Genomic DNA, 72,089 nt, shown 5'->3' on the forward strand with positions numbered 1-72,089 from the left:
CCATTTTAAAATGTCCGCTAGTGCGGACTCCGTGCCGCGCGGCTACACGCGGCACGGACTAGGTAGTTCGGACTAGGCTTCCTAGTCCGAACTACCGTTACTCCTCATGAACCTCATGGTTCCCTGTAAAGAGTGTCCACATAGAACCACCAATATTGGATTAATTAACATCCTTCTTAGAAACTTCAGTCAAGAAATCAAGGAGACTGAGCTGCCCTCTCAGCCCTGCATGGGCATGTCTACACTGCAGAGCAAAACTCGAATTAAGATATGTAATTTCAGCTACATCAATTGCGTAGCTGAAGTCGAAATAGCTTAATTCGGCTTTTGGCGCTGTCTACACACTCTTCCTTTGATTTTCCTTACTCCTCGTGAAATGAGGGTTACAGGAGTCAGAGCAAGAACTCCTCTATCTTGAAATTATGTAGAAATAATGGCTTGCTGTGTAGATACGCACTATGTTATTTCGAAATAACATCAGTTATTCTGAAATAATGCTGCTGTGTAGACATACCCCATTAGTCCCTCCAGAATTTGAGAGGTATATTAGCAGATCATGGGGGAATAGGACTTCAGGACTGTTAATCTGCAACCTTATTATGAGCACTTCATTCAACTTTTAAAAGGTTGAATTCCAACATTTTTGCACATTCAGAGCCATATCCCTTGGATAAATGTGGGCCCCATAGAAGTCAAAGGGATCGCGCACAAACTCGGCCCTGAGGTATTGCTCACATAGAAATTAATTGTTTATACCCATTATATGTCCATTATAGATTACATTAAGACAGGATTTTCTATTCAAGATGGTTATTTTTCCAATGCAGATTTGTCAATTTTGTCTTCACTTTGCTATACCCACAGATCTGAGATGATTGAAAAGACTGCAGTGGTTTTAATACTGAAAATAAATGATGATCCATGTAGACTAAGGTAAGTGGATTTATGCACAACTAGTGAATGTTGCCCATGAAAGTAGCCTAGCGTTGGGAAAATTTCACAGTGTTTGTAGAGTTCAGTTCCAGTTTGGATAAGCAACACATAAGTGCCAATGTTTATCCAAGGCTTTTACAAACTTGCCAGACCTTTGGAGTCTGAAGAAAATCTTTAGACAAAAAGCATTCTTTAGTGTTTTTTGATAATAATAATAATCCTGGTTTGGTCACAGGCCAGAAATACTAAGGCACAAGAAAATGTAAAATAATGAAATACTTTGGTGAGGTGAGGTTCTGATTCATTTCTACAACTGATCATTCCACTAAGTGGGGCATGGGGAAGGGGTGGGAAAGAGCAGTCTGATTTTTTTTCTGTATCAGTTCATCCTGTGAAAAGTATTTTATTTCCTATATACAATGCCCTGACGTGGAAATATGCTGGGCACAAACCTCTGGCACTTGTTTATACTGCTCTATAGATTATACAGTGGAATGTAATTACAGTAGTTATATTCCAGTGAATTTCATAGAATCTTGGAATATTAGACCCAGAAGGGACCTCGAGAGGTCCTCAAATCCAGTCCCCTACTCCCACGGCAGGATTAAGCACCATCTAGAATAGAACATCTCAAATAGTTGTCTATCTAACCTGCTCTTAAATCTCTCCAGTGATGGAGATTCCACAACTTCCCTAAGCAATTTATTCCAGTGTTTAACCACCCTAACAGGAAGTTTTTCCTAATGTCCAACCTAAACCTCCCTTGCTGCAATTTAAGCCCATTGCTTCTTGTTCTGTCATCAGAGGCCAAGGAGAACAATTTTTCTCCCTTTTCCTTGTAGCACCCTTTTAAGTACTTGAAACCTACTATCATGCCGCCTCTCAGTCTTCTCTTTTCTAAACTAAACAACCCCAATTCTTTCAGGCTTAGATAGCTCATGTTATTTAAGCCTTTAATCATTTTTGTTGCTCTTCTCTGGACCTTCTCCAAATTCTCTTGATATTTGTGGTTCCACAAGGAGTAACGGTAGTTCGAATTAGAAAGCCTAATTCGAACTACCTACTCCGTGCCACGTGTAGCCGCGGGCACGGAGTCCGAACTACCGGGGATTTAAAAATGGCGGCGCCCGGCAAGATGCAAATGAAGCCCGGGATATTTAAATCCCGGGCTTCATTTGCAACTTCGAATAACTACATTAACCACCCTAGTTCGAACTAGGGTGGTAGTGTAGACATAACCACATAGACTTACAATAAGGCTGAGCTCCTAAGTCACTAATTTTCTTCTGAAAATTTAAATCTATAACTTTGCCTTAAAATTGCTATTGTCACTTGAAAGCTTTTACAGATCCTTTTTCTCTTTGGACTCTAGAGCAAGTAAAAAGTCAGAAACAAATTGCTTTTTAATTTAAAAATACCCTTTTGAACAGTTACACCTATAAAAGGAATAGAGCTTTGGAGCTTGGTGGATGTCCCCACTTAGCAGATTTCCATTGTTCTCACAAAGGACCCCAGCTGAGGAAAGCACTTAAGCATGAGCTTAACTTGGAGCGTGTGTTCAAGTCCCACAATTTTCAATAGGATTTAAACCTATAGAAAAGTGTTTTCCTTAAGAGGGGCTCTGTCCTGATTTGAAGCCAAAAAAACTTTTAAATTGATCTTGGAATTAAACATAGGTTCAAAAATTCACACCCTAGAACTTCAGATTGACTTGTCATGGGGGAGTGGGGAAATATCCATTCTTACTGTAGGAATCCCTCACACTATTTTGTTAAATAACTCCATTCTCACCTTATCATGTACGGCTCACTAGCACATACACACTGCATCAGGAACTGACACCGTTTTCAATCAATTAATATCTCTAACTACTTTAATAAAAGTTGGATTTGACCTTTAAAATAACAAAAATACAGTTGCTACTAATATAATACTGCTTATTCTTAAGCTAAACTGTTCCCATTGTAAATTATGGGGCTAACAGCTGGCTTATAGTGAAGTCAACTATTAATTGTATGTTCACTACACTGTCTTGTGTAAATCAATGTGAGAAATGAGCAGTCTCCCTCTACTATACAGCACAGATACCCTACAGTGTGAAGTAATTTAAGAGTGTCTGCCAGATCTCTTGGATTAGGCATCATCCGTTGCTTCTTTACTACAGACATGGTGAAAACAAGAGAATGAAAAAAACTTTAACCTAGAGAAAGCTTTCTGTAGTCTTTATAAATTACAACAGGAAACGCATGTGACTGTGACCATAAAACAAAAGCAAGGGTTATTTATGCAAATAACTGTGTCATCCATTGTCTACAAACATGCCTTTCTAAGTCCGCTGGCTTTGTTGCTATATACATATACCAGGCACATGATGTGATCCAAATAGACTGTATCCCTGTGGCAAGGAGACAAGAGTTTTGATGTTTAATTATATGGGTTTCGTCAAAGTTAATGGAGTTACACCAGGTTTACATCAGTGTATGTGTGATCAGAATCCAGCCCCCACTGCGGTCCATGTATTCTGCCACTATTTCATGCTCATGGTTTAATATGTTTTATAAGATTGTTGTTGGTATTGCGGTAGCACTTAATGTACCATGTCATGGGTCAGGCCTGGGGGTCAAAATCAGTTGTGTACTACTATGTAGTTCAGGCCTGGGAAAATACAGCCCATAGGTCAGATATGGCCTGCCAAGCCACCAGATGCGGCCCACAGAAGCAGTGGGAAGCCCTAGGCAGGCTCCCCTGCTTACCCTGCAACCCCATACGCTGCTAAGAAACACGGATGTGGGGCACCTTCTCTTTATGAATCCAGAGGGCAGGGAGGGGGGAAGATTCAGAGGCTGCTCCCGTCCCTAGCACAATCCTATTGGCCGGTTTCTGTCCAGAAGCCGGCCAATGGGAGCTGCCTGTTTGAATAACAGGCAGCCACAAAGCACAGCCCTCCTGAAGAAACATTTTAAGCTCTGCAAGCCTTTAGCTCTGTAGGTAGGCAGGTAGGCTGGTTTGGCTGCTGTCTGGTAAGTCTCCTGGCCAAAACCTGCCTCTGGCACCTCAGTCCCTCCCTTCCCCAACCCTTTGCCCCCCACTCCTACCCCACTACGCTACATGCACCCATACCCCCTCCCAGATATGGCACCCCAGCCTCCTGCTGGAGATCACAATCCCCTCCTAGCCTAAGTCATATCCCAAAACCCTGCACCCCAGTTCCCTGGCCAAGGTCACAACTGCCTCCTTCACCCAAACTCCTTACTAGACTCCATTCTCCTTCCTGCACCCCAGTCCCTTACCCCAAACTCCATTCTGCACCCAACCTCCATCCCAGACTCTGCATCTTCTTCATTGATACCATGGAAGAGTGCGGCCCTCGACCACTTTCCAAAATTTTGGAGTGGTCCCCCAAACAAAATTATTGCCCACCCCTGATGTAGTATGTCTCTCCTACATTTTATAGCTAAAAATTAGAGCACATCCAGTGTATTGCAGGCTTTCTCTAAAATGAGCCAAATGCTGAAGTTATTACTTGGTTTTCATGCTTTATTTTCAATGGAAGTTTTGCCTGGAGAAAGAGTATGAGAGCCCCAGTCCAGTTCCTGTTTGAGTTACAATTGGGGTCCTTCCATCCTGCTACGAAGAGTAGCGTTACAATCCAGCCCTCTCTTCTTCTTAAATTTAACTCAGTGCTGTAGATGAACCATCACAGAAAAGTTGTTAGTGAGTCAACATAGTTATTTTCATCAGCCAGGAGGAGCTGCCTGGTCCGTTTTCTCAGTTCAAGGAGGAACAAAAAACGAGAAAATTATCAAGTTTCAAGTGAAGCATTCTGATGTACCAGAGCATAACTGCACAAACCATGCTTTCTGCAGTCGATTGGATTACCTATATATTGTACAATAAATGAGTTAGGAATCCAAGCAGTAGGTGCACTGATCTTTTTTTGTGAAATTCATATGTCAAGAAGTCTTTGACAAACGTTATTTCCATCCTTAAATTGAGCAATGAATTGAAACTGGCAAAGAGAAAGAGAGGGAAAATATATTGTATAGCTGTATCTTTTAAATTGCTTTACCTATTGATAGTTTTGTCCCATGCTAAAAGCAATTTCAACAGTACAGAAAGCACAGCCTGAAAAACTGAGCTCTAATTAAATCAGTAACGTTTCATTATTTCCTGTGAACAATGTGAGTCTAAAATGATCTTTCCATGGAAAAATTAAATCGAGGTTTATATGAAAATCTGCTGTTTCATATGTATTTCATATCCTGTGTGTTCCTAACAGCTCTGTGCTGGACATAACAGCATCTTTGCTACGAAAATATCCCTAGGAAAAGAATTCCAGAATCCCATCCTGTCTAGAATTTAATTTCTGTTGTGAGCTTTTTAATCTCTCCAATATAGTACTAGAATAACATTTCATCTAAAAGAGAGTGGTTCTCTAAGACATTTAAGTAAGGCATCTGCTAAATTACCAAATAGCCTTTTCTTGGCTTTTAATTACAGCAGAACCCATTTGAGCAGTACTCAGTTATAGTGATATTTTGCTTATGGATAGTTGCCATTGGAGAACTACACACTAAGAGAATGTGCATTGACTAAAACTATTTTAACATGACTTGATGTAATCCAGTGGATTCTGTGCCTGATCCACAGAGGATGCAAGTCTGTTACAGCTCCCTGCTACAGTTCAACTCTTTACCTCACACTACAGCAACTCATGTGTTCAGCTCTGGTGGTCATTGGCGTGTTGGCCAATATGACTAACATCACGCCAGGTTTGAATCCCAGATGAGCCCCCCACTTAGGTGACAGTTGATATCTTGGCTAATACACTACAGATGAAGTGGGAGACCTTCTGAGTTGGAAAGCATGAATTGTTACCCTTTAAGATAGAGAGTCAAGCTGAGAACTTGCAACAGAGTCCTATCCTCTGTGTATCGGGCACAGAGGGAGATGTGTAATAATACACAGTGGTTAGAGTGTCCTGTAAACACTCAATATAGACAAGAACTGTTTAACTGCAGGGTGACACTACAGCCCTTGTCTACACTGAGGGTATGTCTAGACTACATGCCTCTGCCAACAGAGGCATGTAAATTAGACATACCGACATAGTCAATGAAGTGGGGATTTAAATATCCCCCACTTCATTAGAATAAAAATGGCCACTATGTTGTGCCAGCTCAGCTGTTTGTCGGCACAAAGTGGCTGTCAAGAAGGGGATCGGTTGACAAGGAAAGCCTTTGCCAACTGATCCTATAAACCTCGTTTCACGAGGCATAAGGGATCGGTCGGCATAGGCTTTCCTTGTCAACGATCCCCATCTTGACTGCCAGTTTGTGCCGACAAACAGCTGATCCAGCACAACACGGAGGCCATTTTTATTCTAATGAAGCGGGGGATATTTAAATCCCGGATTCATTGACTATGTTGGTATGTCTAATTTACATGCCTCTGTTAGCAGAGGTATGTAGTCTAGACATACCTAGAGAGTTTAAAGTACGTGTTAGTTAATGCACTCGTACACAATGTTATTTTCCAGTTGTAGACCAGCCCTTAGCACAAAGTGGAGTGAAATTTCAGTATGTTTCAAGCACTTTAGCTCATTTCAAGCCTTAATCATACTGAGGATTCCAGCCATCAGTGATCAGCCACTGGTATACTGACACTGATGCATACCCCTTTGCGATGGGGTTCACAGTCTTCACACTAAAGCTAAGGGAGTTACACAGTAGTTCTGGGCCAAGATGGCCCCACTCCTCAGCTGCTGCAAAGTATGCTCCAGTGGAGGACCTGCTTAACAGGGGACTCAGGATCAGGCAGGAGAAGAGAGATGGATGGAGACAGACATTGTCTACAGGAAGGAAGGCTTAGATCCTGTTTTTGAGGCAATTATTCTCGTGGGGTGAGATTTTTAAAAAAACAAATAATACTGTGTGGTGTTTAATCACATTGGTATAGCTATTAAGTAAGCAATTATCAGTGTTTCAATTTTCTCTACAGAATACTAAGCTGTGGGGGCTAAGCAAAATGCTCAAAGTGAATGAACAAGACAAGAATTCCCTGGAATACAATCTAGATGTCCTGCCTCCTGTTTTATCAGCTGGAGCACAGTGCGCCTACATACATGCAACAAGGAAGAAAAATGTACGATGAAAAACAGACACTAACAAACTTCCACATTCAGTGTCCTGAAGCTGCCCAAGCACACTTGCTTTGCTAATCCTCCATTTGTGATTCCACAGAAAAAAGGAGAACAAGGGGGAGTTCACAATTCACAAACCAATTTGTGTTGTTTCTGCAACACTGCAAAAGTGCGACTCATGAATATGCTAATGAAATTGCAATGAGAGTTTTGGCACCATTTCATCACCTCATCTAGATTAGAGAGTAATAATACTATGGCTTTACATGTCTTCAGAAAGTGCTGTGGCAGTGCAAAAAAATTAATCTGCAGTATTTATAATTCAACAAGAATTATACTGGTGCTACCATAAAATAATAATTTTGACACATAAGGACTGGTTTATGGGTTGACCACAGGTTAAAAAAAGAGCTCACATTAAAGCCATGTTCCATACCATTGCTACAATCAATACAAACAGCTAGATTCTTACTTGAGCTCTATACTTGCCCAAGGCAGGAATGACTCCTCTTTTACTTCTGTGCTGGCTACCTGGATTTTAGTGCTATCTACACGGAATTGAGTGGACCTACTTAGATATTTATACGCCTTCTGGAGTAAATGAATGGAGAAAGGATAAAGAGGGGTAGAGAATGAGCATAACACTGATTCCAACCCTGTTACTAAGGCCATGTCTCCATTGGGAAACTATTTCAAAATGACTAAATTCGACTTAAGAACTCCTGATTTAATGAATTCAGAGTAGTGTGTCCTCACTGTTAGTCCGAAATAGCACATCCACATTCATGGAGCCTGCCTCAGACCTAGAGCCAGCAGAAGCGCTGTGGGGAGGGTTCCAGGAGGGCGGATACTTCCTGTGGCTGCTTGGTTAGGCAAGCCCAACACATGCTTTCAGGGGCTCCTCTCTACGCCCACATCCCACAAGGCTCTCCTCCACTGCCTCCTCCCTCACGGGACACAAAAGGGATGCAGTGGGCAGGCACCTTCTCATGTTCTGGTTCCCTGCATGGACACCACAGCTCCGCCATCGTGGAGCCAGAGCTGCTGCAAAGCAGTGCCAGGCTCATGGGCCTTGTGCTGTGCCTCATGGTGCAGTACTTCCAGACTGCCCGCATGTTGCTTCAGCGGGACCAGGATGAGGTTGAGAAAGGCAAATCCCAACATGGCCCACAGACAAGTCCTGATGCTCCTGCTACTGTGCACACCCCTCAACTCCCTGGAAACAGTTGAATGCTGCTTCTGGTGGAGAAAGACGAGTTTGGACTGGTAGAACTACATTGTACCACAGGGACGAGACGATCAGCAATGGCTGCAGAACTTCCACTTGCACAAAGCCACCTTCCTGGAGCTCTGCAAATGGCTCACCCCTGCCCTCAGGCAACAGGACACCCGCATGAGACCCACCATCCCCGTGTAGAAGCGCGTAGCCATCACCCTGTGGAAGCTCGCCATGCCAGATAGCTACCACTCCGTCGAGAACCAATTCGGGGTGAGGAAATCCACAGTTGGAGCTATGCTCGTGCAAGTAGCCAAGGCCATCAACCACATGCTGCTGCAGACAGCAACGTGAACAGCATCATCTCCAGGAACCTTGTGAGAAAGACCGAAGGGTTCCTGTGTGAGAACACTATGGGGCTGAGTGCTCTGGGCTAGCGCTCCATGTGCACACATGTGAAAGGCTGAAGTGCAACCCCCAGGCCGAATAGGCCAAGAGAGGAGTGTGCAGCCCTTTGCAGCCCATTGACTGATCCTGCTTGTAGATATGGAAAGTTAGAGAACTCACCTGAAGTGCCCTCCCTGGGTTCATTGGAAGCCTGGGAGACATCCTGGGAGTGGTTCTGATCATTATATACCAGGAATAAGATATTATATAACCTAACTATAAAATGTCATGGATGAAAACTGTGACTGTATTGACTAAAGAGGCTTTCGACACAAGTAAATCATCACCTAATAAACACTCTGCTTAGCATTCAGTCTCTTGCCCAGTCAGATCACTCACTACTTACATTTTACATAAAACAATCCCGCTTTGAAAAAGTCAAGATTTTCAAAGATTAAAATCAGGCTTCTAAATCCATATTGGGCACCTAGAGAAGTGGCCTGAATTTCCAGAATGCTGAGCACCCATCAACAGTGGTGGCACTAGGCCTGAGTAGACTGAGGGTGCATCTACACTGCACAGTTATTTTGAGATAATGAGCGTTATTTCAAAATAATAATGAAAACATCTACACAGCCATTCCATTATTGCAAAATAATTTTGAAATAGACAGCTTATTCCAAAATCTGTAAACCTCATTCTACAAGGAATAATGCCTATTCTGAAATAGCTATTTCGAAATAAGCGTGCAGTGTAGATGTACCCTAAACAATTACTTAGGGCTCCAAGCAGCTCAAAGAGGCCCTGATGTAATATTACCTCCCAAATACCGTTCATCTTCTTTAATGTGGTCTTTTTACCAACTGCACTAGTGTGTGTTTTGTTGGCCTCTTTTCTGGTATGTATGGAATAAATAATGCAATTCGTATTTTAGGGGATAGGTAACAGGGCCTCTTGTGAACTTGTACCTCCTCTGCCAGCAGCTCCCACAGCGTCTCATGTCCTTTTTAAGATTAGAAAAACTTTAAATTGAAATCAAAATCCTTTTGGTATTTTTAAAAATTACTTTTCTGCTCTTTTCACTCCCCCTCTTTCTCTCTTCTACCTTCACTTTCCTTCCTTTCTTCCCCTCCTCATGCTTCCACTTCTACATCAGGATCATCCTGATCAGATGTGAAAGAGGAACTCCTCACTGCTGTTCCCTTACATCAGGCATGTCAAATTCGAAGCTTACTGAGGGCCGCACAAATGAACACTGATAGATTTCAGGGCCACCAAAGAAAATGTACTTCTATCGGAAAGTCATAATTATTTATTATTATAGATTACGTTTTAGGTATATTTTACAATATTTTTTCAGGTCTTGTTTGAATATAATACAATAATTTGATGTGTACAATTGTTGTTATTTGCATCCATGAAGACTTTGAGTTTAAGGTGCTTCAACTCCCCCCCCCCCACACACACACACACACTCTAATCCAATGCCCCACCCCTCCCCCAGAGCCAGGCACTCCCAGCCCTCCCCCTTCTCCCCCCACTGTAACCCAATAGCCCTCCTCTCCCTAGTTATCCCTAAGGGACATATTATTATAGAAACATCCATTACCTTTTGAAACTTAGGCTATGTCTAGACTGCAAAGAAAAGTCAGAAAAAGATACGCAAATTGCAAACCGAAATTTGCATCTTTTTCTGCTTTTTTTCAGAAAAGGCTTTTCTGAACTTTGGCCCATCTGCATAGGGCCACATTTTGTAAAAACCTCCTCTTTCAGAATATCCCTTCTTCCTCATACAATGAGGAATACAGGGATGTTGAAAGAATGTGTCCACTTTTTTGGAAACTGTTCTGAAAAAGCGGACGCATTCCTTGGACGCGGCAGAGCTTTTCCGGGGTATTCATAGACTTTAAGGTCAGAAGGGACCATTGTGATCATCTAGTCTGACCCCCTGCACAACACAGACCACAGAATCTCACCCATCCCCTCCTAGGATAATCCTCTCACCTATATCTCAGATATTGAAGCCTACAAATAGTTTGAAGACCCCAAGATGCAGAGAATCCTCCAGCTGTGACCTGTACCCCATGCTACAGAGGAAGGCGAAAAACCTCCAGGGCCTCTGCCAATCTACCCTGGAGGAAAATTCCTTCCCGACCCCAAATATGGCGATCAGCTAAACCCTGAGCATGTGGGCAAGACTCACCAGCCAGACACCCAGAAAGTTCTCTATAGTAACTCCTATCATCCCTCCATTGACCTATTTCCCACTGATAATGAATGGTCAATTAGTTACCAAGATCATGTTATCTCATCAAACCATCCCCTTCATAAACCCATCGGCTGTGTCTAGACTGGCCAGTTTTTCCGGAGAATCAGCTGCTTTTCGGGAAAAACTTGCCAGCTGTCTACACTGGCCACTTGAATTTCTGCAAAAGCACTGACGATCTCATGTAAGATTGTCAGTGTTTTTGCAGAAATACTATGCTGCTCCCGTTCGGGCAAAAGTCCTTTTGCGCAAAACTTTTGCGCAAAAGGGCCAGTGTAGACAGCTGAAATTTGTTTTCCGCAAAAAAGCCCCGATCGCAAAAATGGCGATTGGCTTTTTTGCAGAAAAGCGCGTCTAGATTGGCACAGACGCTTTTCCGCAAAAAGTACTTTTGCAGAAAAGCGTCTGTGCCAATCTAGACGCTCTTTTCCGAAAATGCTTTTAACGGAAAACTTTTCCGTTTGAAGCATTTCTGGGAAATCATTCCAGTCTAGACGTAGCCATTTAGTTTAATCTTGAAGCCAGATAGATCTTTTGCCCCCACTACTTCCCTTGGAAGGCCATTCCAGAACCTCACTCCTCTAATGGTTAGAAACCTTCGTCTAATCTCAAGTCTAAACTTCCTACTAGCCAGCTTATATCCATTTGTTCTTGTGTCCACATTGGTATTAAGCTTAAATAATTCCTCTCCCTCCCTGGTATTTATCCCTCCAATATATTTAAAGAATGCAATCATGTCCTCCCTCAGCCTTCTTTTGGTTAAGATAAACAAGCCAAGCTCCTTTCATAAGACAGGTTTTCCATTCCTTGGTTCATCCTAGTGGCCCTTCTTTGTACCTGTTCCAGTTTGAATTCATCCTTCCTAAACATGGGAGACCAGAACTGCACACAGTATTCCAAATGGGGTCTCACCAATGCCTTGTATAATGGCACTAACACCTCCTTATTCCTACTGGAAATACCTCACCTAATACATCCCAAGACCGTATTAGCCTTTTTCACAGCCATGTCACAATGGTGACTCATAGTCATCCTATAATCAACCAGGACTCCGAGATCCTTCTCCTCCTCCATTACTTCTAACTGATGTGTCCCCAGCTTATAACTAAAATTCTTGTTATTAATCCTTAAATGCATAACCTTACACTTCTCACTATTAAATTTCATCCTATTGCTATCACTCCAATTTACAAGGTCATCCAGATCTTCCTGTATGATATCCTGATCCTTTTCTGAATTGGCAATACCTCCCAACCTTGTGTCATCTGCAAATTTTATCAGGACACTTCCACTTTTGGTGCCAAGGTCAGCAATAAAAAGATTAAATAAAATTGGCCCCAAAACTCATCCCTGAGGAACTCCGCTAGTAACCTTCCTCCAACCTGACAGTTCACCTTTCAGTATGACCTGCTGTAGTCTCCCCTTTAACCAGTTGCTTATCCACCTCCCAACTTTCATATTAATCCCTGTCTTTTCCAATTTAACCAATAATTCCCCATGTGGTACTGTATCAAATGCCTCCAGTATCCCAGAAACGCTCTGCAGTGTAGACATAACCTTAATATTGGAACTCATTTGTGTATGTATGTTTACATTCTTTAACCTTGTATATAACTCTCTTGTTTCCTTTTCCACTATAATAAGTCATTAGTTTATTATAGGATTGGCTACAAGTGTTCTCTTTGGTGTGAGATCTAAGGTGCAATTGACCTGGAGTTAAGAATCTGGGACTAGAAGTAACCAGAACATTGCTGTGATCTGTGGTATAAGGGACAATCTCTCTCAAAGGCAAGCTTGCCTGGGTGGCAAGACAGTTCAGGGGACTGTCTGGTTTACCTGAAGTCCATAGAAAAACCATCATGAACATCAAGGCATGGGAGTTTTTTCCTAGCCTCCATTCTTGTGCCTTCAATTTGCAGCTGTTAACTCCCAATGGAGTTATACCAATGATGTGGTTAGCGTTAGCCTCTTTTTTATAGTGGCGCTATTCCCATGAGCAAGGGAAATAGGAATTGGGCCTCTGAGACAGATTTTTATAGCCTGTCCTACTTTTTTGGCTCAACAAATTGTGTGTGTGCACAGTGGGGCGAAAGCAATTAATACCAGATGAGATCTGATACAAATACATCTACACCAACATTTTCAAAACTGATCACTAATTTTGAAAGCACTCCCAAAATTAAGGCACCCACAATCAGTACTCCCTCTTGAAAATGTGTCTAATTTTAATGTTATTAATATATTAATTTTTTCAGAGTTAAACACACACAAAAAAACACACACACAAGACTTAGCATTATAATACTATAAGACTATGTGGCATAATATCTAATGTGCAATTGTCTTATAATGAGAGAGGAAAGGAGTTATAGGCTATATTCAAAAGTGCAAGATGATATAAGTGAGAGTAGGAAAAGCAACCAACAGGAGGATGTAAGAAGCTGTCGGTCAGATCTGTAGTCCCCTCTACTTACATCTACTTCCGGTCTCTCAACATGTGAAGAATGCCAGCCTCTTCAGACATGCTGAGCACCTGCATGTCCATGGAGGCTGCAAATTATGCCCCAGAGGCCTGACTCTGTTACCACTTATACTGGCATAGAACACCCAATGTGGTTACACTGGGATAAACATGTGTAAGGCCATAAGAAAGCCTAAAATAATACATGAGATCTATTTAATATTATGTAATTTACTTCACCTTACACAGCACTTCTGAATTAGGCCCAAGGTCATACTCTGACAGACTTCTAATCTGAATAAATCTTTAATAGGCCATGCAAAATTAACATATTCAGTGTGAAGTACTGTGTTAAGCTGTTATTGGACACAGTTTGTAAGGGGAAAGGTTACTTACTTGCCTTTTCCTTTCTGAGAGAGTATCTGGGGCATTTAACAGAACATCTTTGGTGGTTTATTTACTAACCATCGTAGTTATTCTTTTCATTACCTTCACAATGTAATGGTTATTTTATGGAAGCTCATTAAATTTAATGAGACGCCACCAGATTTTATTACCTTCTAATAAAATGCATAGGGGGAATTGTTTTCTTCCTGATTCATGCAGCTCTAGAGTACCTTTAAAAAAATCAGGTATTCAGCTTTATTATGAGCAGGGCCCCTGGAATTCACTCTTGTAGACTCAGTAGAACTTTAACAATTAACAACCATTCAAATAAAGATGTGTAAAGGGTTATGCAATATAAATTGAACTCTCTCCTTATAAACAGTAACATAAACATTTTACTCTATCCTGGGGATCATTTCAAGCAGTTCTGCCAACACTGGAATCAAGTTATATGGGTGCATGGGAGACGCACATAAGGTAACACTTATCGACTAGAGGATAAAAAAGTCACAGATCTGAATCTGTAGCTGGTGTAAGTCATCATAGTTCCATTGACTTACAATGGCCTATTTGAGGTATTTACTTTCAAGTTTTCCAACAGCACTGAATGCCTCGCTAGAGAGATCATAGAGAACTTGATATTTGAAAAATGCAGAAAACTAACAGAAAGAAATCTGGGAAAATAGCCTTCTAAAAGCACACCTTTCCACAACTGAGCAACAAAATGGGCATTCATGCTCAGTCACCTATTGAAAAGTGCTGCCACCCACTAAGATTATTCACTCATAGAGATTTCAATGCGTAGTGGACTACATGATTAACCATTAACACTACACTTATCAGTTAATCCTATCGACTACATGCACTTCTCCCCCCCCCACACACACACACACTTGCTGCCTCTGTATCAGGTGGGAGGTGGCACACATAAGGAGCCGATTTAAAAGCCGGCTCTCCGCACATACCAGCTACATGGAACCATCTCACTCCCCCTCTACTGCTTCCCACAGAGGCAGTGGGGGGAGGCAGGAGCCGGCATGCATGGGGAGCCAGCTTTTAAGCTGGCAAGTGTCAGCTTCCACAGAGTCACCTCCACCCCCGCTCCCACAGAGGCAGTGGGGAAGGCAAGCAGAAGTCAACGCTCCAGGGAAGATGGATTAAAAGCTGGCTCCATACAAACACTGGCTCCTGCCTGCTCCCCACTATGTGTGTAAACATGTAACTGCTAAAATTTCAAGCGGTTACACATTTAAACAGATACACTATGGTTAACATCCCTACTTAAAGCTTACTGAAGAAACAGTATTAGCAATGTTTTCCGTACACTTGAATACTGTATAATACAAACTGATTGTATTGCAATGAAATTAAATGAAACTGTAGTCAAGGAAACATGAAAAAATGGATATGTATCTTTGTAATGATCTGAATAAATTAAATTAAAAAAATTGTGATGCATTGGTAATAAAAGACAATAAGCATCTCCGGACTAGAAAACAGATCTAGGACGTGAACCAGAGGTATGTGTACCTGGTGCATTAAAAATATGTAGATGAGTGAGGGAGAGGTTGAATAGCAATACGGAAAGTATGAGACTAAATCCCAAAAGCCTGCATTCTCAGAAGTCGAATGTTGCTACGGAGAGTCATTTTTCTATGGCACAACGGTTACTTCATATTCCTCATAGTAGAATGGAGTATTTAAGTTATCATTATGTCCTGCACTGACATCTTGTTTTATCTGCTAAAGTAGATCTAAAATTCTAAAGTTTTATAATATGTGTACTTCAGTTCCTGTCCTAATTGGTTCCTCAATATTGCCACGTGATGTTAAAAATTTGCCACCTTTCAGATCAGAGATGATTCACTTTATTAGTCCAGTCCTGCTCACAACTCTCATTAACTTCATCAGGAGAAGGACTGGACCTAAAATGCTTAAATTATTTTGAAAGTTCTTTGCAATACTTCTGGCTGACAAGTATCATGTAAATGTAAGATCATTATCACTATGTGTGAATAATGCATTTGATGCAGATGCTCCATTTGTGACTGCTAAAACTGTAGTCATAACAGAAAACAAATGGCCATTTCTCTATACTTGACTGTTGGCATCTAAGTCCACATTTAAACACTTACATTAAAATGGCCTGATTTTCAGAGATGTAAATACATTCCACTTGCATTGATTTCAGTGAGTTGCTTAGCACTCCTAAATATCACTTTAGGTGCCTCAATCTAAATTCTGTGCCAAACTTCAGACACAGTAGTTTGAAAATGTTGACCTGTGTTTTCCTACCTGGTCATAACACCTCCTAGCTCACTATGGGTACATCTACACTGCAACATTATTTCAAAATAACTAGCACTATTCCAAAATAACTTAGTCCACGTCCACACAGCAGGCAGCACTATTTCGAAATAGTGTCAAAATACCATCAAGCTGAAGGACTTTTTACTCTGACTCCTGTAACCCTCATTGTACAAGAAATAAGGGAAGTCAGAGGAAGAGTGCTCTATTTTGAAATAAGTGCTGTGTAGAAGCTCCCTATTTCAAAATAAGATATGCAATTGACATAGCTCCATTGGTGTAGTTTATTTTGAGTTAAACTCTGCAGTGTAGACATGCTCTATGAGGCTATGTCTAGACTGCATCCCTCTGTCGGCAGAGGGATGTAGATTAGGCAGGTTGACATTGCAAATGAAGCGGGGATTTAAATATCCCGTGCTTAATTTGCATAAAAATGGCCCCATTTTGCCGACTCAGCACTTTGTCAGCAAAAAGAAGCAGAAGGCATAGGGGATCTGTCGAAAAAGGCTTTCTTTCTCCACAGATCCCCCTCTAGACTGCTGCTTTTTGCCGACAAAGTGCTGAGTCGGCAAAAATGGCGGCCATTTTTCTGCAAATTAAGCACCGGATATTTAAATCCCCGCTTCATTTGCAATGTCAACCTGCCTAATCTGCATCCATCTGCTGACAGAGGGATGCAGTCTAGACATACCCTGACTGCATATGTGAAAGAACAGATTATGTGTCAGAAATTATTATGAAAGGAAACACAGGCTACATCTACACTGCAGGCTTCTTGTGCAAGAAGCCTTTTGCGCAAGAGTTTTAGTGCAAAAACTTCTTGCTTAAGAGCACATCTACACTTCAAAGTGCATCGCTTTTGCAATGCGCTTTTGCGCAAGAGAGCATCCACACTGCATGGCTGCTCTTGTGCAAGAAAGCTCTGATGGCCATTCACAGAATGGCCATTAGAACACCTGTGCTTTTTCAGATAGGCCCCTTTTGCACAAGAAACCCCTGTGAAGCGTCTACACTTGCCTTTTTGTGCAATCGCTGTAGCGCAAAAAAGGAGTTATGCCTCATAAAAAGACGTTTACCTACACCAGAAAAAGCCCTCTGTTCTGCCGTTTTACTGCCAATTTACTTGCGCAAAAGTGCATTTGAAGTGTGGACGCTCCGCAGGTTTTTGCACAAAAACAGCCATATTTGCACAAAAACCTTGCAGTGTAGACATAGCCAAAAAGGAAACTGCTGTGAAAATGTGTTTTTAACTTCATTCTTCTGTGTATTGTTAAACAAGAATTAAGAACAGTTTTCACAGCATCATTTTTAGAAAAAGAAAATGGGTCATATCCTGCATTCACTTATGTTAGTATAAATCAAGATTAACTCTGTTACCTTCATTCATTAATTGAGAACAAGATTTTGCCCAACTTCTATACTACATCCTTATCATAAAAAGGGAAGTTAAGAGGTATATAAAACAAACGTGTCCATCCTCATTAAAGTTGAGTATAGTCTATTCTTGTTTTAATGCAGTGATCTAATTAACCTTTAGCCAGAATAAAAATGACCTTGATTTAGCCTTGTGACCTCAGATGCTTAATGTAGTTAACTTTAAACAAGCATTTTGGGACAGTCATGAGTAGCATCTGTTAAAATGGGCAAAAGGTTGATTCAGTTTACTTACATTGCAAGGGTGCATATGCTGCTTATGTTTTGTAAAAGGGATATAATTTGAAGTTTCATTTTAAATACAACAGGAGGGCAGTGTTCAAGAAATTATGAGTGAACTATGAAGAAGGAAAAATCATTGCTTTAGAATTCTTGTATTGTCTTTTTTTTGCCTTCTTAGCAATAAGCCTATTTTCTTTTTAATCTAGAATTCTGCTTTATAAGAAATATGTTCATGTACTATGCATATGCTTTGCCTGTTTTAAGAGAAACACATAGGGCCAATTCTACTTTCATTTGCACCAGCACAGCCCCAAAGAGGCCCTGATTCAGGCAAAGATCCATATTTAAGAAGCACATGTGCTTAATGCTTAAAATTTTAACTTTATGCACATGCATTACTTATGCTTAACTCCCATTGTCATAGATGCGATTTATGTGTGTGCATAAAAGTACGCATATATTGAAGTGTTTTTCTAAATTGGAGCCTTAATGTAGTAGATTAGTATTGATGAAAGTGAGCAGAATTTAACCAATGCTCACCTATTGGAGGGAAATCTTACTTGGAAAAAAACTATACACACAATTTTTTTTCACCCCTATCAGTTTTAGAGTTCAGATTTAATGACCAAATATCATTTGCGTTTGATCATATTAGGCTGTTAATGAGAAGCATAAGCCACATTTATGATGGGATATTGCCATAGGTAGGAACTAATAACCTTCCACAAGCTTCTGAAGAAGTGGGCTTTGTCCATGAAAGCTCATGATATTATATATATTTTTGTTAGTCTTTAAGGTGCCACGGGACTGCTCGTTGCTTCCACAAACTTGTATGTTTTAATATTTTTTTAGTCAATAAAAATATGGAGATTTATTTCATATTAAGGTGAGAATGAGACTCCATCAGAGATAATAATTAACCTGTTTACCAAGGGTCACAGTAGATTCTCTGTCACTGATAAGTTTTAAATCAAGATTTGGTAAGAAGGGGTTCCTAAAAGATCTGCTCTAAGCATTATTTTGGGGAAGTTCTATGGCCTGTGTAATACAGGAGGTCTGGACAGGTGAGATTTTCTAGCACACAATTATGGGCTGAATCTCTCTGATCAGAGTAACTCTCTGCTTTGGCAACATCCATGGTCCAACATGATTTTAGTTAGCCATTGATCATGGGTGTGGCCAAGTTTCCCATAAAGTTTGTTTACGGCCACCAGGCCTGGCTCTCAGTGTTCTGTGCTGTCATTTAGCTCTGATTTACCCCCAAATGTCTTCTAAGAGCCCAGTAAGTAGTGGAAGTGTTGGTAATACTAGACAATACTGACCACCCATGGTCCAGCAAATTCTCTGATTTGGCACGTGTCGGGTCCCAAGGGTGCCGGATTAGAGAGGTTCAACCTGTAGTACGTAAAGAGAATTGGATTTTTGCAGGAATAAGGATTGCAGGATTGAGCCTTTGGGATTTGAGTCCTAAGAGTGAAATTCATTGATGCAAGGCCTTCTACTGTACTTAAACCCTGTATAAGGACTCTGTAGAAGCACTGTGAATAGAACAGCCTCTCAGTGGTGCCTCTCACGCATGGCAAAAGAGATTTCATCACCAGCCCCACATAAGCAGTGCTGAAGGCTCTAATTGTCACAAGCCATGTACAAGCAGATCCAGCAGCCACAGCGTCCCATGCTGGCAGTGTGGAAGCGCTGCAGTTCCAGGCAGCAAGTTGAAATTGCTGCCTTGGGGAGCTATGGTGCCTCCTGCAATCCACATACACACAGTCTGAACACTCCACCTTTCTGCAAGAAGTCACCCAACACAAGGTTTTTCTCAGAAAAGATTCCCACTCTTGATACTGACAGTCCAGGTGCACCGGCAGGTGCAATGTGGAATGGTGGCTACCAGCATTTTCATTCCCAGTTCACCTAAGCCTGCGCGAATACTTCTCTATGACATGGCAGGAAAATGCCAGTGGATACCTGGAGCCTTGTTGATAATACTTTGCACCAGCACTCCCACCTCTGGTACCATCTGTGGGGCTGCAAATTAGCCTTTGGGCAAGATTCTGTTACCCTTGTACTGAGTAGTCCTTTGCTTGTGTAGCTGAGTAAGGTGCTACACAGTGGGCCTAGTCCTGAGTCACTTACACTGATTTTACAACCCTGTAATGTCACTGTCCCTCTTTAGTGGGATCATGAAATCAAGCAAAGTATAGAATCATAGACTCATAGAACACTAGAACTGAAAGGACCATTCAAAATGGAACATTGCCTGAGCAAAACTTGCCCATTTGCTCAAACCTGTTTACCAGATTTCTGCAGACCCTAATCCTGCTTCCATTGATGCCAATGGCAAAACTCTGATTGGCTTCAACAAAGCAAGATGTGCTTGTGTGCATGCAAGCTGAGCTATGAGTTTTGTTCAGAGGCACTTTGTGTAATAATCATATGAAGATGTATTAACCAGCCACCTGCAGTCTTTCATCTGGCCAGAGCCACGAGATCTAGCCTGCATTTACCAATTCTGTTCATGGACTATATACCCATTTCATTTAAAACACACACCTCAATGAAATGAGCTCCCCCGGAAAAAAAATCCCCATATGCTCTTAATATGTCTTAATAAGAGTTATTATTTGACAAACTAAAGTCTCATGCTTACATAATATGCTTAGTTAAGGGACTTGATCCTGTTCATACTGAAGTCATTGGGAGTTTTTCATTGATTGCAGTGGAAGCAGTCTCTTTCCCAAAGCATCTGCTTACTGGAAACATACCCAGGTTCTTCCTCTCTTCTGTAATAATTGCTACGCTATTTAGTCAATATTTGGCCTGTGTGTACTTGCCCACATTAGGCAGGATCACTTATGCCTACAATAATCATCTCAGGCCATCACTCCAGCTTCCTGCTTATCTTAGCTAAAATGTTTACATAATTACCTATATTCGTTTCATTCTGGGATCATTATAGTAGTTATTACTTAAAGACTGAAAATGTCACTCTGTTTTGATGGCATCCCTCTCCTTTGCCTCCAGTTCCAAACCCATTTTTTCTAGACTATGCCCCTCATCTTTTCTTTTCTCTGCACAAACTCCAAACATAAATGCCAGCTATTTTTAGTACAATAACATAGTACATTAACATTTGTGATGTAGCAATTATTTTACATAATCAATACTGTCAAGTCCCTTTTCTTGGGGACCCTCGTGTTTATTTACATTTATTCCACACACGTCAATTTCCATCATGAGCAAAACCGATTTTCTTGTCCTACATCTGCTCTCAGGATAACCTTAATTCACCATAAATCTCTTTGTGTGCTCTACATAGTTAGCCCCCAGTTTGTTATGATGCTGTAATCTGAGGTGCTCTGAGTCCTAATCCGTAAAACAAGTCTTTAGTGCACTCAAGTGTGAAAGAACAGGGTGGTTCTATTAATTGTTGTTATTATTCACTATTATTTATTTTGCAGCAGTTTCTGTTTATGATGTGATGCATTTGAGCCCAAGCACATTAGGTGCATTATTCATTGGGTACATTTGTCAGAACATGCATGTGTATAAAGAACTAATGATCCATATTAAATTAATGACGCTATAAAAAAGAAAAATACCCCTTACATGCAGCTTATGACGGCAACTCCAGACTTTGATAAACCATAGAAAAGACCTAATCAGATGAAGCATTGGACTGTTCTGTCTCCAAAATTACATTTCTTGAAATGTGCTTGTACACAATGTTGGTTTTATTAAAACAAATTAATTCAGTCATTAAGGAATCATACGGCAAGTGTCTCATAAGTCAGGACCTCCAGTGTAACAAATTGATTAAATGACTGTGTAATAGTCTCTTTAAACAAATCTAGTGTAACAAGTTAATAGATCTGCTCAATTACCATGCTGGGGTGATGAGGATGTAGGCAACTCTCTCATTAAATCTGGGAGATTGTTCTGGGAGGGGCGGGGTGGTGTGTGTGTGTATGTGTGTTTTTCTTGTTTATTACCCTTGGAACATTGATTGCTGATCTAGCAAATAAAATAAAAAACCAAATTTGACAGTCTTGACTTGACAATGTGGTATATTCAGAGTTGGGGGGAGGGTATGGAGAAATGTTTCCTTGTCGGTGAGGAGGGACGATGAGGGAAGAACAGCATGTCACAATCTGGGGAGGGATACATTCGGAAGAGCGATCATAAATTATTATAACTTCCCTGGAAATGTTTCTGTACCCTTTGGGGGTTTTGCATCTGCGCCTCTCAGTGACCCTCCCAAGGCAGGTTTTACCCTGCTTACGCCTGTACTAACATACCCGACCTCTCTTTCTTCCAAGCCTGTAAACTGGAGAGGTTTATGTGAATGAAAAAACAATTCGCCTGCGGCATGAAATAACAGGCTTGCTGGGACCTTCCTAACACAGCGCAAAGAGCGGTAGCTTTCCTTTTCTGGTGTTTGGGACCCAGGAATAAAAGCTACCGCACTCCTTAGTTTGTTTATTATTTTCTATGCACGTGCCTCATTTTTAACTCACTTCAGGACTTTCTCAGAAGGACTGTGGGTCTAAAAGCAGATAACGTTTGTTTAGGTTCTTTGGTGGTGTTAATTGCATGCAGTAGACAGAGGATGGATAGATGGATTGATTCCATTGTTCTCATCGCAAGTGCATTTGGCTTCCCTTCCACAATCAATAAGAGCTGAAATTGACGTTTCGAACGCTGTTTTTACTAAAAAATGTACCAACGACTCCTTACGAATGCTGAAATAATGATCGTGGACAATGAAACGCACTAATGGCGCTGGCGAAAACCAGGCGATTATATCTTTGGTTCATCATGATATCCTAAGCGTTGCATTAGTGATATCTGAGTCTGAGGTCTTTCTTTCACACCACTCCTGCACCATACAGAGACATATGGCGGAATCCGAAGGAAAAGTCCCATTGATACATCGTTGGCGGGATCTGGCACAGTTTGGTATTTAGGCGATTTAGGTGTGTAGCCAATAATGCAGCTTTGATTCCTATGACACCCAGACTCCAAAGGCACTGAAAGAAAATCTATTACCCCTCTGCCATTTTGTTAAGTGTTTGCTCCCTGTTGTGACCCTGCCACTTTATCTGTTGATTTTTTATTTTCTGAGTGCATGTTGCCCATATGTTACTCTAATAGTTGCTATAATTCTTGAGCAATAGGGCTCCTATTTTACTGTGCTGAATTAAAAAGAATGCACTTTAATAAAAACCTGAGCAATACACTAATGGTTTGACATTGATGTATTTGCATAAAGATGAATTATGTGGGCTTGCCTGACACGACTTTTAATAAATGATTGAAGAGGTTATTATAGGGATGCACTATGATGTGTGTTAACAGGTTATTTTAGTACAGACAGTGCCAAAACTGTGAGCAATATAGTGTGGTGATAGAGATCTTGTACTGTCTCTGGGGTCTTTTTTTAAAAAAAAACTTCTCTCATGACATTTATGGGGGATGTCTATGCTCCTATATCACAGTCGCAAACTGCATTTTATTAACCATTGAGAACATTACCTACGTGTAGAATAGAGAAAAAGCAAATAAAATTGTTTTATATGTATGTATGCATGTAACCCACAAACATGTCTTATATGTACACACACATCAGATACATGTATACCACATATGTATAGAGGTGGATTCTGTATAGCTACTGATGTACACGGAAAGACTTGCACAAAGTCTAGATAAACAGAGAGAAAAGTCGGAAAGAATTTTTTCAGCTGTGAATAAATAACCCAAGTGGTGCATGTGTTAAGATCATAGTTATTTCAAGTGCCAACCACTGGTGGGAAAACCCCTTTGTGCAGGTTTGTCTTCCTTACAAATAACGAGGCAAATGAATGAAAAATATTTTCCTTTTAACCGAAGAACTTTCAAAAATCAAACTTAACCTTCAAATTGTTTTCTTTTAAACACACTATTAACACACTTGTTCTAAATTGCTATTCAGCTCTTATACACCCGAGCTACTCTCCTTGGTTAGCTACACTCTCGTGAGAATAACGATCAGCAAAGAAGCAATACAAGGCACGTATTGCAGTGCATTTTCCTCTTCATTTGCACTACAGAGCAACGCGCAAATGCTCTTTACGCAGGCGACTCGCCCACTGAAGGCAGTGTTGATCTTGCTTAAGGACTGTCGGATCTGGCCCAGAAATAGTACCATGCCGTGCTGCTTTTTTTATTGTCTGTTGTGATGGATGCAGAATTTTTTCTGCTTACTTTCTTTTTTAACTTTAATGAGCGCCATACCCCCAACCCACTCTGTGTGTTCGCCTCTGTGCAATTTCGTTTCTGCCCAATGTTGGTGGGCAAATAAAGAAAGCTGTGAATCTATGTTTAGAGTTTCATGATGCCTCACTATATCGTTCTGATATAAATAACCTTGTTCTCATAAATAATATTTGATTGACTGAGGAACCTCTCCCTTGACGCTTGGGCTATGATTGTGCTGGTTCCCAGTAGTTCTGTACCAGCAGCACATCCACTCAGATTCTACTACTGAACAGATGTTTGTATCCCTCCCAGAGATTTGTCACTGATGTTCAAAACAGCTGGTAAATGTTGCCAGAAACATGTATCTAGAAAATACCTATCTGTGCAGAAGGTAGGATGCTGAACTGAAATTGGAATAGTGCAGTTAATCTTACTTTTTAATTTGTTTTAAACAACCCTAGCTATTAACACTGGAATATTCTGCATCTAAATTTCTTTTCTCCCTTGGCTTAAATATGAAAAACGGGAGGAGGGTGTATGATGAAAAGCTCTAAATGTGCATTTTAAGCTCAGTTTTCTCTGAGGCACTGGGCAACTTTTGACTCGCTATGGCTATTAAAAATCAAGCAACCAGATGACTGTCAGGAGGTGTAAGGGATGCCTTTAATGAAATGACATCACCGTTGCAAACATGGGAGCCCTGCCACGAATGTGGAGTGTGCTTAATATGTAAGAGATACAAATTAATATAATAGAAAAGTGATAAATGATAATGGGATTTCAGTAGTTCATAAAAGGCAAACATGCATAAGGAAAGGGCAAATGAGGTCAGCACTCAGTGAAATAGTCAGATCTGTCCTACCTTAGTTGTCAATCTAGTCATGTCTTTGAATATCAGCACTCTTTACATATGCATTAACTTTATATATTATATATGCTAAAGGTTATTTGTGAGAGCTGCAATTAGGATAAATGAATGTGAAGGCCTTGTCCTTGGGATTATGAATGTTCTGATTTAAGACTTCGAGATAATACCAGGACATGCAGTTTATACGAGATATATGGCTAATTCATTGTTGCAGTATGTTTATTGAATAATTTTTGATATTGTGCTGAATTGCAGCTGTAAATGTAACTGCCATCAATTGCATCGGAATTGATTATTTCACTATTATGTGATTCTTTCTAGTTCCATGACTGGCAGGATGGTTTATTCCAGTTTTCAGCAGGGGGTCTATTTAAAATTTCTTACAATTTATGGTGGAGGAATTATAGTTTTGTGTTTATCTCTTGTGAGGCTACTTTGATGCAGCAAGAAGAAGAGAATGTTTGGTCATCTAGATTCACTTGTAATGTTTGCATCTCAAATATATTAAAAAAATCTGTTGAACAAAACATTGCAACTGATCTAAAAAAGTTCTATTGGCCATGCTGATGTTAAAAGCTGTTGGGTACGGGCTGTTTGCATTCATGGAGGGTATGGCTACAGTGCACCCTTATTTTGAAAGAAGCTATTCCAGGAATAGTTATTCTGAAATAGCTTATTTTGAAATAGCATGTCTACATCACAGGGAAGCCTCAAAATTAGTCCAAGGCAGGCTTCCCTAATGGATACATGCTACCTCCATTTAGAGCTCCAGGAGGTACTGGGAAGGAATAACTTAGAATGGCCTGGTGAGGGGCTATTTTGAAATAGCAGCAGTGAAGCATCCACACATACCTTATTTTGAAATAGCTATTGCGGAATAGGCGTTATGCTTCATAGAATGAGGTTTACAGATTTCAGAATAAGCTGTCCATTATTTCAAAATTATTTTGAAATAACTGGAATGGCTGTGTAGACACTCACATTGTTATGTTGAAATAACGCTAGTTATCTTGAAATAATGGTACAGTGTAGCTGCACTCTTTCTGTGGCTGTGAAAGGGACCTGGTTTTCCAGTAGAAGAAAAATGCAGGGCTAATTACCTTCCAAGCATCCAGTTTTATTTCCTGGGCTTTAGGGAAGTAAGATTTGAACTACTTCTTGGGTTGGATTAGCATGGCCTTTACCCTTCCCCTAAGGGCAAACATGTTAACCTTTTCATCCCTTGTCCAGCCTCCTTGCTAGATGTAAGAAACCAACCTCTGCTATTAGAGGTGCTGGGCTAATTAGTACAATGGGTAAGGGGGTGCTGACTGAGACCCTTTGAACCACACTGTAAACCTGTGTAGGATGGAAACCACTCCAAGCCACGGCTGCAGCAGTCCCTCCTTCAAGCATCTGCCCTTGCCTGGGAAATTCTGCCTCTTCCGATTGAAATCAAGCCCTCCGGGCTGTTCGCTTTCTCTCCTGGCTTCCGAATGGAAACGTTCCCCCCACGCACCCCTCTCGCCTCGCGTGGGCCGGGGATTCCCAAAGGGAGTTGTCCCGGGTTGCCCAAGGCGGGTGGGATGGCGAGCTAGGCTGGCAGGGGACCAGTTCGGAGCGTGGGAGTGGAAGTGAATTCCGCGTGGGAGACGCGGGACGGGATTCGCGAGCGAGCTAAGACGGTGAAAGTTGAGGCTGCTAAGATCACAAGTGGCAGGTCGCATTGGCCTGAGCGCAGCCTGGCGCGGGAGGTAGGACAGTGTGGAGGGGGCGCGTTTGCTAGGAGGGGGACATGACACCGTTACACGTGGCTCCAGCCTGCGCGCCCTCCATCTGGAGTGGCTACCGCAGGACTCGATGTGATAATAATGGAGTGGCTGGTCACCTCTCGGGTTTTCTGCCGGGGAAGAAATGCATTCGGTGTCAAGCAGCCTGCGGGAATTCAGCTAACCGGGCTTGGCAGCTGGCTAGTGGAGAGAGGAAATGGAGCCACTATTAATTGGCCCATGTCTTTGATGAGGCACGATTATCTTCCTTGTTGGGGAGGGGTGAAAAAAGCGATCCTTGAAAAGTCCCTGCAGTTGGTTAAAAGTAAGAGGACGTGGCGGGTTAACGTTAGGAGCAATGCAGGGTTTCTATGGTTGTGTAGTTAGCCCAAGAAATAATACATTTTGTTTAAAAAAAAGTGAATTCCTCATTTTTCTCGATTTTTTTAAACGAAAAGCCCTGATATGGAATTCGAGTTGTGGGGATCTTTTAAGGGGGGGACAGGGAAACCCCTGTGGATTTACCCCGCGCTATGATCTCTGTGTATTGCATTACACATAATTAAAAGCTGTGCGCGAGCGGCAACGGAGCGCATCCCTGCGAATAGCAGCTGCAGATTGTATTTTAAATGGATTAGTCTATGGGCTGAACACATCTGTGAAATATCTCGCCGTCCGTGTCACCCAGAGAAAACCACCGCCCTTGCATTCTCACCGGGAGCTGCTTTTACTTTTCCTCTTACCAAACAGGGAATGACAGAGCTAGGGGGAAAGAACTTCGTGTCTTTCCCCCCTTCTTTTAACTTAGCTTCCAGGGGCCTGAACTCAGTTGCAGGGGGAGGAGGAACCATTGAGTCGGAAGCTTTTTGTGCTTTTATTCCCCTCTACTTCCAGATCGGGCTGGGAAATGCCGGTGCTGCCGTGTTTCCCCCCGGAAAACCCATCCCCTCGATCTTTAGATCTCCAAATAAACTTTATGTTAATTTCTCCTCTCGGCTCTGACAGGACGCGGATGGAGTTTGCTGATCGCAGCAGCAGCAGCAGCAGCGAAATACGAGGACCCCAGTGCCCGCTGACCTCAATTAGCATGTAATGAACATGCTCTTCCTGGAGGAGCTAAGCAGCCTGGGCCTGCTCTCGCAATCGATACCCAGCTGTCTTGACTTGTGGGTCGCTCGTCTTCCTAGAGGCGCTCCTACGTCAATAACAGAGTCCTCTGCTGGCATCCCCAGCCCTCCCTCCTGGGCTCTCCAGCCCCTCCTGCAGGAAAGGAGCTTGAGCACAGAAGAAGCAGGGGACATTGTGACTCTTTGGCTAGCCTGACGTTGCGGTAGATCCCCGCGTTTCTGATTCAACAGTCTGCTTGGGCACAAGTTGATACTTCGGGGATAGACTCCTTGCTGCCTAGAAACTCCGCGGCTTGCTCCACCGTGAATCTAGCCAAAGGCCACCAGCTCCCGTAGCTAATCCGGGGATTCCTGTGAGCCTTGCGCGTCCCACATTTCAACTTGTCTTTCACTGGCCACCCCATACGGGCTCGTGTGAATTTGCGCCGCTGGTTTTGCTATGAAAAGACAGCCCAGCCCGTCTTTTCATGCTCTCAGCAGGCTGTACATCCCCATTGGCAATCAAGTGAAATGGGCACTGTTCATGCCAAGAGTAAAGCTTCTTTCGATGACAAGGGAGAACTGTCAAGAACAAAACATTCTTATGGCGCTTACTTCAGTAATCAATGCGTATTCTCATGGCTGCCCAATTCAAAATAACCTGTTGCCCAGTACATCTAGCACAGGAGGAGGGGGGAGGGACAGAGAGAGAGAGAGAGAGAGAGAGAGAGAGAGAGAGAGAGAGAGAGAATGTAAGTGCTATTTGGGTCTTCATCGACTAAATTTTCATCGTTATTTTGCAAATCGGGGAGGCATTATCATTTTTTCCTCTTTTTTCCATAGGTTTAAGTATAAGAAAATGAACCACCTCGTTTCTCCTTTAGCCATAATCTCGTCCTCCAAAACGTAAGAACGGCTTTACTGAGCCAGATCAATGGTTTTGTATAGCTGAGTACCCGGTCTTCTGATAGTGGCCAATGACAGGTGCCTCAGGGGGTATGAACAGAACAGGGAATCATCAAGTGATCCAGCCCCAGTTTCTGGCAAACAGAGGTTAAGGACGCTTCAAAGCATCTTTTTATCCCATCCCAAAAGCAATGTTCAAGGCCACCCAGACATTTATTAGACAAAGGCTGGAATTCACGTCATCTTCCTTTTAATCAAGTAGCTGCTATTTTATTAACTCCAACAGAGCATGATCTGAGCAGTTACCTTGTCCAGATGTAGGTCCAGATTCTGATAACCCATTACTCAGACTGAGTAACACTATTACCGTGTAAACCTATAGAAATCAATGAGACTACTCCAAGACTACAAGCTGAATAAGGGTATCAGATTTTGCCCTTGGTTTCCATTGACCTCTCCCCCTACCTCCCCCCCCCCCCGCCAGGCTCTTTGAGATCAGTGCTCTCCTATATCTATCTCCTTATGCAATAAAAAATCCCGAGCTAAGATTTCCTAGGCTCCCTTTTCTCAACCAAGTCCTATAGCCCTAGCCAAGAGCTGGGCTGAAGTTTTATTTCATCCCTAGTGTAAATGCTAGCTAGGTCTCTCGAACTTGCTCTGTGACTGTGTTTTAGGGAATCGATGGCTAATTTTTTCCCATCCTGTGCCGCCAAGGACTCCTGCCTTGTGAACTGTGGCAATCAAATCCCTATTCTAAACCATTTTGTACCTACCCCAGGTCAGATCAATAGAACTACCCCAGGCCACCCGTTTTACAGACAATGACGCTGGCAAAGCATCCATCCATCCTATGTCCCAAGGACCATACAACGTAGCATGACAACGCCTTTCCCACACTAATTATTCTGCTTATGGGGCAAAGCTAGACCGACCTGTTCTGTACAGCAATGCAGAGGGGGGTGGGGAAAGTGACGTGTTATAATGCAGCCCTGTCCATTGTCCTTCTCACTCTGTTCAGACATCTGCCAGTCCCGGAGCAAATCCTGAGGCCTCTTGGCTGGCTGGTCTGAAGATGGGAAATCTCACGTATTGAGTAGGGTGCGATTCAGTATAATAGTTGTGCTGGGTTCTGAACCCTGAGAGCTGCTTCCATGAATGCCTACGGCCCTCGGTTCGAGTATTGCATGGGTGCTGCGCTGAAGTCAATCCCAAATAGCTCCTGGGAGCTAAATATGTCTCAGTCTCTGAGCTTCCGTTTTCATTTCTATTCCCTCAGCTCCCTCTTGGCACGCTAGCCCTGTATAAATATGTATGTCTTCAAAGTCTGGTGGCAACTGCTGAGTCCCAAAGCAGCCTGGTCACGAAAATGGGGAGCATCTGTCCAGCTTGGCACAGCTCACAGAGTAGGTTTGACTGGAGAGAGATCAAAGCAGAGGCCGCTGCCGGGGTAAAGCTCCTTACCATGCAGTGGCTTCGCGTCTATGGGATGGGTCAGCTCTGCCCGAGGCCCTACAGGAACAGCGTGCGAGCCGCCCAGAGGGGAAAGCGCAGGGTTTCTCCTCTGGCCTTCACAAGATCACTGGGACGCTTGCTCGGAGCTTTCACTTGCAATCGTACAATGTTTGTAGTTGACAAACAACGTGCCTAGAACGGGTTGCTGGTGTTTGCCCCTGAAAACTTACTCACAGCTAGAGGATTCTCTGCATCTTGGGGTCTTCAAAGTATTTGAAGGCTTCAATATCTGAGACATAGGTGAGAGGATTATTTTAGGAGGGGTGGGTGAGATTTTGTGGCCTGCACTGTGCAGGGGGTCAGACTAGATGATCATAATGGTCCCTTCTGACCTTAAAGTCGGTGGCTACATCTACACTGGCCCCTTTTCCGGAAGGGGCATGTAAATTTCACCAGTCGTAGTAGGGAAATGCACGGGGGATTTAAATATCCCCCGCGGCATTTAAATAAAAATGTCCGCCGCTTTTTTCCGGCTTTTAAAAAAGCCGGAAAAGAGCGTCTACACTGGCCCCGATCCTCCGGGAAAAGCGCCCTTTTCCGGAGGCTCTTATTCCTACTTTGAAGTAGGCACCCTAGGCCCCGTCGTCGCTTGGGCTAAAACTTTGAAAGGTCTCAATTCTGCCTTCTTCCTGTTCTACTCCTCTCATAGTCCTGCTCTGCCACCTCTGTGCATCTAGAGCAGAGAGAATACATATGCACCTGCTCCAGACACAATTTTCTACACTCTGGGTCCTAATGGCATCCCTCTTCCCCCCCACAGTCTAGCAGCTGAGGCGTCGGCCTCAGTTCCCCTCCTGGTAAGGCCATCCCTGCCAGTGCCCCATGACAGCGAGTCAAGCAAGCGGAGTTTGGCTCGCAGGTCGAATGACGAGGCCTGATTTGCATTGACTTCGGCAGATGTACCCCTGACTTCAGCGGGAGCTTCGGCTGAAACTGGAACGCAGGATTGGCTCCTTCTATGGGAATATTTATGTGACTCTACTTTCTACCTTTGTCTATGCATCTACATGTAGATACTTTTACATATACAGGAACAGCGACATACGTCATAGAGACGAATGATATAGATTCGTTCATTATTGACAGATATTGTATGACCAAAATAATGACTTTGCTTAAATAACTTTTTCCTAATGAGCTCTCCAAATCCATTTCTAAAATAATCTCTTGCCGCTAGCCAGGGATGCTGTCTAAATACTATTTACGTTTGGATCTCGGGGCATCTTTCACGTTGCTGAGAAAGGGGGCCAAATTACGGATCCATGTTCATATTTTAACACTGAACCAGTTTTCACTGCAGTTTGCCTTGTTATCACAGCGAGGGGCCTGAGAGCAGACGGATACCCGTGCATCCGATGCAACAGCTGTGTCTTCTGTGTAAGAATGAGCACTGTATGTAAAGAAGGGTTTTGTTGTGGTTATTGTTGGGCTCATATTGTTGGGGGGGGGGAGTATGTTTATTTGACCAAAATCATACTGATTTCCTCTGACTCAAAGATGAAATGCAGCTGACGGCATGGGCTTTCCGCCGCGACTTCTCTAGCTGGTTTATAAAGTGGTCGAGTTAAAAAGCATGAAAGATCCCATCCACATCGTCACGTTCAACAGTGAGAAGTTGATCTCGCAGCGTTTTACTCGCCTGCTCTCAGGAGACTCCAAATGCCAAAGAATTAGGCAGGGTAAATACGGGAATAACAGAATTTTACTTCCCCTAGAAAAACACACGAGATAGAGGAGCTGAGTTTACACCAAAGGTCACGTTAAAAAAAATAGTTGGCTGTGGACAAAGCTGTTGAGATTAGCTTGAAGTAGGGGAGCAGAGATGAAATCAGCCACTTAGCTCGGTTATTATACAGCGTCCATTGGCAATGATTAACAACAGAGTTACTGTCGCTTTACACTGCCGCGGGCCGGCGTTCCCAAGTGGAGTTTCACTCGTTAGTGTTGGTGAGGATGACAAAGTCGATGGGCAGGAAGACGCTGCTCTCCCCTGCACTGATGCTACTTTAATGTACTTCATCTGCATGCGCTTTCGGATGAGCGCTTAGCCCCTGCTTGTCAGGCGCACTGGGCGAGACGGCCACAGTCACGCTCCTCATTGAATTATGTAGGCGAGGTGCGCTTGGGTTGATTTGAATGCAGTAAATACGGGGCCATCTAGCGCCCAGCTCACCTGCCCAGGGACAGTGCGGAGCGTGGGCAAACATATGGCCACCCACACAGTCACCTGCTCTCCGCCTTGGCACTTCCAGACCCCACGCGAGCGGGAGGAAGGGATCTGAGCAGGCAAACCGCGACGCCTGTCAGTCTAGAGGGAAGCTTTCCTCCAGCCTGCAATCGGCATCCGCTTAAACTAACCTCCGCGTCAGCTGAGACTATCCCGGTGGGCCCAGCCAGCAGAGTTTACCCCACTGCTGGACAGCGAACTGACACCAGGGCTCGCCGCGCGGGTTTCACTAATAGCAACATTGTCACTTGGCTGTTCAGTCGCCCTATCCTGGCCAGGCACTGCGAGCAACTTCGGATTTACTGAGATCTACTCGGTGCCGATTCTAACCTCTCAGCAGGTGAACTTTAACCCTCATAAAAGCCACTGACATTTTATCCCTCGTGATTAGCTGGGGTGTTTGCAACAATGCTCGTGACGTTATTTATTAGCTTTCTTCGTAAAAGTCCTACACTCCATGTGAAAGATGCTTCGCATCCCGCTCTAAGCTCCATTTTTTTTGTTACCAAAGCCTTAACCACAAAGGAAAAAGTGAGATCATACGAATAAACTGTTCTTTTCTCAAATACCCTAGACAAAACCAAACTAACCAAGCGATCAGAGTTGGGCTTTTTTTCCCCCTATAATTCTAGTTTTATAGTGCCAACTGCAACTGATGGCCAGCTGGGTCTCTGTGTAGAAGTAAATTAACTGGAAAGCCAAAGTCAGAGCTGCAGTCAACTGGAAAAAAAGAAACCAGTACAACATGGCCCGCTGTATACAAGCCATTGCTCAAAGTGCGGTAGCGAGAGGTGTACAAAAGGGGTGCTTTTGTCTGACGCAGAATTTTTGCTCAGGGCATGTAGAACTAAAACTGCGCTAGCATTTGCAAGGGGGGGGGATGCCTCGAATAATAGAATCGAATGTTTACAAAATACAATCAAATGCATCCTGTTCTGGGATTGAACATGCACTGTAAAGCGGAAGCATAGGACTGAGAAAGAAGTTGTTTTGTTGAAAGAAACAGCATTGAAGACATTTGTGTAGGGATTTCAAAAGGCAGCGGGAGTTTTGAAATGTGTCTCCTCCAGATCTGTTAGCTCAGTGGTGGGCTTGCTTTCCGGTTCTACAAGAAAGTCGCATGTATAGAGGTAAAAAGTGAGAGGTGGTTTGGAATTGGTTTGTTTTTAAATCACCTCGTTTTAGGAACAACTGCAAAACTGGAAGTACTGTATTTTGACTTGGTGCCCTGTAAGCAGCCGAGTGTCTCAGTCAGGCGTTGTATATGCTAGAAAGGCTTTAAGAAGTGGCTATCTGGAAGAATGGCAGGCTTCCGCTGCAGACAGGGATCCTGCAATTCTGAAATATGCTGCTTTATCCAAGGAATATACGTGCCACAGCCTCCTTTTGGAAAGGCAGAATGGAATTTAGATGTTGTACTTTGGTACCTGAAACTCTGGTAAAAAAGATGGGCTGAGGAAATACCGAATGAAATAAAAGCACCCTATCAGTTATGCGTGCAAAAACCTACCGAAACAGACATTCCTGTGGGCTCGATCCTGAAAGCCTTGCTCAGACAAAATAGTCAGGCCCTCTATTATTTAAGTTAAGATGTTGCTTCAGCAAAATATTGTTTCGTCTGGTTTTGTTTAATAATCAAATATGTCAGACAAACGGACATAGTACTACTTTTTCTCTAAATTGCAAACTAACTGATTCCTTTTCTCAGGTCCCAGCGTTTCTGTTTGCTTCAATTCAGCCACGAAAGAAATAACAATAGTCATCCACTGTTTAGATAGGGAAATGATCATAGCTAAATAATGTCTTTCAATTTGTTTCTATACTGGGTCTAATTATTTACTTTAGACCCCCTCCCCCGCAGCTAGACGATTATTAATCGTTTTGTTCCTGGAAAATAGCCTCTTTCACATAACAAAGTTCACATATTACCCCTGATAATGGCTTATGTTGCTTGCTACTTAAAAAGTTAACACACTCTATATTGGCCTGAGATTAACCCACCTCGGCTATATATGCAACTCATGACTTCCTGAAATCTCCAGGAATGTTCTACAAAAGGAAAAGAGTTCCCATGAAAAAATACACCAGGAGTAGCAACTTTGTATTTTTTTTCCAAATAAACGATCGCTTATTTTATTTGTATTACTCTTGAACCGTCTGGATGAAGTGATGTTTTACATGCTTTTAAAAATGCACCTGAAATTGAACAAAAGAACCCAAATTATCTTTTTTTCGTACCATAAGTTTTATTATTTAATCTCTGATGAGATCGGATTATCTGTACCCTTTAGTGGAAGCAACAAACGTCTTAAACTGGTTTTACTTGGTTTTTATCTTTTTTTAAAACAGAAAGTGCATTACATTTTAACTGGTCTTGCAAAGGGCTCTTCTCTTTACAAACCGAATTATTTAAATATAAATTAATAAATGTTAAGAGGCTAATATATCATCATTATTAGCTTTAAAAAGAAAACAATGTACATTCTATAGTATTCTTTATAATACAAAAGAAAACACACTTTAAATTCAATTACAGCATCTAAAGGATTTTTATAGTTTTGACTGAAAGTGGTTGTAACAAGTCCCACCAGCTACTTTAACACGCATTTTATTGGAAACTGGTTAAATTGAAACAAACTATTTAAAATTGCACCTCACCCCTCCCCCTCCCCCAAAAAAGCATTTTAAAACATTAATAAATAGCACCCAGGGCGGATGCAGTTTCAGAAGGGGGGGAGGGGTGTTCCAGCAAAGACTTCCTCATACTTGGCAAAACATCAGTGGGCTGTTTGTTTCAAATCTCCTAATCGATGCCCTTAATGAGGGGCGTCGGTTCAAATTAGGAGGGGGGATCAAGGCCTGCAGGAGAAAGTTCAGAATAAGCAGCCAAGGTGGGAGAAGAGATCACAAACAAATCCCAGCGTTCAAATTCCAACAATTCCAAAAGAACGGATCCTTAAAAAGCCAGACATGGGGGTGGAGGGGCAGGACCCAACCCAACCCTTTCTATTAAAAAAAAAAGTATTTTACATTTTAAATATTCACAGTAAAGTAACTTCTATAGTCAGTGTGACTCACGATTTATTTACAAAGAGCCTTCAACAGGTTGCTTTAGTCCGCCCAGCAGGAGCTGTGTGGGTGGAAGTAGGTCCCACCTTCCCCCTCTCAGCTGCTCTGGAGTCTGCAAGGGAAGAGGGAGCGCTCAGACGGACCCCTGCGACCCTACAATAACAGCGCCAGCAGCCAGGCAGAGGCGCGAGAGAGGGCTGGGTTTGGATGTTTGTTTACTCGCCGTCTTTTCCTGCCTCTTTCCTCCCGGGTCAGCGGATAGAGTCTAGAAAAATAGAAGATATGTACAGCATCTCAGCACACAGCACGAGTCCTCCCGGCCCCTTTAAGAGGAGCTCTCGTTCTCCGACGTGTGCAGGAGCAGGCTGCTGCTGCTCGACTTGTGTTTCTTCAGCAGCTGCGTGATCTTCTCGTCGTCCGAGTTGGGGTCCAGCGGCTTGTTGTAGTCATCGTCCTCCTCCTCGTTCTCCGAGGCCCCCTTCAGCCGCTCGGTCTCCGAGTCCTGCTTCTTCTTAGCCGTGGCCATCTCGGCCGCGTGCTTCTTCCGCCACTTGGTGCGCCGGTTCTGGAACCAAACCTGCAGCCGCCGGAGAGACGGGGAGGGAAGGGGGATTACTAACCCGGGCCAGGGCCGTGCCAGCAGCCACAGCTGTGCCCTGCAGCCCCGGGAGCCGGAGCCCCAGGCAGCCCGCAGAGCCCGCGCCACAGGTCTTGTTATTGCTGCCAGCGCGGCCAAATCATTAGCCAAATCGCACCGCTGCTGCCACCATTCCCCCACCACACAGTCCCACCCTCTGCTTGCTCCTACCCAGATCATGCACCACCAGCGATCCCTAGCTCTGCCATTGTTAACCTCGCCACTTAGCCTTATTACCGCCGCAGCGGTATGATCAGTCGCTATTTAGTATCCACCCCATGCCTATTATTATGACTGTAGTTATTTATATTCACTCTGTAATGATTAGAATGGAATGATCATCAAACATGCCATATAATTACTGCTGAGGTAGCGTTAGTGTAGGTGTCTAAGTTATTAATCGTATGATGTTATTGCTACAATAGAGGGATTAAAATCCATACCATAGTTATTAATATTGTCACAGTGTTATTAGTATCCCGGGCATAGTTATGACTATACTATACAATTATTATTATTATTATTATACCATAAGGTATTCATAAGTAAGTATTCGGTTACCACAAACACTTAAATATTCCTATAATTAACCTAAAATTATTATAATTATTGCTATACAACTATCACTACCATTACCATATAATAATTGATATTTGTGCTATGTTTTATTATTACGATTACAACAGATTAATCAATATTCATATCAGAACTATAATTATGAAAATTAAGTTAACAGAATGCAGTTCATACTTATTGTTGCTCTCGTGAAATGATCAGTATTCAGATTGTGGTTATTATCATTGTTATTATTCTAAGTGATTATAATTATGACTATATTGTTGTGATTGTTATCGACACAAAACTATTGTTTTGCTATTGCAACGTTATTATTGGTAGTTAAAGGTTTTTTCAGTGTCCAGCATATTTAAATTGCTTTTTCTTCTGATGGAGGAGCATTTTGTGGCTTTTTTGGGTTCATTTTTATTCTATTTTTATTTTATTTTAGGAGGAGTTTCATAGCGAGTCTTGGAGACTTTTACATGAACCTTTGCATACTAATAGAGGGAGGGAATAATTTTACTCGTCTTAATTTTCTATTACATTCTACAATTGTTGTGATTTTTTTCCTCCTCTCTTCCCTACTAATGTTTTTGCCTGTCCAGTTTGTTTAATCAAAACTCAACTACATTGTATCAAACTTAATGGAACAGCCATTTCCCATGTAAATATATGCGTCTTTATTTAGGTGTTATCTGTCGTCCTAAATTTGTAATTCAAATTGAGAAGCGTGTGGTTCTAATGCTGTATCCAAATGGTCGAAAACAGTTAGAGGTAAGACTAACTGATCACAAAAACTTACTCTGTGCTGTGTAAGTTTTACTTACTATGGCTTTTAAAGATGAAATTATATTTTACAATAAATGAAAAAATAGATTCCAATTTTTTGTTGTTAAATTCCAAAAAGGAACAATTTACAGGCTGTTTGTTTTTTCCCCCTCTCTAAAATCCAAGTCACCAATCCTTTTGTGCAAAATATAATTTTAGTCTTGCAGAACGATTCCTACATGAAATTAAATCATTCGTTTGAAAGGAAAACATACCTAAATTTTTAGTACACTCAATGCCTACTTACTCCTGTTCATACGTGACAACAAACATTTTAGACTGTATGGTTCTCTAATGCCTCCTTTTCTGTTACATATTTTATCTTAGAAAGGATATGGTAAGAGGAGGGGGTTGTTATTTTATTGTAGGGGCTGGAAGAATTTATTCGCAGCCATTTAGACATATTTACAGTGACAAATGAGGGTCTTCAGATAACTCTGGGGGAATGAGAATCCATAAAGAGACCCTTTAACACAAAAACTGTTAATTTTTTTAAAAAGCTGCATAGAGAATTGATCTTTAAATACAGTTTTCTGTACAAAGAACGCACTGTAGCCTGTATTTGCATATTAACTTCTCAAAACCCCACCCCAGTAACATATTTAGAAGTGTTTAAAATAAATAGGGGAGGGAAGGTATAAACGATCCGATCCACTTTATGCTTGTTAGCTCAATTCCTTTATCGTTCAAGAAAAGGTCTCTAAAGTTTGAACCATTAAGCACCTTGGATCCCAAACACTAGCAAATTGGTGTTTTGTCCTTAGCAAAACACATTTTAAATATCTATCGTCATCACTTAAAGATCTAATGACCAAACATTGCATGTCTACCCGGTCAGAAAATGTATTGCCCAAATATTAATCTTCTAGCACAAACTACACTTATTTGTATATAAGTATCGAGCAATATTACGCCTTACCGCCCCCACAATTATAGAACATTAAACCTAAAATATTGGGATCACTTTACAAGCATGCCTGATTTAAAATTATTTTAAATGGAGACTTTAAAAATTGTACCATATTCTCATAAAGAACATAATTAATTATAAGCTGCAAATAAATGCCAACCGAAGTGCGTTTTTTAATATACTAAAAGGAGCCATTTATACAAAGGATTCAATTAGCAATAATATTTTGCAATGGCTTTATACTGGCAGTAATGGTGTATGTGCCGAGCATACGTATCCATTTCAGATTAACCCGATTTCAAAGGCATGCGCCTGTTTCCTTTTGTTCATTAATATCTTATACCAAGGGCTCCTTTGTATGTGTATTTTTCACACTGCGCCCAGCCTCAGCAATGTGCGGTCTTGAGTCTCTTATCTAATGTTTGACATGATCATCTCACCTTGACTTGACTCTCTGTCATCCCCAGTGAATAGGCTAGCCTAGCTCTCTCTGGTCCTGCTAAATATTTGGTCTGCTCAAAAGTCTTTTCCAGTGCGAAAATCTGCTGGCCAGAAAAAGTGGGTCTTGTGTGTTTTCTCTTTCCGTCTTTATCCAGCAAAATTGAACCTTGATCTGGAAAAGAATGAATGCATAGACAGATATGTTAAGCTGTTTATTTGGAAAACTGCTTAGCTATGCAATTTGCTGTCAAGGGAAAGGGGATATTTCTATACATGGAGGAACGAATCCACTATTTACATGTTGCCAGATTCAAACCGATGTAAATCTTTTGACGCCCATTTCTTTTGAGGGTCTGCATTCTGCGAGGCAAAAATTACTCTCCCACAAAAACAGTAATTGATAAAAGTAGGTAACTATAAAGAGTTCTTCTTGGGGAAAGTTTGTGTGAGAGCCAAACTCAAAAAAGGGGGTCGGGGAAGGAGTAGAAGAGGGTGGGGGAAGGAGTAGTAGAAATCAGGGATGTTTCAGCCTAAATGTTCTGCTAGGAAAAACGAAACGAGAAATCTGCTTTTATAAAAATTTCCCATCATTTGCCCTAAGCAATCATTTGCCTTTTAAAATGCTTTCATACACATACACATACACACCCACGCCAGCCATGAGTGCTTAAATTGCCAGCAAGTAAATAATGCATATAAAGAATGATCATCAGATAACATACGTCTTTCGGGGCCAGACAGCAAGTGTTTGCTATTGCAGGAATTCTATGCCCATTGATCAAAACGGTGTTTAGTAAAATCGACCTTTTAAGGTGTCCCTTTGACTAACCCTAAGCTTAGAACATCACTGTGCTCAGTGTTACAAAAGTCATCAGTCATTAGAAAACCGTTATGGGAACGTGGAAGTTTCGTCAGCCACGAAATAACGAGAGAGGAGAAAAGAGGAGGCGTAATCGTCCCGAGTTAGTGGAAGTCTCGCTCTGAAAAGAGCGGGGGAAGAAGCGGTTGGCCCTGAAAACTTTTATCCAGGAGAGCTCTGGGACTCTTCAGCTTTTTTTTTGCCCAATCACATCTCCCAACTGACCCTTCTCAATAGTTGCAGAGGAGGTCTGCAGTTAAAGTTGGGAGCCAATGCTAACTGGTATCCGCCCGAGGGAATTGGGGCAGCGTGTAGCAGAAGTAGAAAGCGAGAGATGAAGCTTCAGCAGGAAAAAAAAGTCAAGGGAGAGAAAGCAGCACCAAGGACTGGACCAAAAGGCAGCTAATAAGATGCTGGGGGTGAGTAAAACAGCCCCCCCTTGGCCTCTATTCCCCACTGATCTCACTGCTTCCCACACAAAATCACTGGGGGCCCACCCCCGCCACTCCCCCAAATAAAAGTGCGGGGGGGGGGGTTAAAGGACGCGCTGAAGTACAGCGAGAGCTAAATAACTTAGTTGCCCTTCCCGCTAATCCGCTCCCAGCCCTCGCCGCCCAGAGCTCCGGCCTGGAGGGAGGGGCGCGGGAGCCCAAGATTGGGAGGGGAGGGGAGGGGTGCCCGGCCGGTGCTGGCGCTGCCCCCGGGGCAGGACCCCCGAGCGGGAGGAGAACACCGGGACAGCGGGGCGGCGGTACTCACGCGGGGCGCAGGCGAGGCGAGCGTCTCTCCAGGGGGGGCTTTGCATCACGCCCGGCCAGAAGATCGGGGTCCTGCCGGGCAGCTCCGCCAGGGGCTTGGGGTAGCGGCCCACGGCCACGGCGGCGGCGCTGGGGCTGAAGTAGAGCCCGGGGGGCGGCGGCGGGGGGCTGAGGCTGCTGAAGCGGGGCAGGCCGGCCAGGAGGCCGGCGGGGGACGAGGAGGAGCCGGAGGGCGAGGAGGAGGCCAGGGCGGCCCCGGCTAGGGGCACGGAGGGCCGGCTCAGGATGTCGTTGATGCCGTGCGGGGTGGCGGCCGAGAGCTGCTGCGGGGGGCTGGCCAGGGCCTGGGGCTTGGGGGAGCCCAGCGGCGGGGACGGGGAGGCCGAGGAGGAGCTGGAGGAGGCGGAGGAGGAGGCCGGCCCGGCGGGCAGGGGGTACGCGGGGTACAGAGGGGTCTTCATCTCGGCCATGCTGTGCAGGGCGGCCAGGGGCGGGCTGCCGAGCAGGAAGGCGCTTTGCCGGGGGCTGCCGTCCATCTGCCCCACCGCCAGCATCGCCGCGCCGCCCGCCGCCGGGGCTGCGTGGAGTGTGCGGGCGTGGCTCCGCGGGGGCTGTCCCGCTCGCGGGGCGCAGGGGAAGGGGGTGCCCTGGCCGAGGGGCGGGGGGCGCAGGGGCAGAGGCGGGGCGGCCGGACCGCAGCGGGGAGAACGTGGAGCCGGAGGCTGCGAGGCAGCAGCGCACGAAACTCTTCCAAGTTGGGCGCCTCTCTCCGGAGCAACGCGCCGGCTGGAGGGGGGGGGGGAAGAGTCCCGGGCAGCCCCCGGGCCTGCTCTCAGCCTCGCGCCCAGGCGGGGGCAAGGGGCCGCCCCAGCCCCACGGAGCAGTGCAAAAGCCAAGCCCCCGCGGGCGGAGAACGACGCCAAGGCCCGGATCCCGGCTGGGCGCCCGCCGGTGCGAGGGGGCGCGGTCGGATCTCTCGGGTCTGCCGCCCCCGGTGCGCGCCTCTCACGCGGGGGTCCGGGGGGCTGGTGCCTCCCTCGGCACGAACCAGCAAGTCCGAAGGGCTCGTCTCCTCCGCCACTCGGGTGCCTGGAGGCAGGAGAGGCCCCCGCCTGTCTCCTGAGACATCAAGGCTTCAGCATCGCTCCCCGCCCCACCGCCGGGCAAAGCCTGGGGCGTCTAAGGAGACTCTGGGCTCGCGGCGGCGGCTTCTCTCCTCCCTGTCCCAAGCATCACTTGTGGGGCCGGGCCGGCTGCTCCCCGGCTGGATCTTCCTCTAGTTACCCTCCCCCCTCGGCGTGGCTCTCCTGGTGTCCTCCCCGCCCGGCTACAGTCTCCCTCGGCCCCTCTCGGTGCCCGGCGCTGGCGGCTCAGACGAGGCGCTCACGGGCAGCTCAGCATTCTCCTCGCTCTGCCTCCTCTCGCTCAGGGCAAGCCGGGCGCTCGGAGAGGCGTCAGGCAGCAGCCGCGAGCAGAGGAGGGGCCGAGACTGACGCCTCCTCTAGGACCCGGCCCATTATGATGCCTGGAGAACCAGAGCCGAACCCAAACCCCGCCTGAGTGGCTGAGGGGCCGGAGCGGAGGGGCGGGCCGAGCCTGCTCATCTGCATATTGAGCGCGCCCCAGCAGTGAGAGGGCATGGGATGAGGAGAGGAGTGGGAGAAAAAGCTGCGGGGTGCGAGCCCGACTCCGCTGCGTGGGCTCAAAGAGCCGGCAAACAAAACGAGACGAGTCAATGTGCGCTCAGCTCATCGGGGGGCAGGGGAGGATACAAGAAAAGGAGGGAACCCACCAGCAGCCATTTCATTTTGAAATTTTTTTTTCTTTCTTTCTTTCTTTCTTTCTTTCTTTCTTTCTTTCTTTCTTTCTTTCTTTCTTTCTGTGACAGACTGGCGAATAAGTAAAAGTGACCCCATGGCAAGCAGCAGGCGGCTCATCGCCGGGTATAGATCCTCCTGAAAGGATTAATTAAGTGCCATATGGGGTCTCCCAGAATCGTGCAAATTAATTTGTTGCTCGTTAAACAAACCTATAGATGCCTGAAGCTGTCTCTGAATGAACTAAGCAAAGCCAGAGTCGCCCCCTCCCCTCATTCAGTCGCTTTCATTCACTGTCACCTTTTCGTTCCCTCTTGCATTTTCACCCTCTCCTGGTTCACCCTCTCCTCTCCTTAATAGCCATCATCAATGTGTTTATCCAACATTAGCGGGATAGGAACCCTGCCTGTGGGTATGCGACAGAAAAGTTTGGCTTCTCTTCACGTTCTACTTTCTTTTCTGATTATTTGTTTATGCTTCAGTAAGTGGAGTAATGCAAGAATGAGATGCTTAAAAAAAACCAGCAACAATGCAATATACAGAGCAAAACCTTGTTTAAATCTGAGCCAAGCAGGCGTGTTTAGGAATAAATGAACGAGTGGAAAAGTCAGATGTGTTGTTGGAGAAGATCTGGTCTTTTTTATTAGGGTTTCTCTTAGCTCTGGTTGCTTTCTGTTGAGTGTTAATATGCATGAGTTATTATTAATAATCATACTTTTATTATTGTAGTTTAACAATTATCGAATGCCCACCGACGTTTTATTTCAAGCGGCCATTCTTAGGGTCTTATCGTCAATTCAATACCAAGCAAATCATCGTGAAAACAAACAAATAAATAAATAGATAAACAAACAAATAGACAAAGAAATTATGAGCCACAAAGAGGGGTCGTTCTGAAGAATCTGTAGAGGTTAGCCCTTGTTATCCCTGTACCTCGTAAATAACGTGTAGTTTTTGCTGGAGAACACTTTCGACTTCAGGAGATATTTTATTAATCATGCTTTGCCAGAACTCCATTGTTGGCCTTTTCTGTTTGTTTCTGTACCTTTGTGTCTTGTTCTGTACTTCAGCTCGGTTCTATTTTTCTCTAGATCTCTTCTCATTCTGTAACACCTGCTCAGTTTTTCAGGTGATCCTGCATTTGGACTCTTGATGAGTAGAAGTCCGAAGATTCCCTCCCCCTTACACTCCAGTTAGGAGAAACAACAGAGCTCCCAAAGACAGATAGCTGTAATAGTTACAATAGCCAGTGTGTGTACTGGAGTGCGGGGAGGGGTTTCTATAGGGGTTTCTACAGCTGAGCAATATAGTCAAACAAAGGATCTGGTTGTTTCGTACCCGGTGTCTGTCCTCTCTACCGACTGATAGAGAATAAATATTTCAACTTTTCAGTTACCAGGTCGGCGGGGATGGATCTTTCTGAAACTTTCTGGTTCGAAACTCATCAGACAATTCCTGCCTGCCTGTCTGTCTGCCTTCCCGGCAATTTTTCCTTTCCGGACCTCTGCTTCTGTCTGCCCGGAATTCAGATGAGCGCCTTATTTTTAAACATCCTCCTCCCAACTCCAAAAAATAATAATAAACCACTAGAAACTTGTCAGCGCCAGATCCCGGATTGTTCTAATTTCACTGAACAACGTCAATATTTTGTTATCCTCAGTCATTTGGGCCTGAAGCAAGGCATCCCCCGCATGAAAACTTTGCCTCTGAACAGAGACCCATACAGAGACGAACAATCATACCTGACCTTCCTAAACTGTTTGAAAACAAAATGCAGTTCCCGTAGTTAATATTTCAGGGATCTTGGAGGGGGAGGAGGAAGATTGTTCCACGGAGTGAGAATCTATTCCCCTTCTGTTTCTGAATATCCATTATTGTTCGGAATTAATCATTTTTTATTGGCTAACTAGAGGAAAAAAAGAGAAATCAAATAATTCTGTATCCTCAGGAAGATGTGTCCTTTCATTGTCCGCGTTGGTGTATCAACGAAACTCCCATCTTTACCCAGTTTCATTCAGTTACACTAACCTGAAGTCTGAAAAGATCAGATTTAAGCCGTTGGTTTTGTCTCTATATCACTAGAAGGGGATAAAACACTTTTCAGACATTAGAAAGTGTCTTTCAGAGTCCGTAAGAGTAGCCAATAAGGACATCTAACAATAGTAAACATTATAGAAACAAATCAATTTCGTTCAAGCATGTATTCAGATTATGTATAAATGTCTCCATACGCACACCTCATTTACCATCTAAAAGTACAAATAAAAAGCATAAGGCGTTCAGAATGACACGGGTGGTCTGATTCAACAATTTTAAAGGGCACTTATATTTTAAAGTAACTGATTTGCATGTTAATTGAAAAAGTAATTAAAGCAGTTCTGGAATTTCACAGACTGTTTAAGTGACCGAAAGAATAAAAGATCTGGTTACTTGTAAATCTTACTTTGAACCTAGAGGAGCTGGATTTGCGAACTATTTTTGTGTTTTAGAAATCCTACCTGGGGACATTTTTCTACCTCCTCACCTCTTCATCCAATGCTTTTGTGTCCGTGAATGAAGGCTGACAAAGATAGAGAAGTCGGGACTACAGGGAAAGAAACACCCCCAATTGTGAATTACCCCTGAGCTTCCCTATTGGGAAAATGAACTGCATCTGATGTTTATACCGTGACAGACAGCATTTCTTCAGAGCAGTTACACGCATAAACTTTTTGCTATACCCTGAGTTCAAGAACTAGAGTTGCAGATACACATTTCTATTTTGGTATGAAAACAGTACATTTTATTAAGGCTCCTAGGCATGAAATCCAGGCACAGAGCAAGAAGGTCTTCTAGTGACTACCAGTGACACACCGCACTGTCTCCTGCCCATGGTGGTTGCTTGCTGTTTGTAAACAGTGTCAAGGACCTGAACAGGGGTACGTGGAAGGAGCCGTTGCGATGAGAAATACTGTCACACCCTCACACACAGGCAAGCCTATGTAAACCAAGAGCCTGCAAAGACGCTGCAGCCGGAACGGCTTCGTGACAGCCAGATACAACTTGGCGATTTTATTTACCTTGTGGATCCCAGCAATCTGGGCGGGAGGCTGAGCAAAAGCAGGTCACCTAGGCTATGTCTAGACTGCAGGCTTCTTTCGAAAGAGGCTCTTTCGAAAGCATCTTTCGAAAGAGCCTCTTTCGAAAGAGAGCGTCTAGACTGCAGGCGGATCTTTCGAAAGAGAAATCCGCTTTTTCGAAAGAGAGCACCCAGCAAGTCTGGATGCTCTCTTTCGAAGACGGCCTCTTTACATTGAAGAACGCCTTCTTTCGAAAGAGGAACTTTCGAAAGAAGGCGTTCTTCCTCGTAAATTGAGGTTTACCGCCATCGAAAGAAAAGCCGCGTTCTTTCGAAATAATTTCGAAAGAACGCGGCTTGAGTCTGGATGCAGGGGAAGTTTTTTCGGGAAAAGGCTACTTTTCCCGAAAAAACCCCTGAGTCTGGACACGGCCCTATTGAATGACTGCAACACCAAAGTCAGCAGGAACATTCATAAAGGAGTCACAAATATCTTCTAACCACCGTTCTGAAATGTCTGGCAACCATACATTATTAAGCTGACTTCAGCACAGCCTCTGGCATTGCCTTAGAGAAGGGGGGAGGAGGGGACATCGTGGAACAAAAAAAGGGAGGCGTTTGACCCAAGTGGGAGCTCAAGAAGCTGTGGAAACCAGCCTTGTAAAGTCAAGTCAAGCAAATTACCTGAGGAGAAGCTCTGTGTAACTCCAAGGCTTGTCTCTCTCCCCAACAGTACCTGCTCCCATAAAAGGCATTTCCTCCCCCACCTCTGTTAAAGAAACTTTGTTTTAATGGTCAGATCATTCCCTTGAAGTTGTCCCCTTGCGCAGGCATTCCCTAATACAGTAATACACCCTTGCTCACAAGAGTCTGCAATGAAGCACTTCAGGAACTACGTTTGGAAAACAGAATCCCTGGTGGAATGAAGCTGGTCCTTAGAAAGGGATGGGTTTTAGTTCAGTCTCATAGTCCAGCTTCTGTACCTCTGACCTGAAAGGCAAGTAAAAAATTGTAATTGTAAATTGAGATCAATTATGTATTTGTATTATGTAAATGTTTTATTGCCCCCTTGCTTTGGCAGAGGGGAGAGAGAGGAAGGCTTACTAATCTGAGGAACCCAACTAAATATAGTTGTTGCCATGGTGGAATTTTAGTAGTCAAGGTACATTCTATTAACATCCAAATATTGTATTGTTTGAGGAGGACAGCTGGCTTAGGACTGAGCACACAGTTATATTTCTGACAAGCCTCTGTACTAGAAATCAGAATTCTCTGAAGCCTGAACTGCTGAGTCCCCCTCGTGGAGAAGCAAAGGAAAACAATTAGAAAGCAACAACAGTGTTGAATGCCTTTTACAGGTTCAAAATGTTTACAAACATTAATTAATGAAATTCTCACACTATTTCTGCGCAGTAGACCGGTAAATGCTATCATCCTAGTTGCAGAGGTTGAAATGGAGACAGACAGGTTTAACTTTGTCAACAATTGCAATACGGTCTGCTAACTTTGTGTGCCAAACGTCAGGTGGCCATGGTCTGATTTTCAGAAGTGCCACTGCTGAGCATCCACAGACTCTTTATCTAGTATCAGAGTTGTGCTCTGAGGAGTAGCCCAAAAGTGCCTCAAAGTGGGCATGCAGAAACTGAGACAATATACTGAACACCTTTGATGTCATTTATTTGTCCCAGGTCACAGAATACTTGATTGTTAAAGCTAAGACTAAAATACAGGAGTTCCAGGGTCCCAGGACTGTATTAATTTTTTCTAGATCACCTTCCAGTGTGAAACTTACTAGTTTTCCTGCTTACAAAATAAACGTGTTATTTCTGTAGTTCTAAAAGGTTTGTATTTCATGTCATTTTTCTTACCTTCCCTCTAAAGGATTAGTTTGTCAAGCAGCATTTTTCCAAATGTTATTAAATGTTCATGGTCTAATCCGGGAAACCAGATATGTATGTTTTCCTTCTGTGCTTTGCCATCACCATATGTTCTTCCTTGCTAGCAAGTAGTCGGTTGCTTTTTAAAAGTGATAGATATCTTTTTGTAGTAGCAGAACTGTAAAGCCTGTGAATCATTTGCTGCCTGCCCTAGATACAGAAGAGAGCCACACAAGAGGAACCAAGCCAGGAAATCCTAATGTTCTTCTGGGTGCTAATTCCAACTCTTAATCAAGATCTGATTACCAAAAAGGAAGACAGAATATAAAAATGCTATAAAGGTATAAAATGTTTCACTCTTGTCCATAATTCATTCTGTAAATGTGTCCATTATGATAGTCAGTATAGCAAGAAAATTGTGATGTTTTTGCAAGATTCTCTACAGAAGAACTCCTGCCAATTATGATGAATAATCTAGATCTGTATGCTAATTCTATAATGCCCTATAATATCATGGTACTCTAATACTTTCTCTGCTTCCTCAAAAACAGGGAACACTGAAGAACACTAAAAGGTAATTAAAAATAGTTAATAGGTTAATCACACTTGGTCTTATATTTATCTAATACAGAATACTGATTCTTTAGTGATGTAGCTCTAAAGCATTATCATGAGCCAAGAAAATGAATCAGACATTTAATGGAGATGTGGAAACGGAAATTTTCTTGTAAGATTACAAAATTGTAAGCCAATAATACACTAAAATATAATAAAGTTATCATTAACATTCCATGCATGAACTGATATCCTCGGTGTCCTTTTTCAGTATGTAGATGAACTTGATAGAACATTCTTATGTGGGCTGAAAATTCATCAGAATAAAGAAACAAAGGACCATTCTTACCCGTATGCTCTGTCTGCTTTATGCCATTTTGCCCAGAGAATATGCCCCCATGTTTTGATAATGGCTAACCTGAGCAACACCTCCTTGTTGGTAAATTCACTCGCAAATCAATGCAACTGTCATTTGGAATCAAATCCCACTCATTACAGCCTGTGGACCCTGAGCTAGTTTAATCAAAGCTACACCCCCACTTGACTTGGCTCCCTTGACTGCAAAACCCAAACTTTGCAACAGTTTTCTCTTCAGCATCACTATGCTCCAGATTCCTACTCCAGCAACACCTGCAAAGGGATTACTCAATCTCAGGGCGGCTATGTCTAAACTATGTGGACTACGCCACATCCAGGGAATGCACCTGCTCTTCTGCTTTTTTTTGAGGAAGAGCAGAAGTGCTCTTTCGGAAGCTCTGTCCTCCTCCTCCCATGAGGAAGAAGGGCTCTTGTGAAAGAGGGTTTTTTCCCAAAATTTGGCCTGTGTAGATGGGCCAAATTTCAGAAAAGCCTCTTCCGAAAAAACTATCAGAAAAAGATATGCAAATTGCAGAGCACAATTCGCGTACCTTTTTCCGTTAAAGACCCGTAGCTTAGACATTGGAGGTGGCTGAATATGTATTTTGTCTCAAACTGGAATACACTTGCTGGTGCAGGAAGATAGGTGACTTTTTTTGTATGAAAGAAGGGGCAATTTACCAGTGACGTGCCCCAGCCTAGATATTCAAAAGTGTCCATGATTTTGTTTGTCCATCTTCAGAGATCCACAGTCTGATTAAAGAGATGCTAAGCCCTCACAACATACACATTTTCAGCTCTGGCCCCAGGCTTACTCATTTTATCCAGTAAAACACAACAACTGTTTTTTCAATTTTTAAAAGTACAACTTGGCTTTAAAAAAAAATCTAAGACACTTATCTTGATTGTAATTTAGAATGCCAGTAATCAGTGGTTGGGTGAACCCAGCAATTTTGAAATCACCAAATGTCTAAATAATGTGCCTTTGGTATTGGGAAAATACAGAGTTCGGTTAGCCTGCAGAGGACTATGAATAAGCAAATAATTGGAAAAATAGAGAAGGGGAGTAAAGTTGATTTCTTACTTCACAGGGTGAAACCTAGCTAGTGGCATTTAGCCATTAGCTTAAACAGAGTAGTGCAGAGCCATGTCACTCGTTGTAGCCCTGTGTGTCCCTCTGCCCCGGCACATATAAGCAAGGACAGCAGACAACCTGACCCTGCAAGTCAAGTATTATTGCTCTTGGTGATATTCCCTTCCTTCATATGTCTCATGGGAATGAAATACTGCTGACACTTGCAACTAGAGGTTTACTGGAGATGTCGACCTGAGTATGCAATTATCATTTTTATGTTACTTATTTATTCTGAAAATGCATAAGTGAATTCAAATGATAACAACTGTACATTTCCAATCAGTGTGAGCTAGATTCTGCAGCCATTCATTTCCATGGGAATTTGATGCCTAGCAGTCTCAAGATTAGGCCTATTTTAAAAAATCTCTTATGTTATGTAAAGATAAAAAAGAATGTTTCATTTTATATGTCCAATAATTGTGAATAAAGAAATATCTAAATTATTCTAGATTGGGCCTTTTTTTAAGGTTGCCTGATGCTTCCCATTATAATAAGATCCTGTTTTCAGGTGCTTATCACTTTGCCAAACTTTAAAGCTGAAATTTTCTATGCTGGGTGTCTTGTTTCAACCAAAATGGTTCAGTTATTTCTGAAAACATGACTAGGGAAAATGTGTTGTTTCACAGTGTTAAAAAAGCAATAATCTATCAGCCTTTTCTTTAAGATGCACTCCTGCCTGCAGGCTCTGGAGCAGGGACTTAAGATTTGACAGGCATATGGTCTTTGTATCAGGAGCCTTTTTTCGTTCCTAAATCTGCTCCAAATTGGCCAAGTTATCGGATTTTGCAAAATCTCAGTTGACTCAGTCAAGACTTCTTAGAGTTCAGCATCTACAGTCTCTAAAGTGTGTTTACCGTAAGCATGGGTCAGCCTTACACAACTCTCATGGGTATCAGACTGTGTAAGTTCCATCCCATTAGCATGAGTTAGCATGTATAAGGCTCAAGATGACAGCACAAAAACCAATTGTATGGAAAGTCTGCGAGGGTGGGAGGAGGTTGGGCACCAGAACAGACAGCACAGAGCTGTTCTTTTACTAAGGGAGGGGATGGTCCCAGGTCTCAGGCTCCCACCCGAGTTCAAATATATGCACTGCACTTGAATCAACTGTCACAGGCCAGCCACAGGTGTTGAATTGTGTCTCAGTTTTCCATCTGTAAAATGGAAATACTGTGCTGCTCATGAAGATACAGCAATGTTTGTGAAGCACTCAGATACAGTTATGATGAGCGTCATAGATTAGCCACTGGGCTAAAGGGGCCTGTGGCTGGGGCCTCTGGAGAAATGGACGCCCTCGTGTCCTGACCCCACTCCTAAGCAGGAGCACTGGGGGCATGGGGCATCCTGACTTTCTTTCCCTATCAGGAGGGCCAGGAGAAGTGGGGAGAGCCTGGTCCCTGGCAGAAGCACCAGCAGGGGAAGCCCAGACTCTGGCTGCAGCCTCAGACTGGAGGAGCTCTTGCTTCCCGCCACGGCTTCCCAGCTGGGGGAAGCTCTCACTCCCCACTGAGGTCCTGCGGCCAAGGCAGGATGGCAGAGCTTCTTTGGTCTTGAGGCCATGGGGAGGGGAAGAGCAAACGGATTGTGGGACTGCAGTGGGGGGCAGAATGGGGTGGGGCCATGAGCGGGATTGCAGGCAAAGAAGGTGACGAGAGTCCCCCCACAAGCTCCCGTTGGCTTCCCTTACTCCTCGTAAAGGAGGAGTATTGGACACCGATGGGAGCTGCCCTCAGCGTTTGATTTACAGGTCTGTATTAGACCCACTAAATCGAACGTCAAAAGACCAACTTCCAGAGCATCACTCTTCCAGTAAGTATTAGCTGTGCCCTAAGTGAGCATCATCCATCCTGAGCACTGAAGTAGGCAGGAGTCCTGTAGAAAAATCAGTATGTGATAATGTAATTAAAGACTCTGATCATTTAATTATAGACTGTATAATAATGTATATGTACTAGGGAATGCACAAGGGAACTGACTTAAGGTTGCACAGGAAAGCTTAGTGCTGGCATGCTTTAATTTTCAAATACTTTATTTTGCAACTTATTTTATTGTAATGTAATATCTATTATACATCTGAGAGAATTTGTCTGTGTGTCTGTCTGTCTGTCCATCCGTCTGTCTGTCTGTCTCAGGGATGGGCAAATACTGGCCTCCAGGTTGGATCCAGTCCACCAGGGTTAGTCCTCGGTGAGCCCTCACACCTATGTTTACCTGCACCTCTGCAGGCATCAGGCAATTTCAGCTCTCCTTCGCTGCTGGCTGCCACATTTTTTATGGCATACCCTTGGTCTATTTGTGTATGTCCATTTGTTCAAGAACTCCTCCTAAATCAGGCATGTCAAACTCAAAGCCTACTGACGGCCACACAAACGAAAACTGATAGCTTTCAGGGCCACCAAAGAAAATGTACTTTATCAGAAAGCTGTATTTATTATTATAGATTATGTTTTAGGTATATTTTATAATATTTTTCAGGTCTTGTTTTAATATACTACAATAATTTGATGTGTAACATTGTTATCTGCTCATATAAACTAATTTTTAATTTAAATGTAAATTAAGGTACTTTTTAATTTTTTATATGATACATAACTTGTTTTGTTGAAATAAAAACAAGTATAGACTGTGGTTAATCAAATGGAACATGCTTCTGTGAAAATTTCAGATACTTTGTAAGTTTGAGACTTTGCACGAACATATAACTATTAGTGAAATTGCAAAAAATTGACATATTTATTGATATAAAATTAATATACATTTTGTGATTTTATTTGGGAATAAATACATTAAAACAAAATATTAACAAAATAACCCCTTCCTCTCCCCCAGAGCCAGGCACCCCCAACCTAATGCTTCCTCCCTCCCCCAGAGCCAGGCACTCCAACCTTATCATAGAATCATAGAGCTGGAAGAGACCTCACGAAGTCATTAAGTCCAATGCCAACTAAATCAACCCAGCCAGGGCTTTGTCGGGCTGGGACTTAAAAACCTCCAGGGATGGAGATTCCACCACCTCCCTAGGGAACCCATTCTAGTGCTTCACCACCCTCCCAGTGAAATAGTTTTTCCTAATATCCAACCTAGACCTCCCCCACTATAACTTGAGACCACTGCTCCTTGTTCTACCATCCATCACTACTGAGAACAGCCTCTCTCCATCCTCTTTGGAACCCCCCTTCAGGAAGTTGAAGGCTGCTATCAAATCCTCCCTCACTCTTCTCTTCCAGCCTCCCTCACATCCAGGCACCCCCAACCTAATGCCTCTCCCTCCCCCATAGCCAGGTACTCCCAGCCCTCCCTAACCTAATACCTGGGTCCGAGAGTCGCCGTTGCCACTGCTGCCACTGCCACACATTTCTTCCTCAGGCATGCTGGGGCAGTGTGAGCACAGCAGCCGACTGTGAGCACATGCTGGGTACTGTGCGCAGAGCTGTCCCAGCCATGAGCAGTCGCTGCAGTGCCGAGCGGCCCGTCCGGCTGTGATCTGCACTCGGCCAAGTGCTCTGAGCGGCCAGTGGCGGGCTGCCAAGCGCCAGTTTGACATGCATGTCCCAAATGGTGAGAACTAGGAACACCCAACTTGGTATACAGCTTCCTCTTATCATAACTTAAAGCCAGGTAAGGGTTTGTTGCACCAGGAAAATGAGATGTGCCTGGAATGGGATTGCTTGTCACACAACCATACACAAAAGAGACAGAATTACTAGGCTAGTCAAAGGGGCTGGCTGGGGATGTGCCCCCCCCCCCTATCTGGGACTGCCCCAACCCCAATCCTTCCCCTCACAGGCACTGTTTATGGAGGGTGGGGGGCTGAAGCCCCCCAATTTGTACACAGCAGCAAAGGGAAAGTACAGTTTGCTGCTTTCCTCTCTCTGGCTGGGGAGTACAGAGGACAGACAAACCTGGACCTGCCTCAGCTATGCCTGCTGGAGCTGCAGTGGTCAAGGACAGACACTTCTCACCTGGCCCCAAGCTGCTGTAGCAAGAGAGGTCTGGGGTAGTCTCTCTCCCTGGGGCAGCCTGACCCTCTCATCCCCAGCCCCACACCAAAGTGACAATTTAAATGACACATGTCCATTTTAATTTTATTTTTCAAGAAACCAAAAACCAATTGACTTAAGGACTCGAGCAATGCCAGGTAAATCTTCTAGTTGGATATAAATTACAAAACCAAATACATAGCTCTCTCCTCCCCCACCATTGTTTTTACTCTTTTTTACAAGCCAGTTGATGTCTAAATAATGCAGGATGTTTAAATAATGAGCAGATTTTAAAAAAGCAAAAGTAAAATAATAAATAAGGAAATGTTATATAAGCACAGAGAAAGTAACACTCCAAATAGAACAAATAACATTTTTGTAAAGAGTGTTTTTGCTTCATTTTTTAAACAGTGAAAAACAATTGAACTATCTTAATCTGCAGATATCTGCTTTATATTAGCGGGGTATCCGCATCTGCAGCTCTGGATGTAGATATTTGTGGCTCATTTTTGGATGTGGTTGTGGATACAAATTTTGTATCCGTGCATGGCTCTGTTAACCGGTATGGACAGAGAGCTATTCTTTACATTTTGGTTGGGATTTTCAAAACAATATAATTTACATTAATGGAAGATGAGTTTACATTGCTTTGAAAATCCCAGACCTTGAGTGTTGCTTGTGCACACTATCATCCTTTATTTAAATTTTTTTTTTCTAAGTTTAGATTTTTGTTAATTTTTAAAAATTATTTACGGGATCCAAATATCCCTGTGGCTTCCAAAGGAGGAATCCAGGCCTACTTCCAGAAATGGATTTTTAAAGAACTCTTCTGAAGCATATGGATAAAATTTTTTATTTCAAATCTATAATTTTATACACAAAATTTAAACTTCAGATAATTACTAAATTCCATTTTCTTTAAGCACTGATCCTGTTCACACCCTCCTGAGGGAAAACCAGAAGTAAAGGACTAAAAGGGAAGAAATTACAGAGGTTCTCCTTGCAGAGTTTCTCTCTAGTTAGTTTGTCAGGGGAATGTAGTTTGTCTCTTTGGGTATGTCTACACTACAAAGTTAATTCGAACTAACAGCCGTTAGTTCAAATTAACTTTAATAGCGACTATACATGCAAACCGCTAGTTCGAATTTAATTTGAACTGGCGGAGCGCTTAATTCGAACTAGGTAAACCTCATTCTACGAGGAGTAACGCCTAGTTCAAATTAAGTAGTTCGAATTAAGGGCTGTGTAGCCACTTAATTCAAACTAGTTGGAGGCTAGCCCTTCCCAGCTTGCCCTGGTGGCCACTCTGGGCCAAACCAGGGAAACTCTTCTACCCCCCTCCCAGCTCCGGAGCCCTTAAAGAGGCACGGTCTGGCTACGGTGCCCATGCCAGTTGCAAGCCTGCCAGCACCCAGCCAGCAGACCCTGCACCTGGCACGGCATGAGCAAGCCACCCGCTGCCACCCAGCCCTCCGCCTCTTCCCAGGACCAGGCTGGCAGCTCCCAGGAGCCTGCCCAGGGCTGCAAGAGGTGGGCGCCTGCCTGGTCTAGTGCGGACATCGTGGACCTCAGCGAGGTTTGGGGGGAGGCTTCCAACGTCCATGACCTCCGCACTAGGCACAGGAATGTGGCCATCAAGGCCATGATAGCTGCCAGCCTGGCCACCAAAGGCCACATGCGAACCCAGGAACAGGTTTGCATGAAAATCAAGTTGGTCCAGTGAGACCCCCGACCCTGAGCTTAGAACATAAGAACATAAGAATGGCCGTACTGGGTCAGACCAAAGGTCCATCTAGCCCAGTAGCCTGTCTGCCGACAGCAACCAGCACCAGGTACCCCGGAGGGGATGGACCAAAGACAAGGACCACGCGATTTGTCTTGTGCCATCCATCTCCAGCCTTCCACAAACAGAGGCCAGGGACACCATTCCTACCCCCTGGCTAATAGCACTCCATGGACCCAACCTCCATGAATGTATCTAACTTCTCTTTAAACTCTGTTATAGTTCTAGCCTTCACAGCCTCCTGTGGCAAGGAGTTCCACAGGTTGACTATGTGCTGTATGAAGAAGAACTTTCGCTTATTAGTTTTAAACCTGCTGCCCATTAATTTCATTTGGTGTCCTCTAGTCCTTCTATTATGGGAACTAATGAAGAACTTTTCTTTATTCACCCTCTCCACACCACTCATGATTTTATAGACCTCTATCATATCCCCCCTCAGTCTCCTCTTTTCTAAGCTGAAAAGTCCCAGTCTCTTTAGCCTCTCTTCATATGGGACCTGTTCCAAATCCCTAATCATTGTAGTTGCCCTTTTCTGAACCCTTTCCAAGGCCAAAATATCTTTTTTGAGGTGAGGAGACCACATCTGTACACAGTACTGAAGATATGGCATACCATAGTTTTATACTTCCCCTCCTCCTTCTTCCCCTGGCTTCCCCCTTCCAGCTCCCTCCTCCCAGGTTTCCCCCTCCCCTCTTCCACCCTCTTTCTTCCCTTCTCCCACCTTCTTTTCCCAGTCTCCCCCAAGGTTAATCCCCCTCCCAGTTTTGTTCAAAAAAGAGAGTTTCTATTTTTGAACACACGTGTTCTTTATTTTTTACATCAGGAAGGGGGGCTACGGAGGGGTAAGTGGAAGGAGGTGAGGGAGGAATGGGGCACGAGCCCCCAGTGGGGAGGACTAGGGTGGCTGTGTGGGCTCCTCGGGGTGGAAGCTCTCCTTCAGGGCCTCCTGGATCCTGGCAGCCCCCCCGATTGACCCGCTGGATGGCAGCCTGTGGCAAGTGCATCCGGGCTGATGGCCGAGTGCTGTGATGTGCCAAGTGAGGGCACTCAGGGCACTCCAAGTCAGGACTGCTTTGCTGTCCCTCATCAAGGTAGACAAGCAAGCGGGGAACCCTGAGAACTGTCTGTCCGGGGTGAGGGTCGGGTCCCTTTAAGCACAGCCCTCGGCTAGCCTGAAACAGCAGCTCCACGCTCTAAGTCCTAACCTAATGCCCTGCCGGCACTGGTTCCAGCCAGCTTTAATTTCGGTTCAGGGTCCACTCAATGTGGACATGCTATTTTGAACTTGCAAAACGCTAATTCAAATTAGTTTTTAGATCTAGATGCACTAATTCGAATTAGCTTAGTTCGAATTAACTAATTTGAATTAAGTTAGTTCGAATTAGTGCTGTAGTGTAGACCTACCCTTACACAGAATAAATTGTAAGGCATGCTACACACTCTGTTGAGCCTTCAGGGTCTGCTGGGGTCATGGGACATATATAAGAGGCTAGAGCTATCCAAATGGAGGCCCTTTGCCTTAGTAGGCTCAGGGGCTATGTCTAGATTACAATGATTTATTGGAAAAATGTACGCAAATTGCGCTCTGCCCGTCTACACTGGGCCAAATTTCAGAAAATCTTTCCCTTTCAGAAGAGCCCTTCTTTCTCGTGGAATGAGGAAGACAGGGCTTCCAAAAGAGTGCATCTGCTCTTCCGCAAAAAAAAGCAGAAGAGCAGATGCGTTCCGTGGATGCGGTGGAATTTTTCGGGATACTGGTATCCTGGAAAACCCCCATAGTGTAGACATAGCCTGAGACTGCAGTAGGTCATGTCCAGTATCTTGGCAGCTCTCACCATGCTGTCAGGGCTTCTGGAATTGATAGTGGCATCCATAATCTCTTCAAAGGAGGGGATCCTCAGCAAAAGGGTGGGTGGGGAAAATTAGAGCAGTGGAACAGCCTTACACCCTCTTAGCGGGATGCACTAGTGTTCTAGGCCCATTTCTGGTTTTAGTGGCAGCTGCAGCTAAGTAGAATGTAGAAAATTGGTTTCTTCAGTCTGTTTTATGGCATTGTGTAACCCACACACCTAGCGGGGTTAGTGAGCAATGCAAGTGGTACCTAGACCACAGCAAGAGTTAAGATCAAGAGACCTCTACAGCACGGGCGAGGAGCCAGCTGGCTTTTAGCTCAGAGGGTAGAGGCTCCTGCTCCAAAGCCGCCTGGTGGTGGTTACAACTGCATGGTTTTTTAATTTTCTTTTGTTTTCCATATGCAAAGCACAAAACATTTATGTTCAGATAGGCAACTTATTTTATAATAGGGAAAATAAAGTAAGAACAAATAGAAACTCTCCAGGAGAAGACAGACAGCTGGCTAGATTTTCTTTTTCTTTCTTTCTTTCTTTCTTTCTTTCTTTCTTTCTTTCTTTCTTTCTTTCTTTCTTTCATGGGATTCCAAATTATGAACCAGGCCCCACATGTACTAGGTGCCTATGATTGAGTGGACTAGCTTCCAAAGCTCCTTGCTGGAGGCTTGTAGCCTTGCCACACACCATCCCAGCAAAGGCCTGGAGAGAAATCCTCCAGGCAGGCTAGAGGGCCTGCAGGAGAAGCAGCTAATCAGGGGCCAGGAAGGCCCTATAAAAGGCACTATATGTCCAAAGGGAGCTTAGTGCCTCAAGCTGTGAAGACTGGGTGATTGGCTGGTTGAGGAGGCAGCGGCGGCGGTGGCGGCGGCAGCAGCAGCAGCCACCGCCACCACTGTGAACAGCCCTGAGGGGTGAGCTTAGTGAGACTGAAGAACCATGAGGGGACGCTAAGATAAAACCATGAGGCAAGGGCAAAGATGGTGCCTCCAGGAGGGAAAATCCCGGGGGCACAACTTCTTTTCAGGGTGGGAAGCAGACTGAGGAAATGGACTCACAGACAACACAGAGGACACTGAGTCTTTGCCTACACTAGGGAGTTATTTTGAACTAACCCCCCTTATTTCAAAATAACAAGCAGAACGTTCACACTACCAAGCCCGCTATTTTGAAATAATGGGCTGGTTATTTTGAAATCTGAACACCTGCTTTCCTCAGGGAATAATGCTAATTTTGAAATAGCATTAGTGGGGGCAGGGGCGGATGAGAGTGCCGTGGGGCCCCGGACAGTGAAATTCGCGGGGCCCCTCCTTTGACACGGCACATGCGCGGGGCCCGGGGCAGCCGCCCCACTCGCCCTGCCCTAAATCCGCCGCGGAGTGGGGGTGTGCCACTGCTGCTATTTTGAAATAACTACTCCCCAGAATAATTTGAAGTAATTATGCCCCAGTGCTTCCTAAAAGGGTGTCACAAGGAGGAAGGAGAAAATTTGTTCCTCTTGGTTTCTGAGGACAGGACAAGGAGTAATGGGCTTAAAGTGCAGCAGGGGAGGTTTAGATTGGACATTAGGAAAAAATTCCTAACTGTCAGGGTGGTCAAATATTGGAATAAATTGCCAAGGGAGGTGGTGGAATCTCCCTCTCTGGAGATATTTAAGAACAGGTTAGATAGACATCTGTCAGGGATGGTGTAGGTGGAGCTTGGTCCTGCCTTGAGGGCGGGGGGCTGGACTCGATGACCTCTTGAGGTCCCTTCTAGTCCTATTATTCTATGATTCTATGATTCCTGGGACTCTAAGTCACGATAGTGCATTCACACTAACGGAGCCTGCCTTGGACTAATTTCAAGGCTCCTCCATAGTCGGGACATGCTATTTCAATTTTGTTATTTCTTGAATTATTATTTCAAGTTTAGTTATTTTGAAATAATTTCCTAGTGTAGACATGCCCTGAGGTAGGCCCTTGACAACTGTGTACCCAGTTGGGGTTTGTGTGATTGCACACAGGGTGTGTGACTTGGCTGGAGGGCTGAGTTGCCAAAAAGGCTTTTAAAACAGAAGAGAAAGTGCAGGCACATGCACTTGGCCAGAGCAGAGAGTTTACGGGAGGCAAGAGCTTTCACATTATAGTGCCGTATAACTGCCGAAGGCAAAATACTGCTTCAGCAGCCAGGCAAATTTAAAATTCTATAATGTAGAAATCAGAACCATAGCTACAAACAGTGTTGTGCTTCTAAGCAGTGCTTAATTTGTAGTGAAAGAGATGCATTTTTTTTCATTCATAACTGACACAGGAAGCCCACAGGTTTCACCTCTAGCAAGCCCTGGCACAAATTAAGCCCTGCTGCTAAGAAGTCCAAAACAAAAATAATAAGAAATTGCAAGACTGTTGAAGGAAATATACATTAGACTATTTTCCAAGTCTACTTAATATAAATAGTTATGCATTCATCAGCTGAAATCCTGGCTCGTTTCCAGTGCAACACAGTTAGCTCATTAAAACCATTGTTAATCTTTTAAAGTCTGCAGACATTCAGGCCTTGCTCACACTAATTAAAACCATATTAGTAGTAATTGTGGTATTACTGCTTAGCAAGAGGCTGTTTATCTCATATAATTAGAGTATAAAAGACTGCACAACATGCATATGTTAATTGTTCATAATCACATCAGTTCCTTCATGCTAGTACTGGGTGCTGCCACAGAAATATTTTTATCTTTAGTTTTCCATGATATGTATTAAAATATCTTTCTAGTCCTGCAGCTGGTATAGAAATAAGCAATTATGATACAATGTCTCTGTTTCATTAGAAACTTTGGAAAGAAGTTTAAATGAGAGCCTAAGATCAAGTGTATCAGTTTTTGTTTTTGCTTTTTTGAAAGAAAGAACATTGTCAACTATAGTGGGTGCCTATCACACATAGGGCCTGCAGGGGTTAAAGTGGCTATGCAGGCCAATTAACTGCCCAGACTGCACCTGAAGGAGGAGTCAGGGGGTTGGCCACTAATTGGAAATGGGCTCAGCTGGACAGGAACAGGGAGTGAGTATCTGTATATAACCCAGGAGTCCCGAGCAGTAAGAGATAGTAAGGAAATAGTGTACAGTTACTTCCTGGTAAACCCAGAAAGAAGGAGGAAGCCAGATAAGTAGACTGAAGGCCAAGTAAAATAGCAGCAAGGAGTAGGTCTGTACAGACCTTGGCTGTTTGTTATAGGGTCAACTATGGAACCCAGTGTAGAGGGCAGGCCTGGGTTCCCCTACCAGCTATTGGGAAGTGACAACAGGGTAGGGGAGAGATCATCTGGATGATGGGTCAAGAAGGATTTTAGTGAGCTGGCCAGAGGGCCAAACCACGAACAGGAAGCTGCAGCTCCAGGAGGGAGAGGGGAACAAAAGAGAATGGGGTAGGGAGAATGACTTAGAAGGTGATGCCATGTGCAATGAGTGGACCCTGTGACAGCAGCTTTTACAACTTATGATTTTCTTTTGGTACTTGCTAAAAATCCTGGTCCCTGGAATTACATGAGAATCTCAGCTTTCCTTCTTTCTAAAAAGAGTTGAGTTTTTAATCCTGATAGCAAAGAACATGGATCATAACTTAAAGTCAGGAAGCAAATACAGAAATCCCTCTGTTTATTTTAAAACCATGCATTATTAGTTTTAGGGAGTGACGTGTGACTTTTAAAGTATTGGGGTTGGAAATATTGAAGACTGGAAATATTAAATTTGGAGGTTGAGCTTGATTATGAGACTTTTTCCAGCCTACTCCTGTCTATTTAAACACAAGTGGGCCCGATTCTCCTTCATAATAAGGCCCCTTTATGCAAGAAACCCTTTCATAAATGTGAATGAGGCTTGGTTCCCAATCAAGATCTAGTTTGGTTAGCTTAGTCAACCTAGACTAGCATATCGGTTATAATTTTGTTATAAAACCATGTTATATGCGTTCTTATATGTAGATACAGTCAATTACCCAACAGCATTCTAGCAAAGTTATAAAAACAATATTGTGCTCCATAATGGTCAGGGAAGCCATATTAGAAACCTGCTAGTAACAATTATGCTTAAACATGGTTTTTGCAAGTGTGCTTTTGCCATAACCCAGGGTTGTGAGTTCAATCCTTGAGCAGGCCATTTAGGGATCTGGGGCAAATCTGTCAGGGATGGTACTTGGTCCTGCCGTGAGGGCAGGGGACTGGACTCGATGACCTCTCAAGGTCCCTTCCAGTTCTAGGAGATAGGTATAGGTATAGCTCCATAACAGGGGCAGAGCATGTTGGTGTGTGTCTTTGAAAGGATTCATCTGACTATGAATCTGGAAAATGCCAGTCTTCTCAAGACTAATTCCTACAATCTTTTTTTATTTGGAATTTCCTGTACAGAAATTTTCAGTTACCCTATATATTCCCACACATTTGGGGGTTAAATATGAAACACGTTAATTAGAAAGCATAAATTTAAACTAGCATAAACCTACCAGTTATTGCCTGGAGTCTAGACCCTGCAATTGCATTCACACCGACACATTCCCCTTACCAAGGCACTACATAGATGTGGAAGTCTGTCTGCATGGATGTAATTAAGAACTGGAGTCTATACACAAGCTTTATTACATGTGAACATTTTATAAACAAGAATATTAGATACTCTTTTATTCCAAAATTAATATATTGGTTTACATTCGTTTCACATTAATGGCAAAAATAGACTGTAACTTCACTGGAACTCTATGTAGTTTCCTTTCTCTTGTTTTGGAAACTACTAGGCCATGTCTTGCCATCAATCTTTAAACTGAGCCACATCAAAATCTTTGGGGAGTTCTGCTTAGAAATCATTGGCGCAGTGTGGTCCAGTGTCAAGCAACCAGCAATCATTAAATTATTATCTAAGTGGTGTGTTTGTGTAAAGGGAGCAGTATCATGAGCACTTTTTTATGACTTAAATATGTTTTAGCATTTTCCATCACATCAGGGGCTCTGACAGGGCTGCATTGATTAGAACAGTCAGACTAAATCTTACAGAAAATTACCGAGAGGCAAATTTTCCTTGTAACAGATTAACCCTTCAAGAGACTGTTTTCTTAGTCGTACATTATGTAATATATTAAGGAATGTCAGTTGGATAATTGATGTAAAGTCTATGAAGCTTTAGAACAGTCTCAAAAGCTAGATGTTACTTGTAAAATCTCTGAATAGTGATGCTAGATTTTAAATTTACTCTGCATTTACACAAGGTTACGTCTACACGGCAACATTATTTCAAAATAATTAGTGTTAGTTGTGAAATAATTTAGTCTGTGTCTACACAGCAGGCAATTATTTTGAAATAGTGTTAAAATACTATCAAGCTGGAGGACTTCTTACTCCAACTCCTGTAACCCTCATTGTATGAGGAGAAAGGGAAGTTGGAGGAAGAGTACTCTATTTTCAAATAAGTGCTGTGTAGATGGCCCCAATTTTCAATTTCAAAATAAGCTATGCAGTTGATGTAGCTCAGTTTGTGTCGCTTATTTTGAGTTAAGCCCTGCCGTGTAGATGCACCCTAAGGCTACGTCTAGACTGGCATGATTTTCCGGAAATGCTTTTAACAGAAAAGATTTCCGTTAAAAGCATTTTCGGAAAAGAGCATCTAGATTGGCAGGACGCTTTTCCGCAAAAGCACTTTTTACGGAAAAGCGTCCGTGGCCAATCTAGATGTGCTTTTCCACAAAAAAGCCCCGATGGCCATTTTCGCGATTGGGGCTTTTTTGCGAAAAACAAATCTCAGCTGTCTACACTGGCCCTTTTGCGCAAAAGGGACTTTTGCCCGAACGGGAGCAGCATAGTATTGCCGCAAAGAGCACTGATTTCTTACAGTAGGAAATCAGTGCTTTTGTGGAAATTCAAACGGCCAGTGTAGACAGCTGGCAAGTTTTTCTGGAAAAGCGGCTGATTTTCTGGAAAAACTGGCCAGTCTAGACACAGCCTAAGTGTAACTAAGTAGAATTTGGCCCGTATCATAGAATTTTACGGCATAAGAGAAATTAAATCCAATTACTGGTGCATGTACATTAAGGGCAACACTTTGGCTGGCACTTACAATAAATCCATAGCTAGGACATGGGGCAGACGTTAGTTTCGCTATTTGAAATGTCTTGGAAGGATTGCAGCTCAGAACCAGGAATGGTAGGCATAATGAAAGGGCTAATCTAAGATTAGGAGGAGAAGAGGTTGCATGTCTCTGAACCCCTTGAGGATTATTCCTGCTCATAGGTCCCAAGTCAGGAAAGGCTTTCTTGATCAGAACAGCACTTAAGCATGTGCTTATATGTAAGCAAGTTTGCAAGTGCTTTCGTGGGTATTAAGGACAAAACAATGTGCCTGATCATGGCCTTAGTAGAGACTGTGTGAGGTAGGAGTTTGGGGCAGGAGCTGGTTTTGAAAAGAGTACTGATATATAGACTTTTTCATTTTTCAGCACACGAGGCTTGCTGAGTGAAATTATCACAAAATATTCCTCAAGTTTTGTTTACAAAATGTCCATAAGTAAACCAACACTGCAAATTTTGGATCACAAATAATATACAAATAAAAATCTGCATTCAGCAAATAGTCAAGGATTTGACATTAAAATTTGCATTTTGAGCAATGTTCATGATGCCTGAAACCTTCAGGTGAGACATTTTCAAATGTTGTGGAATTATTAAAAAATTTGAACAATATTCAATTTTCTTCCATGGTAAAATACAACTAGTTGGAGTTTCATTATGTCTCAGCAGACACCAGCCAAAATGTTGCAGTAAGCTAACAGATGCTGATCTACATAATTGCTGGCAATTCAGTTCAGAAGGGATTCCTCTAATGAAACCTCAGTCCATACATGTGTGTGTCTGTGCTTAATTTTAGTCATGTGAGGAGTCCACAAAGTATGCGTTGCAGGACTGGGGCCAATTTCTTTTGTGATGTGAATTTTTTTTTAATTTACTCAACATAACCTGGCAAGTGGGAGGAAAATGGATTGGAAAATAAAGTAACTCTAATACTTTGTTTCTTCATTGCAGAAATAGCCACATAATTCATAGCAGAGCTATTTTAATTCGGTTTAAACTTTTTACTACATTAAATAGCAGGATTGGCTTCTTTGTAGGGTGATGTGTCAGAGTAATGCACCATTTACAATTGCTACCTAATGCACTTGGGGATTGTGGATAAAGCAGCCACTAAAAAGTACATGCTGCAGAAAGGGCATCCATGAAGGTCTCTCCACATAGGCTATGTCTAGACTACAAGCCTCTTTCAGAAGAAGCTTTACTGGAAGAGATCTTCTGGAAAAATTTATTCCAAAAGAGAGTGTCCACACTGCAAAAGCACATCAAAAAAGCCATCTACTTTTTCAAAAGATAGCATACACACTGAGGCTACATCTACACTACGAGTTTTCTCAGCAAAAAAATATGCTAATGGGGACTCATTTGCATGATACACCATTTCATTTGCATATTTTCTGCTGATTTGTTTTTGTGGTAGGGGGTTATGCACAAAAACAAGCGGTGTGGATGTTTTCTTTTTGTGCAAAACCCTCTTTTTCCACAAGATCTTTAAGCCCCAAAACAGGAGGTATACCGATCTTGCAGAAAAAGGGGTTTTTGCGCAAAAAGAAAACCTCCACACTGCTTCTTTTTGCGCAAAAACCCCTAGCACAAAAATGGATCAGCAGAAAATATGCAAATGAGATCGTGACGCATGGAAATGAGTCCCTCATTAGCATTTTTTTTGCGGAGAAAAGTCGTAGTGTAGATGTAGCCTGAATGGACACTATCTTGCATTTAAGCTGTGATTACTATGGATGGAGTGGCCAGTAGGGCACCTGTGCTTTTTCCTCTTTCCTCTTCTTTCAGAAGAACTCTCTCTTCCCTATCCACACATGCCTTTTTCCAAAAGGGCTCTTTCGGCAAAAGGCTTCTTCCTCGTAGAATGAGGATTACCAATGTCAGGAAAAACCCCTCTGTTCTTTCGATTTTTCTTTCGAAGGAATGCGATTGCAGTGTGGATGTAACTCAAGTTTTTCTGGAAAACGTTAGTTTTTCCGAAAAAAAACTCTAGTGTAGACATACCCATAGACGGCTACATAAGATGACACAGGGTCAGGCTGGGGACAGAAGGATTCAGATCCATATTTTCAAAGATCCCAAAGCCCTCACAGCCCATGAAATTTGAGCAGAAAGGGTATGATCACCATTCTAAGCCATATGCTGGAATAGCAGCTGTAGAGGGAATGGGAGCTATACATGAATACTCTGCCTTTATCTTAGTTTGAGGGCTGGATCCAGACATCCATCCACACAGCTTGAATGCTTAAAGTCTAGGGTTACTTCTACACTGCAGGGTTTTTGCACAAGAAGTCTTTTGCGGAAGAGTTCTTCGGCAAAAACTTCTTGTGCAAAAGTGTGTTCACACCTCAAAGAACATCACTTTTGAGATGTGCTTTTGTACAAGAGAGCATCCACACTGCATGGACATTCACAGAATGGCCATCAGAGCACTTGTGCTTTTTTGGATAGGCTCTTTTTGCGCAAGAAACTCCTGCGGAGTATCCACACATGCCTTTTTGCGCAAGAGCTGTTGCACAAAAAAGAGTTATGCCTCGTAGATGGAGGTTTACCTACACTGCAAAAAGCCCTCTGTTCTGTCGATTGACTGTAGATTTTCTTGCACAAAAACGCGCTTAAGGTTGGACGCTCCGCGGGTTTTTGTGCAAAAATGGCTGGTTTTGCAAAAAAAACTTGTGGTGTAGACATAGCCTATGTGGCAGGAGTAAAATATACTGCATGTACAACTTGTACGATGATTTATTAAAGACTTAAACTCCTCCAGCGAAAATTAAGATCTTGGAAATAAATTTTCTTGACAGCTGTAGAAATTGCTAAAATTTGTTTGAGAAAACAATACCTTTTAAAGCACTTGTAATTACTTTTACTGTATCACTTGGGAATTATGATGTTTCTAGCATTCAGGAGATAAATGGAATGCTGTAGAATTTGTTGTAATGGCTCCACCTAGTGATAATTTTTGTCACTTTCTATAGATTGTATGTGGTTCTGTTTTCTTCAAGTTAAATGCATCAAGTTCTTTGATATTTATAAAATCACGTGGGGCTTTTATAAGTTGTAAAAGTAAAGTCCTAACAAACCCATAGTCATTCAAATTCCCATGATCTTTTTATAACAGTAGTGTAGCTACTCTGGCCAAGTCCAAATTTATGTTGCATTCACTCACCTTAAGGGCCTGATCCAACTCTCATTTAGGACCACATCTATCGTTGCAGTTTAGCATGTTAGCACTAGCTAGGCTGGTGTAAAGTGACTCAAGGTCAGGCATAAACACAGCCAGAAGAATATCCTGGTGCAGATGTATTATATGCCAGTGGTTTTCAAACTACAGGTTGCGACCCAGTAATGGGTCATGGATCATCAAGCACTGGGTCTCGTTGCCGCGGGGGATGAGGTGACCAGTGGGGTGCTAAGGCAGCTACCTGCCTGTCCTTACACCACAGACTGTGCTGCACCCCAGAAGCAGCTGGCAGCAGGCCTGGCTCCTATGGGGGTGAGGAGAGAGAGCGCAGAGGGCTCTGCACGCTGCCCCTGTCCCCAACACTAGCGCCACACTTCCATTGGCTGGGAACCAGCTGCTGGATGCTTCTCGCACAGCCTGGACTGTGGTAGGCAGTAGCTGCCTTAGCACCCCTGCTGCATTGCTGACCAGGAGCTGCTCAAGGTAAGCCCCACTTGCCCCATCCCCCACAAAACTGGAGCTCCTTCTGACATGCCAAAGCTCTCATGGTAAGCCCATACTTTAGTCATACTGTGTTGGGCTGTGGGCATCAACAATTTTCTTAAACTGGGTCATGAGAAAAAAGTTTGAAACCCACTGTATCTGCCATGCACAGAGCCAGCTTCATTAGCAAGAATCCCGACCCCCAGGAGTGGAAATCTAAGCCTTTCATCCTGCAATGGTGTCTGCCAGAACAGACCCTTGTACTCCTGTGGTATCGCGTTGTCTACAGTGAGAATGTACAGTGGAATCCCTTTGCAGAAATAGGGCTTGGGAAAGGCAATACACAGAAAATGAAGTGGAACAAATGGAAACAATTTTAAATTATTAATCTCTATCATATTGCCATCCAATATTTACCTAAACTAGTTTGACTTGTATTTGTAACTAACCCTATTTTTCCCAGGCCTGACCACATAACTGTTGTAAACATACCCAGTAGTACACATTTGAGACAAAGTACCCTTTAACTACAACCCACAGGTGTTCTCCCACTTCATGCTTGCTTCTGGCCTGGCCTCACACAGCACTATGTAATCAGTTTCCAGTGCCTTTACCACACAACCGCCTGCCTTTGACAAACTAGCAGTAAGGGCAGGAGTGATAGTGAGCGTGTTTGCATCAGTGTCCTGCTGAGGCAATTACCTTCTACTCTGATCCCCCCTGCCGTGTCAAAGGGAGACATCGATGGCTTTTACGCTCTGTCCTAACTGGATAGTGTTGCTGTGCTGTGCTGTATCCTACCCCAGCTGAAGGTGGGCTGCTCTTATGCTCATCAGAACAAAAGGTAAGGGGAAAAGTGTCTTAACCAACCCAGTTCACTTCCACTCTTGATATTGCCTTGTGCCATCAGGGGCTGCTATGTTCCAGAGAGGGACTTACTCCTGAAGTAGTTTGAACCCTTGTTCTCCACCAAGCTGTGCCATTGGAAGAGAAGCTTTAAACTGTGGTCAGAACAATAGAGGACTTGCTGGTGGAGATTGCCCAGGAGACATATGAATACATGAATCCTCAGCACCACTGCTTGTGTTCCTTCCTCTACGATTACCTGTTTTGGTGGTTTGCTGTCTAGCTATAGGGCATGAGGGCCTGGAAGGGACTGCAACTGCCCAATGGATGGATTTCAAGATTGAGAACTTGCCTACTGATTCCCTGGGGGATAATGGGACACGGAGGTAGTGGACAGACCTGAAGTCAAAGTGGGTCATTCTCTCCTACATGAGTCCAAACCAGCTGCTACAGCTTGCCCACTCTTGTAGCTTTTATTATGATTCTTGTGTTTTTTCTTAAGCTTCCATGCTAGCTGAATGACACCATGTGACTTTCTCAAAGTGGAATTCTCTCCCCACCTTCCTGCCCCTTACAAAAATCCCTCATCCTAAATTATCCCCCTCCTCACTCAAATCCACAAGTGTCATGTTTTTCTCATTCAAACCCAGGCACCCCACCACACTCACCATGATCATACTACTAGCTGCCACGTTTTGTGCAGCTTTGTATGTGACATTTCCAATTATTGACTTCTCTCTTGGGTTGATACGGGGCAGTGGGGAGGAGAATGGCAGGGAGCCTATCCTTTGCTAGGGTTTTGTGGGTACCTGTAGAAGCTGGTGAGGAGCTCGGCTGAAGTTGTTGGGGCAGCCTTATTTTGTCATAACACCGAGGAAAATCAATTAGCTTCCCAGGGCATATCTAGGGAGTTCAGAACTTCCAAGAGGTGTTTCCTGAGAGAGGACAATACATGTACAGGAAGGAACAGAATCTTGATATTGCATGGTCTTGGTTTTAATCTCTTTATGCTTTCACACACAATACTGTTCCTCTTTCAACTCCTCTCACAATGTTGTAGCTAAAGTGGTGCAAGCATGCCTGCCAGGACCCACAAGATTATGAGGGTCCAATCAGACAGAGCCGCATTCCAACACTTTGCTTGGTGCATAGAATTGCAATGCACCTCACTCAAACTTGGCCCTGTCAATCCTTCATCAGAGGGACCAACAGGTTAAATGTGACTCCCATTGACTGGATGCATGGGGAGGTGCCATAGGTGTGGCCCATTTGCCCCTATCATGACAGGAGATAGCGGGGCCAAATTTGAATGGTATTGAAACCACATGCATGGTGTCACAGTGCCACTCACACCTGGCCTGGTTGTCCTTTCATCATGACAGAGGGCAGGCTGGGCTGAACCTGAGTGAAGCTATGAGCATGTTGCAATGCCACACATCACTCAGATTTGGCCTGTGCCATGTGGGATGAGTGATAGAAGCAAGTGGAGCTGCTGGGTGGCCAGGATTGGGAGACACTACCCTTCCTAAGTGAGGAGCAGAAGGCTGAGCTTTTGGGCGGGGGAACCATTGAATGGACAGGAGGGTCCTAGGAGCAGTGGGTGAGCAGCTAGGCGGTGACATGGTGGTGACTGTGTGGGGAGTTTTAGGGAGACTAGGGTGAGCAAAATTCCCAACTTTTGGCATAGGAAGGGGTGCTTAACCTATTCTGCATCTGGGGCCATCTGACACCAGTGTCCTATCTCTCCAGTGCTCTCAATGCTGCCCCTGCAGGGCCATGGAGGAAGCAGTGTCTTGAATGAAGGAGACTGTCTTCCCCTTTTCAGACTTGGGACTTCAAGTATCCAGCATAGCTAGGAGGAGCAAATACAGGGAAGTTGCTGTTTCCTCCTGCACACTGCTAAGTGCAAGGCTGTCCAGCTGTGCTGCCAGGACACTTGCGGGGGAGGGGCAGTTGAGTGTCATGCCCGATGTGCATTACACACAGGTCTGTAGCATGCTTCTTCCCCTGCACCAGGAGTGGGGACCTTTTTGGGGCCAGGGACTGCTGACCCACAGAAAAATCAGTCACGGGGGTGAGGGAGGGGAACACAAGCAAAAATAATCAAAAAACAAAAAACAAAACCCCTCGTTGCTGCGGCCCCACACTGAAAAGGAGAAAAACACTCCCCACATTCCCCTCGCTCACCAGAGCCTAGGCAGCACCCGCTCCCAAGGACAATGCTGCCAGGCGCAGGTGTGGCCCCGATAGAGGCCCAGGCAGCTAGAGACCCTCCCCCCCCCGGCCACTGGATCCCAGTGTGATCAGCCATTTCCCTTGCCTGCTTATCTGTGGGACGTGGGGAGTGGGGGGCGGGAAGCATGGTCCCCAGGGACATCTGGGCCCTTTAAGACAGGAGTTGCGGAAGAGGCCTGACCAGCCTACGAAGTTATCCGTACACTGGCCATCATGGTCAACCAGGGCCTGCAGGTCCATTGGAAAGATCCCTTCCTGTTGACGTACTGCGCTGCCCGGTGGTTGGGGACCTGGATGGGTGTGTGTGTGTTCCATCAACAGCCCCCCTACAGCTGGGGAAGCCCATGGTGGCAAATCCAGTGACAATGGGGTCCAGGTCGCCCAGGCAAATGACCCTGTGCAGCAGGACGGTGTTAATGGCAAACAAAGAAACAAAACAGAGAATCAAAGGGGGTGCCTGAGCCCTTGGAAGGTCTCTGAGCCCTCCCTCCCCACAAACACACCAGGAGCCACCCCCTATGAAGCCTGTCCCATTCCCCCAGCAGGGTTGTGTGAGAGCAGGACTGCAGAATGCCCCAGGGATGGGGCTTCTCCCTGCCACCCTCACCCCACAACCCGCACCCTGAAGCCCTCCTTTCCCTAGGGTCCCCCTTTCTAGTACTTCCCCCCACCCCAAGGACTGCAGCCTGAGAGCACCATACCTGCATGAGGAGGGCACTGACAGTGCCAAACTGGTTGCCCATGGACCGGTAACTGTCGGGTGTGGAGAGCTTCCAAATGGCGATGGCAACCCGCTTCTCCAGGGGGATGGCGGGTTGCATCTGGGTGTCCCATTGTCTGAGGGTAGGGGCGAGCCAGGCACGCAGCTCCAGGGATGTCTCCTTCCTCATAGGGAAGTTTTGGAGCCACTGACAGTTGTCCCACCACTCCATCACCAGCTGGTCCCAGCAGTCGGAACTGGTGTCCAGACGCCAGAAGCGTTGCTCCACCAGGGCATCGCTAGTGATGCAAGGGCATCGCTCTCGCACACAGGCAGAAATACTCAATGATGAGCTCAGAGTCAAGCTCCTGCAGGACCATGAAGGCATCCTGCAGAAACTGCAGCACGGAAGCGTGGGGCCATCGCGTGTCCAGAGGCAGCTCTGGCTGCATGCCAGGGAGTATTGTGGTGTCCAAAAGCAGGACAATCAGAGCACACAGAGGAAATGCTTTGCTTTCCCTCAGAAAGGAAGGCAAGCAAGCAGAAGAACCTGAGAAATGGCTGGCCAGGAGGGTCCCTTTAAGCTTGCGTCTCAGATAACCTTAGGCAGCAGCTCCAGGAAGCAACTGCCCTGCCTGAACTGGTTCCAGGTGGCCTTAAATGCGAGATAGTTTCCAGTCAGTGTGGACACTATCTTTCAAAAGAGCAAATCGCTATTTTGTTGTGCTTTTTGCATGTAGACGCTCTATTTCTAAATAAGCTTGCAGTGTAGATGTACCCTCACCTGTAATCACAAGAGGAGAGAACTTCTACCAAGAGAAGGTAGAAGAATTCTGTTCCATGAAAGTCTGGTATAAGAAAGGTAGCTGGTATAACTTAGAAAATTGCTTTTAACTGAACAATTTCAATAGGGTGGCCTAGTACCATTGAAGTTATGCCAAAGGGACTTCTGTGCAGACAGCACCAGAGATCCAGACCATACATTGTTACAGCAGAGCATTTTGTTTAAGTTCTTGTTTACATAACTGGTCATCCTTAACTAGGGTGAGATCACTCAAGGTGGAAGATTAAAGTGAGGAGACCTCTTGAGGTTACCTAGTAAGTTTCTCCAACATTGTCCCATCAGGAGCGGGGAGAAGGATTCCCCACAACCCAAAACTGCAGGTCTGTTTCCCAGACCTGACTGATCCGAGGGGATCCACAAACGGTGAGGGTCCCATGCTGGATCTTTCTGGAAAATCTCTAAAAGTTCATGATTATTTTAGCCTATTCCATAGGTTTTTCTTTGCCTATCCTATAGAATTTAATGAAGACATATAACTTTTCTATGCTATTTCATAGGATGCTTCCAAAACCCCTAGAGAAATATCATCTTTCTATAGGACTTTGGACTACATTCTGTTGGACTCTGTTGTTTTATTCCTACTGAATTCAATGGGGCTTCTCTAGAAGTATGTCAGCTGCCCTTTCTCTACTGCAGTTCTAATGAAACCAGAATACTCCCTCGCTGTGACTTGCTTTACTAGCATGGTGGTGCCCTGCAGCTGGGGTAGTAGTCTTTTTTGAACTAGTCTCAGCAGGTCTGCTCTGTCCCAACCTCTTCAACATGGACTTGCCTCTGGCTTTCTCCTTTGTCACCCCACCTCTGCAAAAACTGACTCCACTGAGGGTTCTGTGTGCAAACACTGGGACACAGAGTTTTCTGTTCTCTTACACAACTGGAGCT

General features: G+C 43.8%; 1 protein-coding gene across 1 annotated transcript; it reads right to left on the minus strand.

Annotated features, from left to right (window-relative positions):
• Positions 1–34,494: 34,494 nt before the first annotated feature.
• Positions 34,495–41,008, minus strand: NKX6-1 (NK6 homeobox 1). Its single transcript, XM_075929519.1, has 3 exons — positions 40,424–41,008; positions 38,805–38,977; positions 34,495–36,008 (listed from the first exon to the last, which is right to left on the minus strand). The coding sequence occupies exons 1-3, from the start codon at positions 40,974–40,976 to the stop codon at positions 35,757–35,759; spliced, it is 978 nt and encodes a 325-aa protein (XP_075785634.1). The 5' UTR covers positions 40,977–41,008; the 3' UTR covers positions 34,495–35,756.
• Positions 41,009–72,089: the final 31,081 nt, after the last annotated feature.

Source organism: Pelodiscus sinensis, chromosome 5, assembly GCF_049634645.1.
Source record: "Pelodiscus sinensis isolate JC-2024 chromosome 5, ASM4963464v1, whole genome shotgun sequence".
NCBI classification, from domain to species: Eukaryota; Metazoa; Chordata; order Testudines; family Trionychidae; genus Pelodiscus; species Pelodiscus sinensis.

Coding starts and splice junctions, on each gene's coding strand:
- NKX6-1 (XM_075929519.1), bottom strand. CDS start 40,976: ATGCTGGCGGTGGGGCAGATGGACGGCAGCCCCCGGCAAAGCGCCTTC. Junction 38,978..40,423: donor TCGCCTCGCCTGCGCCCCGC/GTGAGTACCGCC, acceptor ATTCTTTTCCAG/ATCAAGGTTCAATTTTGCTG. Junction 36,009..38,804: donor TGACAGAGAGTCAAGTCAAG/GTGAGATGATCA, acceptor CGGCGGCTGCAG/GTTTGGTTCCAGAACCGGCG.